Raw genomic sequence first — 71,498 nt, 5'->3', positions numbered from 1 at the left:
CTCTCACAAACGGAGCCGAAAACTAACAAGGGAAGGGCCGTGTCGCCTACCTGGGGCACCGTAGAAAACATGACCGCTTGGGTCTCTCAGCCTCCAGAGTGCAGAGTTCCCAGAGATGGCCGAGTTCATAGCGTGATGGGCAGGGGGCTGGACCGGCACTCTGCCAGATCCACCAGCCCACAGCTTGGCGCACAGTCTGGAATCCCTACGTGAGCGGCATCATTTCCTCTGGGTCTTCAGCGTGCTGCACCTTTCCCACCTCCCCTGTGCGCATGCCAGCGAACTCCGCTGGCGCATAGGGGATCTCAGAGTTCTCAGCTCAGACTTTCACTGAGATTTGTTTCAGGTCAAAAGACACAGATTCGATGACTGCTTGGCTGGTTGTTGGGTTACCCTGGGCAAAGTCCCTTCTTGTCTCTGGAGCTTCTTAGTCTCCACATGTGAACAAGGAAGCTGGTGGCCTGGATTTGGTGGGATGTGAATCCTGTTTTCTAGAGGAGAGGGAAGAGGGAGGGACTCAGTTCCTGAGCACCCACCAGAGCCATATACTTTGCAGACACAGGTGTATTTAACATACCAGGGCTCTGTGAGGAAGCAGACATCTGTGCCTGTCCAGCACTGATGCCCCCTCATTCTGCTCATAGCACCCTGATTTTTTTTTTAATATTAATTTATTTTTGGCTGTGATTGGCCTTTGTTGCTGCGTGCAGGCTTTCTCCAGCTGCAGTGAGCAGGGGCTGCTCTTTGCTGGGGGGCAAGGGCTTCTCACTGGGTTGGTTTCTCTTGTTGCAGAGCACAAACTCTAGGCATGTGGGCTTGAGTAGCTGTGGTGCATGGGCTTAGCTGCCCCATGGCATCAAACCTGTGTCCTCTGCAGTGGCAGATAGATTCTTAACCACTGGGCTACCAGGGAAGCCCCACCCTGATTTTCTACAGAACCATCTCTCACCCACTTCTCCTCCTGGTGACTTGGGGAGGACTGACCCCCCCCACCACCACCACTCCGGTTATAAAGGCATGTGACTCAGGTTTGGCCAATCAGAGCAACTATGATGGTTTCAGGGCTGGGCATGTGACTTAAGTCAGGCCAATGGGAGTCAGATCTAGGATGTTTGCTGGAGGTTTGGAGAAGGAAGTGATCTCTTGGCTTGAGGCTGCTTAACGGGCCATTTCCGCCTCCCTATGGAAAGACCTGGGCTTCCCAGGTAGCTCATGGTAGAGAAGCCACCTGCCAAGTAGGATATGTGGGTTTGATCCCTGGGTCAGGAAGATTTGCTGAAGAAAGAAATGGCAACCCACTCCAGTATTCTTGCCTGGAGAATTCCATGGGCAGAAGAGCCTGGCAGGCTATAGTGCAGGGGTCGGGAAGAGTCAGACACAGCCGAGCAACTAAATATCAGCAGCAGCAGCATAAAGACACCTAGCCTGCTAATAAAACTGATGTAAAATTTAAAAACAGTCAAGAGACTTCTCTGGTGTCCCGTTGGCTGGGATTCCACCCTGGGGCTCGATCCCTGATTGGGGAACTTGATCCCACATGCAGCAACTAAGAGTTCACCTGTTGCAACTCAAAAATCCCACAGGCCTCAAGTAAGACCTGGAGCAGCCAAATAAATAAATATTCTAAAAAAGAAGAAAACAGTCAAGAGATAAACACAGATTCATGACAACTTCCCTTGAGCTTCTGGCATGGACTGTGTCTGAATCCAGAATGACTTCTTGCATTTTTCAGCTTAAAGCCCCTTTGGGCTAAAGCTGGTTACAATTGGGTTTAATGTATCCTGCTACCAAAAGATCATCACTAAAATCCTAGACATAGCATAGGCATTATTATTCTCATTTTACAGGTGAAGAAACAGGCTCAGAGAAGCAAAGTAAGCAGAGAACTAACAAGTGGCGGAACAGATATTTTTAATCTACTTCTTTTACAAAATTATAGTTAACTCATGGGCTTCCCTCCATCCCTGGGTCAGAAAGATCCCTGGAGAAGGGAATGGCAACTCCAGTATTCTTGCTTGGAGAATTCCATGGATAGAGGAACCTGGCGGGCTACAGTCCATGGGGTTGGAAAGAGTTGGACACTAACTCTTTAGTTAGTTAGTTAGTGAGCGACTAACACACACACATAGTTAACTTACAATGTTCTGTTAGTTTGAAGTGTACAGCAAAGATTCAGTTACACACATTTTCTTTTTCAGATTGTTTTCCATTATAAGTTATTACAAGATAGTGGATATAGTTCCCTGTGCCATACTGTAGGTCTGTTTTTTACCTATTTTACATGTAGTAACAATGGCACCCCACTCCAGTACTCTTGCCTAGAAAATCCCATGGCCGGAGGAGCCTGGTAGGCTGCAGTCTATGGGGTCGCTAAGAGTTGGACACGACTGAGTGACTTCCCTTTCACTTTTCACTTTCATGCATTGGAGAAGAAAATGGCAACCCACTCCAGTGTTCTTGCCTGGAGAATCCCAGGGACGGGGGAGCCTGGTGGGCTGCCATCTATGGGGTCACACAGAGTCGGACACGACTGAAGCAACTTAGCAGTATATATATGCAGAGAAGGCAATGGCAACCCACTCCAGTACTCTTGCCTGGTGGGCTGCCATCTATGGGGTCACACAGAGTCAGACACGACTGAAGTGACTTAGCAGCAGCTGCTGCTGCTGCTAAGTTGCTTCAGTGCTGCTAAGGCACTTCAGTCGTGTCCAACAGTGTGCAACCCCATAGATGGCAGCAGGCTCCCCCGTCCCTGGGATTCTCCAGGCAAGAACACTGGAGTGGGTTGCCATTTCCTTCTCCAATGCATGAAAGTGAACAGTGAAAGTGAAGTCACTCAGTCGTGTCCGACTGTTTGAGACCCCGTGGACTGCAGCCTACCAGGCTCCTCTGCCCATGGGATTTTCCAGGCAAGCGAGCAGTAGCAGCAGCAGTATATATATGTTAAACCCAAACTTGTAATTTATCTCTATTTCTTTTTAATCCATACCTCTAGTCTCTACTCAGGGCCTCAGGTGATTCCTCCTTCTTAGTTTTCTTTCACAAACCACAGAAGTAAAAGAGGCTTGTGGATCCAGGCTGATCCAGGTTCCAGACCTGCTTCAGCTGCTTTCTACCTGTCTGATCTTGAGGTGACTCACTGGCTGTATTTACTAAACACATCTCCTCATCTCTTTGTTCCTCAGTTTTCTCATCTGCAGAATGTCAGGTTAATAGTATCTACCTCATAGGATTATAGTGAATAGATAAAGTAGATTATGTAACACTTTTGGACTAGCCTGGCAAACACTAAGTGTGACCCAAGGGCTAGCTATTATTTTTCTTCTGCTGCCTAAATATTCTTAGGAAGTTGGCTATTCCCTCTCCACCCCACACACCCAGGATATGGCCTGAGTTATCTCATGATACATCAGTTTCAAATGCCATAAGAAAACAAAACACACCCTGGTCATGAGGGACCTCACTTAATGTCTGATGTGCTGTTTTTCAAATATTGATGTTTCTCAAAATGCTGATCACTATGGGCTTTAGTAGGTTTAAAACCAGCCCAGGAAGTGAAACTTTGCAGAGGAATTCCAAATAATCAAGCCTTTGCTGAATTGCAGAAAGGCGAGAGGGGATGGATATGGACCCAGCCATTTCCAAGGGCCCTTCCGCTTCATTCCTATCAGCCTTACAGCTGTGGAGAGCAAAAATGCATTTCCTCTAGTTTATAACAGTTGCTACCACAAGTGCTCACTCATTTCCACAGGGTGCAAGAGTCTGGGAAAGTATAAAATATGGAGGCCTTGGAGAATCAGCAGGGAATGGAGAGGGCTTACTGTGGACTCAGGGCGAGTCCTGGTCATGGGGCTATGCTAAGGCACAGGGGGCCGGTCAGGGGAACACATGGGGAATCCATTGCCTCTCGGTTTCGTAACAGTCAGAGTAACATGGTCTGCCAGTTATCCAGAATCCAGTCTCCTCTTTCCCCTCAAATCCCCACCTTGTAGACAGGCTCAGCGATCCATGAGCTACCATTTATGGAGCACTCCCTAACTCCTTTACATAAATGATCTCGTGGAACTTTCCGGCAGCCCCATTGAGACGAAAATTACAGTACAATAATTATGACTGAATCTTGGAGCCAGGCTGCATAGGTTAGGCTCCCAGTTCTCCTGTGTGACCTTGAGTAATTTACTAGCTTCTCTGTACCCTAGTTCTTTTCTCTGCAAACTAGTGATAATAATGCTAAGTCGCCTCAGTCGTGTCCGACTCTGTGCAACCCCACAGACGGCAGCCCACCAGGCTCCCCCGTCCCTGGGATTCTCCAGGCAGGAACACTGGAGTGGGCTGCCATGTGATAATAATAGTTCCCACTTATTCAGGGCTGTTGTGAGGACTGAATGAGTAAGTACTTGCAGCATGTAGAGGGATGCATGGCACAATGACAGCTGTTTTTATTAACCCTCATTTTACAGATGTGGACCCTGAGGTGGGAAAGCCAGATCACCTACGTACCATAAACAGCTCATGAAGCTGGGCCTCAAAATCACTGCACCATTTCACTACCTCTGGGTGGAATTTTCCTGCACTCAATGCAGGCTAAGATATCACCATGAAATAGCCCCAAACCCACACCAAGCGACCCCTCCTTTTTTTTTTTTTTTTTTTTTTTGGCCCGGCAGCGGGGTATGCGCAGATCTTAGTTCCCAGGACCTGGGATTAAAACCCATGCTCTCTTGCAGTGAAAGCGTCGGTCCTAACCACTGGACCACCAAGGAAGTCCCTCCCTCCTTCCAAATACCCATCTCCCCGACTAAGTTTAGGTGTCTCTTTTGGAGTGTTGAGATAAGATACCAGTTGAGTGGCTCCAGTGGAGTTCTCCTGGCATTGAGGAAAGGGAGAGAATTCTGCTTTTTCGGTCCCCCGATGAAGGCAGCCGGTAAGAATTCTCAGGCTCCAGGCATCAGAGGCAGAGGAGACCTGCAGAGGAACCACGCCCCCACACACACCCCCGACCCCATCCTCAGGATGCTAATAGGAACGCCTCAGGATGGTAACGGGAACTCACTGCATTTTGAAACTTGAGCTCATCTGAGCTGCTGGAGAGAAACAGCTGGAGGGCGAGGAGAGGTGGAGTTCTAGACCTGGGGCGGGGCTGGGGGCGCGGTGTCTCTCTAGATCCCGGTGGAGCCTCTAGGGGTGGGGTGCCTATCTGTCAGCCCTCGTCTCCGCGGCGCCCCTTCGTCTCTCCCTCGATCGGCCTCTCCGGCAGGGCCTTGGGGGACTGAAGTGTCACTGGGGGTCAGTCGGGCTGTGGCTCACTTGGCCAAGCGGCATCGCGGCTCCGACTCTACCGCTCTGGGCCTCCTCGGGCTGACTTACCTCTGTGCGCGCCCGCAGGTGTGCGCTGGGCGGAGGGAGCTCTCGCCAAGCTTCTGGGGCTCCTTTCCCCGCTCGCTCCCCACCCGAGGAGCCGCGCCCCCGAGCCGGGCCCGAAGCAGGGGCGCTCCGGGGCCGCCCCTCGGTCCCCGGGGCGGGTGTGGAGGGAGAGAGGTGGCGCCCCTCGCGCCGCCTGCAGGCGCGGGGGCGGCCGAGGCGCGCGGAGCCGGAGGCGGGGAGCGCAGGCCCGGGGCCCGGGTCCCCGCCTCCCGGCCTCCCTCCGGGCTGCCCCCTCGGCGCAGCTCCTCCCCCGGCGCCCCGCCTCCGGGTCGGCTCCCTCGGCGCCGCTCCGCCACCGAGCCCCGAGCAGCCTGGCCGTCGCGGCCGCCGCGCCACCAAACTTTCCCCGGAGCCGGCGCCGGTGAGTCGGAACGGAGAGCGGGCAGGGCGCGGGCAAGGGGCCGGAGCGCGGCGGCGGCGGCGGGGCGAGACGCTGCGCGGCCGCCCGGGCTTGGGTCCGGGCATCCTGGCGGAGCCACCGAGCTCCCCGAGCCGCCGGCGTGGGGTGGGCGCGCTTGGGGGCCCTGGGGACTGTGGGCGGCGCGGGTAGGGGTCCGCGGCACCCTGAGAACCCAGCTCTGGTTCCCCCCACCCCGACGCGCACACACCTGTGGCTCCTCCGGGGTTCGCCCGCGTGCGCGCCCGGGGCGGTTGCCTCGGGCTCCTACCGGAGAGACTGGAGAGGGCGAGTTTTCCCAGCCCTGCCGCAGACTCTGACCTCAATGTAGTTCCAGCCCATCTCTTGAGTGCGTTGAGTGTGCCAGGCACTGGGTTATCCCTCATCTCTTTGGGTTTTCCCTGTAACTCGATGATCCGGTATTATTATACCCGTTTTACAGAGGGGGAAAGAGGCTCAGAAGGGGCAAGTTGCGCCCAGGAGCACTAGCCAGTCAAGGAGAGAGCCAGGAGGTTGAGCCCCAGGAGGCCGGACCCAAACCACTTCACCACGTGATGCGGTTGAGCCCCAGGTTCACCCAGGTTCAGCATCACCAGGGGTAGGGTTTGGCGGGGGAAGCATGGAGACCACCTTAGCCTTCTCTACAGCCCGGCTGCAAACCCAGGAGGCGCCGGCCACGTCCCCCTCACTGTGGCTCAGGAAGGATCCTTTGGAAAGGTGGGAGACCCTTACATATCAGAAAGTGGATTCCGGTGGCAGAAGCCCTGTGGGGGCTGCCGTTTCAAGTGAGAGGAGCCCAATTACGGAAGTTACTCTTGACTTTTCTGCAAGGAGCCAAGGGAGTCAGGAGCTGGGGCTGAAGCACCGCAGATCTTCACAGAAAGCTCTTTCCCTCTCTGGGTCACTCTCCCCCCGGCCCCCACCTCCACTGCCCAAGGGGTAAGTAAGGGTAGTGGCCCAGTCCTGTCTGGCTCTTCGTGCCCCATGGACTGTAGCCCGCCAGGCTCCTCTGTCCATTGGAATTCTCCAGGCAAGAATACTGGAGTGGGGAGCCATGCCCTTCTCCAGGGGATCTTCTCGACCCAGGGGTTGCACCTGGGTCTGCTGCATTACAGGCGGATTCTTTACCGTCTGAGCCACCCCTCCGCTGCCGGGGAGACCCCACCCCATCCCTTCATCTCTGAGGTGTGGGCTCTGCCTGGGAGATGCTCCATGCAGGGCTCCTGTCCTCCAGCAGGGGGCTCCCACCGCAGCCCTGGAGCCCCACAGTGGTGCTGGAAGTACTCTGTGAATAACCTCCTCCAGCCGCAAGGGGCTTGCGGGACTGATTCCATGGTGGGAGCTAGTGCCCTGTGACTCGCGCCAAGATGGAACATGTTTCCAGAGCATGAAGGAGAGGCGAGCTGGGGGTCGGATAGGCAGGTCTTGACTGCCTCAATCTTGGCTTTAATTTTAGAGGCAGGCAGGAATCAGCGGAGAATGGGAGAGAGAATGGACAGGTCAGAGTGTCATTATGCGTTATTGCACTGTTTTCACAGCAGCTTTGCAAAGCAGGCACTGTTATTGCCTTCATTGAACAGATAGTCGGTTGAGGCTCAGAGAGGTTAAACAGCCTGCCTGTGGTTGCCCAGCTGGTCTGTGGCAGATTTGGGATTTGAATACAGCTTTTCTCTGACTCCTTCTAGATTGTCAGTGACATCTAGGCTGTAGATGGGAACTTAGGTCCCTCCTAAGTGTGGCTGGTAGCAGCGGAGATGAAAATAGAGAGATGCCAAGCAACAGGGTCCCAATACCCCTGTGTTGATCGCTCGGTCATGTCTGACTCCTTGTGACCCCATGGACTATAGTCTACCAGGCTCCTCTGTCCGTGGAATTCTCTAGGCAAGAATACCGGAATGGGTTATCATTCTCTTCTCCAGGGAATCTTCCTGACCCCAGGGATTGAACCCTGGTCTCCTGCATTGCAGGCAGATCCTTTACCGTCTGAGCCCCCAGGGAAGCCCAAAGGAAGGAAATTTGAACACATGCCGTAACACAAACGAACCGTGAGGCCTGCATGCTCAGTCACATCCGACTCTTTGTGACCCCGTGGACTGTACCCCTCCAGGCCACCCTATCCAGGGAATTCTCTAGGCAGGAATACTGGGGCAGATTCCCAGTTCCTACCTCAGGGGATCTTCCCGACTCAGGGATCGAACCCACGTTTCTTGAGTCTCCTGCATTGGCAGGTAGGGTCTTTACCACGGAGCCAACTACCCCTGTACCACCCTCCTCTCTCTGTGACAGGCATCGTTCAGGAGGCCTGCCGCTGAGCGGGTTATCACAGAAATCCCTGACAGTCCCACACAGTTTCCCTCATACAACCCAGGGCTTGGTGGGCCCCCCACGGAAGCGTGAGGCTATCCCGCTGTCTCTGGAGGGGTTTCCCCTCCTGGAGGGCAGGTCTGTAAGGAGGCCCAGTACCACTTTCAAACATAAATAGAAAATCCCTCCAGGGTGGATTTCAGAGCTGGGTGGAGGCCGGAGCAGCCTGCAAGCCCCTGTACCCCGGAGGAGTTAGGGCAGTGCTGGGCTGGGAGTGGGCCCTCCTGACTGAATGTCTGAGGTAGGAAGAACTTGCATCTGAGCCTCTTCCCTTCAGACTCTCTCAAGATTCCCTGTTCCTGTTTGTACTTTCCTTTTTTTTTTTTTTTTTTTAATATAATCAAGGAGTGCCTGGTGGAAAGGTGTGGCCTTTCGGTAACAAAGAGGAGGCGTGGCGGAGAGATCAGAAGTATGGATTCTAGCACTGGCTCACATCCCAGCCCTGCCACTTAAGAGATCTGTGGCCTTGGACGAGTTGCTGTACCTCTCTGTTCCATTTTTAGGACAGGAGTATTTGTAGCACATTCCTCACTGGGTTGGTGAGAGAACTGGGTGTGTTTATGTACCTAAAGTGCCAAATGGAGTCAGGCAATCCACAGAAGTGCTGTTGAGATGTTGGCGCTATTGTTACTATTAAGATCAAAACAGATGCAGCTTGGTAGCCTGGCTCAATCGGATCTCCATAAGACTCTCTTTCTAGTTTGTAAAGTGGGAGTGGTCTAGGGCAGGCTAGAAGTTTTAGTGCAGGCTCAAGCTTTAAATAGCTGAAAGCCTCAAGTCCCAGTGCAGGCTTATTTTAAAAACTTCCGGTGCTGTACGAGGTGCTCAACAAATGCTAAGCATTACGACATTTCGCACTGTCAGGGCGGACTACACTCCTTCACGCTGTGGCCTGAACCTGATCCTCTGGCGTGTTTCTTTGGTGCACGGGTTTGAGACAGTTTTCTGGTTTGTGTGGGCACAAGAAGGACTCTTCTTTCTGCCCAGGTTCTTGCTTCATGGTCATTTCTCAGAGACAAGTGTGCACCTCTTGGTGGCTGTGGTGCGGCAGAGGGTAGGTTTGAAGGTCGTTTCATAAGGCAAAGACATCAGCAGAACACACCACCTCTGCTGCCTTTCAGACTGATATTTTGTGTACTTTCCACGTGGCGAAGACTTGTCCAGAGTTCCGATTTTCTTTTTCTTCTTAAAGACTCTTTGCAACCACCCAAACTGTAGCCCGCTGGGCTCCTCTTGTCCATGGGCTTTCCCAGGCAAGAATACTGGAGTGGGTTGCCATTTCCTCCTCCAGGGAATCTTCCCGACCCAGGGATCGAACCCCAGGTCACCTGCAGCTTTTGCACTGGCAGATGAATTCTTTACCACTGAGCCACCGACGAAGCCCATTAAAGACAGAATGGTGTAGTAAAAAAAAAAAAAAGTTCAGGATTAGAACCCCTGGCTCTTTGAGCTGAGTAACCTTGAGCACCAGTTTCCTCATCTTCGAAATGGCCATTAGTGATATTTTCTGGTGTCTGTTTCTCAGGGTTAATGCCAGGGTGGGAAAAGAAGAGGAAGGAAGGGGGAAAGCAGATAGTATAAATGGCAAAGACTTACAAGCAATTGTAAGTAATTCTCATTAGCATTCAGGCTGGGCATTAGCTGTAATTGCTCCTGACCCAAGACGTTTTATCTGAAAGACGTACCTGGCAGAGGATCACTGAAGCCCAGTCACCTGCTGCCCTCCCTTTCACAGTGACGCTGAGCATTTCTGAATCTTGGGATGTCATTATAATAAAGCTCCCGAGTCTTATTGATAAGTGACTCACTTCTGCCGTTAACGGTGGCAGAGGACTCAGGCGCACACTCGTCGGGAACAATGCTGCTGATGCTGGGGGAGGGGTTCCGGGATGCTCTCCCCTTTCATGCTTCACCTTCCTGGCTGTAATTCTCCAGTGATAATGTATAAGGACCACATGAGGCAGGGTGGAAGCTGACAGCTCTCAGCTTGTGCTGCAGCTTGGATGGCAAGATCCACTGAAACTTGTCGCTGATGGCAGAGTGGGTGTTAGAAGCCATTACATCACAGCAGAGAGGATTGAGCAGAGGAAGCTGAGGAAGACACCTCAGGGGATGCTTCAAAGCATGGCTTCTCATGTCCAGCAGACCTGAGTTTGAATCTTGGTCCTGTCAGCTTGTTAGCTGGGGTATGATTTTTATCTGTCTTCCCACTTCTACCGTCAGTTCTAAAAGAGCAAGGACCACGTCCATCTTATTCACCAGGGTATTCACAGCTCCTGGTACATAGAAGGGGCTCATGGAATGTCCAAGTTGCTTGTGTAAGTTTCCGCTTTCTCGTCTGTAAAATGGGGCTAACACGGCACCTGCCTTATGGGTTGCTGGAGCACTGAATGAGAAAATGTTGTATACAGAATAAGCTCGCAGCAATGCCTTGGATGACAAGCTGATGAGCAGAAGCAAAGACACAGCCAGCCTAATATGGTAGAAAGAGTTTCCCCTCACTCTCAGACCGACAAGGGGTGATAATGCTAGTCATAAGAATTCTTGTATTTATGCAACTCTCTGCAAAGTGCTTTCTTCTCTTTTTTGCTAAATATGGTTGATTTAGTGTTTCAGTTGTACAGCAATGTGATATCTGTGTGTGTGTCTAACTGAATATACATATATGTGTGTATAATGTTTTTACAAGTATTGACTATAGTTCCCTGGGCAGTAGGTCCTTGTAGTTTATTTATTTTATATGTACCAGTATGTATCTGTTGTTAATCTCAAATTCCCAGTGTATCCCTCCCTTCTCCTAAAGTGCTCTGTTACCATTGACTCCTTACAACTAGTCAGGACTGGCTACCCGTGTTTTACACATGAGGAAGCTGGGTTCAGAGGGCTTGGTGGAACAGCCAGAGTCACACATTTTAGAAGCAGCAGGAGGTAGAATGTAAGCTCAGGTTACTCTCATCTGCCAGGTGTTCCTGCTGAGTTCTCTATTGCCCGTTGTGGGTAGAGGGTGCAAAATTTAAACTTCTAAATAGAAAATACCATATAACTAGGAATAAATCTAACAAAAATGTGCCACCAAGGGAAAATTAGGAAACTGGAACTAAACTGTATCCTAAATCATGAAGAGAGATACCATGTTCATGGAAGTCTAAATTTTGCACCCTCTACCCACAACAGGCAATAGAGAATTCTATGCTATTGTAAGGGATTCCCTGGTGGCTCAGAGGTTAAAGCATCTGCCTGTAATGCAGGAAATGTAGGTTCGATCCCTGGGTCGGAAAGATCCCCTGGAGAAGGAAATGGCAACCCACTCCAGTATTCTTGCCTGGAGAATCCCATGGACGCAGGAGCCTGGTGGGCTACAGTCCACAGGGTCGCAAAGAGTCAGATATGACTGAGTGACTTCACTTTCACATTCATGCTATTGTAAATGGTATATCTACCTATATTTTTCAACACATTTTTTTTTTAAATTATGCTACATCGGTTGCTTTTCAGAGAAATATTTTTAGGTTTTGCATGTTTTGTATCCAGAAATCTTGCCAAACTCTATTACTAATTTTAGAAAATGTGCTTGTAGATTATTTTAGAAAATTGTATGCGATCATAGGAGGTGCCAATAACTGTTTTGTTTCTTCCTTTTCAATCCTCCCGTCCCTTTTGGTCTGTGATTTTCTTCTTTTCCTCTCTGTTATGGAGGGCTGTCTACATTTGACAATCAGGTATAGTGCTCACTCTAGGGTTTTGGCCGACAGCCTCGAGGGATCTTAGTTCCCCAACCAGGTACTGAACCTGAGCCCCAGCAGTGCAAGCACCAAGTCCTAACCGATGGACTGCCAGGGAACTCCCTTGGCAGATAACCTTTATCAGACGGCAGAGGCTCCTTTCTATTCCCAGTTTGCCGAGTGTTTCTTTTCTTTTGAGTCATGAATGGAAGTAGAGTTTTTAACAGATGTTTCTCCTACATCTGCTCAGATGCTCATGTCTTCTCTCTCTCAGTCCGTTAGCATGATCAATTTTGGCATTTCTGGAATGAACCCAACTGGGGTTGTCCTGTTGCGTCTTTGTCGCTGGGCTGTTTCTCCTCACCGTTTTTGCGGAGGACTTCAACATCAAGAATTCATGAGTGAGATTCACTGGCGATTTTCCTTTCTGCTTTTTACTTGTCAGACTTTGGTGTCGAGGTTAGGCTGGCCTCACATCACACGGTGGACTGTCTTCCCACTTCATCAGTTCTCTAGAAGAGATTGTATAAGCTGGGCGTTGTTCTTATCAAGAGTTTTGAATTGACCCATGGGGACTCCCCCACTTCCCCGCCAACCCCTCCGCCCCCGCCCCCAGTGGGTGGAAACTAAGTAGAGGGTGGAGAAGGACAGCTGGTCTCAGCTCAGTCCAAGGCAGAACGTTCCAACAGGGAGCGGCTTGGGCTGTCTCAGGGAAGTGGGCAGAGCCCACTAACCCAGCTGTCCCGAGCACTGCAGGGAGCGCTGGGTAGGGTTCTTCCAGCCATGCATCCCAGATGGAGGAAGTTCAGCCCAGGGTGAAAATCTGGTGCCCGTCTCCTCCTCCTCCTCAAGTTGCTGCAACTACAGACCCAGCATGAAAGAAAGTGAAAGTTGTGAAAGTAAATGAGTTGCTTAGTCATGCCCGATGCTTTGTGATCCCATGGAGCCCACCAGGCTCCTCTGTCCATAGGATTCTCCAGGCAAGAGTACTGGAGTGGGTAGCCATGCCCTCCTCCAGGAGACCATCTCGACTCGGATCAAAACCCAGATCTCCTGCATTGCAGGCAGAGTCTTCACCGCCTGGTCCACCAGGGGAGCTGTACTTGTGGTGAATGAATTCTGTCTGTCCAGGGCCTGCAATGCAAGGACCTGACTCCACCCGTGCTCACCTCTCCTTCTGTCTCTGTGATGTCAGTTTGCCTAGAATTCCCCGATTCTGACCTGGGACCACACACTTCTCCAGCCATTTCCCCTGACCCCCAAGGGATCTAGATTTGGGCAAGTTTCTCAGTTTCTCTTTTACTGAAGTGCCAAGCCCTGAGCTAGCTTGGATCACCTCTCTTAATTCCCAAAACAAGGCCATGAGGGAGCTCTATGACCTCCCCATTATTCAGATTAGGAAGACAGAGTTTCTAGTTGTGAATAGTTTTAATGGTTTCATCTTTCACAGGAAGGTATCCCTCTCTGGAGCTTTCCTGGTGGCCCAGACAGTAAAGAACACACCTGCAATGGGGGAGACCCAGGTTTGGTCTCAGGGTTAAAAAGATTCCCCTGGAGGAGGAAATGGCAACCCACTCCAGTATTCTTGCCTGGGAAATCCCATGAACAGAAGAGCCTGGCAGGCTATGGTCCATGGGGTCGCGAAGAGTCAGGCACAACTGAGCAGCTTAACACTTTCACTTTTTTTTTTTCCACTGGATAACTCTCTAACATGTCTGGCTTTGGACATCAGACGCCGGTGTCGCTCAGCCCTCTTTTCACATCCTACCCCAGTCGTCCCCACCCCGTCTACGGGCTCTGTCTTCCTTCCCTTGCCTCTGTCACCTGTATCAGCTCTTCAGTGGCTCTGTGTCTTCAGAGGCAGAGCGGCAAGCCCTGCACATCTCCGGGGCGGGGGGCACCATTCACAGGGTTTTCTATCGCAGACCTCAGGGTTTGCCGCTTGGAACCCCATCCTCAGCAGTAGGCCTCCTTCCTGGCTGTTTGGGCATTGAAGTTTCTGATGCTTCTGGTGGCCAAGCCTCAGCAGGGCCAGGGCAGACGCTGGCTGGGCAGCCACAGCTGGCGGAGAACGGTGCAGGTCCATGCCCTGCTGCTGGGGGCGAGCTTGTCACTGTCTAGCTGCTCAGCTGTGTCTGACTCTTTGCGACTCCATGGACAGAGCCAGGCTTCTCTGTCCATGGGATTTCCCAGGCAAGAATATTGGAGTGGGTTGTCATTTCCTCCTCCAGGGGATCTTCCCGACCCAGGGGTCAAACCCAGGTCTCCTGCATTGGCAAGTGGGTTCTTTACCACTGAACCACCTGGGAAGCCCATGGGGATGCTTGGCGGAGCATAAATGTTAACAGCTCCCAAAGGCATCTTTTCCCCCCTTCTTTCTCTCTCCCTCTCTCTTTTTCTTTCTTTCAAACTTTCTAGGCACTTTCTTTCTCACAAGCTTTCTAGTTGTCCCTTGGTTTATTCTTTCAGTAGAACTTCATTTATTTACTAGCTGGCTTTTCCCTGTTACTAGACTATAGCCCGCCAGGCTCCTCTGTCCACGGAGTTCTCCAGGCCAGAACACTGGAGTGGGTTGCCATTCCTTTCTCCAGGGCATCTTCCTAACCCAGGGATCGAACCTGGGTCTCCTGCGTTGAAGAGAGATTCTTTACCATCTGAGCCACTAGGGAAGCCCCTTCCTAGAGAAAATAATCACTAAATGAATCCATCCCATTGGCCTTCTCCCTGAGCCCAAGTGAATCCCAGTTCTATCTCCAGCCCACACACGTGATCCTGAGGGTCCGTCAGGGTAACCTTGACACTGGGTCCTTCATGGAAGCCTGTTTTCTTTCCTTTGTGGCATCTCACTGCTTGTATAGCCAGTCCACCTTGATGGGCCTAATTTGAGCCTCTGGGAGAACTAGTTTCTGCCTCCCTGGAGGATGACGGTCTAACTTGTCTGAGGATTCCCCACAGCAAATTTGGGGGAAATGGTAAGTTCTGCATTTAAATCAGACCATCTGAAAACAAGTTCATGTGAGGCAGAAAGACACAGGGGCCTTCCCAGTGGCTCAGTGGTAAAGAATCTGCCTTCAATGCAGGAGATGCAGGTAGACGTGCTCCATCCCCAGGTCGGGAAGATCCTCTGGAGGAGGACATGGCACCCCCCTCCAGTGTTCTTGCCTGGAGAATCCCATGGGCAGAGGAGCCTGGCGGGCTGCAGTCCATGGGGTTGAAAGGGTCAGACACCGCTGAGCAGAAATGACAGAAAGAGGCAGAGAGACAAAATGTAATTGTACGTGTAAATTCAATTGTGTGAATGATACTTGTAAATTCAGTTTAAGGTGAAGAGCGAAGTTTCCAGCGCTAGCTGACCAAGGTTTGGATCTCAGCTCCACCGCTTTGTAGAGTGTGTCCCCGGCAGGCCATCTACCCTGTCTTTGCCATGATTCCTTTGATTAGAAAGTGGGGTTGGCGACGGTATTAACTTACAGGATTGTTATGAGTATTAAACGAGTCATGAGGTTTGAAAGAATTAAAGTTTGAAAGGCTTTGGAAACAGAGCCTGGCAACTCATAAATGTTTATGAAATAAACCAAAGAAAAAATAACTATATCATATGGATTTCCTTTCCCCCAAGAAGCTGGGAGTCATCTTGTCAGGTTTCAGAATAAATCCCACTGGAGATTAAAGTTTTGAAACTAGATTAATCATATCAGGGGTCCCTGGAATCTAGTGCCTGCTGATCTGAGATGGAGCTGATGTCATAGTAATAGGAATAAGGTACACAGTAAACGCCGTGCGCTTGAGTCATCCCCAAACCATCCCCCATGTCCCCGGTCTGTGGAAAAATCTTCCACGATACTGGCTCCTAATGTCAAAAAGGTTGGGGACCGCCGCATTAATTTCTAACACACCTTGTGTTTTTGCGTAAAGGCGTTTTCTTAGATTAGACTGGAGCCTCCTGGTGACAGTGCTGCGGGCTACTTTGTTGAAGATCTCTGAAGTTAAGATTCTTTTGAAAAGGGCTGGACCCTAGAGGCAGGTGGGTTTGGTGGCAGTAGTTGGGGTTTCCGAGTTTTGACCTGGTTCCGTAAATAGTTACCTCTTTGGCCTCGAAGGAAGTATTACAACCTCCTTAGCCTCAGTTTCTACATCTGGGAAAGGGGGATCTTAATAACAATAATAGTACCACCACTCACAGCATTATTAAGAGTCTCCCCCCACAGGTCTTGCAGTGACTGGCACGTTCCCATCGCTGAGGACTCAGCTGTTCACTCCTCAGAGCATCCTTCCCCGACGACCCTGTTGAGAGCCCCACCCAATCCACTCCCTGTCTGTTGAATGACTTCATTACTGCCGCCAGATTGCCTGAATGTAGGAGTATCAGCTGCCTGGTTGATGGCCACGCCCGCAGTGCCTTCATCCTTAGCACCTGGCACCTAATAGGTGTGCAGTAAAAACACTGGATGAAGGAAGTTGGATGAGTTCACAGCTAGATCCCGGAAGACCAGGCATGCTCTGATCACGCCAATGGCAGTAAAGACCGCCTAGTTGGAGAAGGGTACCAGCACTTCATAGTGTTCAGGTACCTGAAAAAGCCTTTTAGGCATCTCAAAAGTAGCGAGAAACACTGAGCCAAGTTCTTCTCACGGTTATATTAATATCAGGAGCTCAGTGTTTGCCAGTCATTTATTGATTGGTTCTCACAGCACCCAGCACCAACCTTGAGGAGAGAGGCCCTCAGGAGATCCATTAACAGGGGGTGGGGGCTTCTCCCACTGCTTATTTCCTTTGGAGGTGGGAGGGGCCGGTAAACAGCGCTCCTCTGCCCAGCCTGATGTCTGGAGCAACCCAGGATTAAGACAAAAAAGCGAGGTAGCCAGAGAACAAAATGTCCCTGTTTATCACCAGTCCGAGTGACATCAGAGCATGTGGGCTGGCTAATGCTGAAGGATTTCCCACCTGCCCAGGGGCAGGCAAGCCTGGGTCCCTGCAGACCCAAGGCCCTCCTCCTTCCTGGTAGAGAGCTGAGTCGGACACAGGCTCTCCTTGGCCAGGGCTTTCGGTTCATCGTGTCACCCCATCCTCCCTACAGCCCTGTGAGAGAAGTGTCAGTGTGTCCATTGCAGAGATCTGAAAACTGAGGCTGGAGCTGTGGAGCTGGGGAGACCAGGAAGGAAGCTATGGCAGCCATCCAGGTGAGAGAGGAGGGTCGCTCGGACCAGCGGTGAGGGCCCTGGAGGGGAGTGGACAGACAGATGTTTGGGGCGGGCGCGGTAGGACCGAGTGGTGGGGCTGGGCGCGGCGGTCCTGGCGGACAGTGCTGAAGTGGTGCTGCCGCGTAACTTGTGATGCTTTCGGCTTTTTCCTTTTTGCACTTTGGGAAGAACAGATGTGACGCTCCTGGGCAAAGACTATTGAGTGAATTAAGAATTCCACAGACAGCGCATCTGCACACGGCAAAACTGAGCTGGCGGTGGTGCACCCTTAACGGGGGGGCCAGCTGGGGTGTGCACAGAGAGGGTCGGCTCCGCGGGGCCCGGGTGGGGACGACAGGAGGGATGCTGAGTCTGTGAGAGGCCTGTCGGTGAGGGCGGGGAGTGGAGGGTGTGAGCTCAGGACCCGTTCTCTGCCTTCACCATCCCTGGACTGGCAGGGCTCGCTGCTGCTCAGCCATGTCCCCAGAGCCTCCCTCTCCCAGCCTGAGCTGAGGCCTGGGCGCCCCTCCCCAGGACCCCAGCACGGCTCCCCTGCCGCTAGGCAGCCAGCCCCCTACCTGCTTCCCAGGGAAGAATCTGGTCAAGTCACTCCCCTGCTCAGATGCCAGTGACATCCGACCTCTGCAGCCAATAAGTAAAAGGGAGCCTGGGATGTACCGCTTTGGAAGGATGTCTGCAGTCAATTCATCACCAAATGAAAAGAGGATGTGCGGAATAATACCGACAGCCCGAGGCAGCAGAGGGCAGTGGTGGGAAGCCTGGGCTCTGGGGCTGTGCTGAGTTGGAACCCCGGCTCTGCCGCTTGGTAGCTGTGTGGCCAGGAGCGAGTTTTGAACTTCTCTGGCCTCAGATTCCTCATCTGGCGATGGGAATGACGACAGTACTCACTCCCAACGGGTTGTAAGGACTGAAAAGGAGCTGAGATGCGTGCAGGGCTGAGCCCAATGCTGGGCTCCTGGTGGTTGTTTAGTCACTAAGTCGTGTCCGACTCTTTTGTGACCCCATGGACTGTAGCCTGCCCCGCTCTTCTGTCCATGGGATCCTCCAGGCAAGAATGCTGGGGTGGGTTGCTGTTTCCTTCTCCAGGGGATCTTGCTGACCCAGGGATCGAACCCATATCTTCTGCATCGGCAGGCGCGTTCTTCACCGCTGAACCACCAAGGCGGCCCCACTGGCTCCTAGCTGCTGAGTCGCTGCAGTCGTGTCCAACTCTGTGCGACCCGAGAGACAGCAGCCCACCAGGCTCCCCGGCCCTGGGATCCTCCAGGCAAGGACGCTGGAGTGGGTGGCCGTTTCCTTCCCCAGTGGCTCCTAGCAGCACTCCATAAATGTCAGCTCCTATTACAGTTATATAGGCTCACCTACACTTATAGGCACGTCTCCCCATTTTCACCTCATATGTCAAGACTCAGAATTCTCCTCTTCCAGGAAGCCTTCCCTGAACACATCCCACCAAAGCTGGGTTAGGCCCCTTCTCTGGACTCAGGTCTACCACACACGTATTCCTCCTTATGGTGACTGTCTCCCCAAGGCTGTAAGCAGTCCGAAGACCCAGGCTATGGCTTCCCCGTTATATCCCTAGTGCCCATCACAGTGTCAGGGACATAGTGAGCCCTTAGAAATACTTGTTGAATGATCGAATGAATGAGTGTGAGCAGGACTTTGAAACATAAGTTTTCAAGGGGTACAGATGTGAAGAAAGGACCTTCCTGGCAGAGGTGGGAAGCTACGAGTTCCAGGAAGAGCAGATGGCCTGGTCAGGCCACAGAAAAGCATGTGATCGGGGAGGGTAACAGAGACCAACTATGGTGGGCAAGGTGGGAAGGGGGCATGAGAGATGTCCTGGGGGTGGGCAGGGCAAGGACAGGACCTATGGGGCCACCATGCCCCTCTCCCATTTCTACCCTGATTCCCCAGACTGGCTTAGGTCCGCTCACCATAAGGTGAAATCAGCAGCTGCTTTCCCTGTCTCTTTCCATCCCCAGATAGCAAACTCCCCAAGAGATGGAAATGTATAGTGTTCCCCCCTCTTTTTTCTAAAACTCTTGCCCACAGAGATAAGCTGTCTCTTCATCCAGCCCTCTTTTTTCTCTGTCACCTAGGGCTACAGACAGATTGTGTTGTGGATTCTGATGTCTGGATCCTAGTACAAGTCACTCGGGTTCCTGTGGGAGTCAATGATTCATAGCTTCTGCGCTTAATCAAGCCAACTCTGCTCCCTGTTTATGGAGTTTTTGAATCACAGCAGAAGCAAGAACAGCCTTGCGGTTCATTGCTGGGTCAGACAGCGGTGCTGGGCTTTGACCAGTGGCCTGCAGAAGAGCAGGTCCTCACTTAAGCTCTTGGGACTGAACAGAATCTTTGCCAAACCCAAAGTGACAGCATGCTAGCCAGCAGCAGAGGCGCAGGAAGGAAGAGCTGGGATCATGATCATGGGGATCATCCCCATGCTGTGTGCAGGGGACATTGCAGCAGGACAGACAGACACAGCCCTGGCTTTGCAGGGTGATGAAGACCCTGGCTGGATGAGTTACAATACTCATCAGACGGGGAAGCACGGTGCAGACCGAGGCTCAGAGAGGCAAAGTGAATGCCCCAAGGTTACACAGCTCTTCTAGGTGAGCTGGAGTTTGAAGTGAGGTGCTTGGATCTCTCTCCCACGTGCTAGGCAGCCTCTCACAGTGAAATGCTAATTGCCTGAAGTGTTTATGGAAACCGTTCAGCCTTAGGTAACCCTTCCAGTTCTTCTCTTGGTACTTTATGTCGCATTTATCCATTCAGTCTGTCGTGTAAATATAAAAAGTGGGTATTTCTAGATGTTAGACCCTGGCCATACCCTTTCTCCTGAGTTCCTGGCTATGTAGCAAAACTAAGTCCCAAAATAAAGCCTTGGGTTACTGATCTGGAATGCCCACGGATACCCAGAGATGTTGTTGGTTTCTCGCTATTAAAAACAGAAAAAGTCACATAGGCAAACAGGGAGGAAGAATCAAGGGAGCATTTGAGTCTGCGGATAGGAGGGAAAGCTGGAGTGAGTTACAAGGATGGACACCCCAGGTTCGGGCTGGCGCGGGGCTGGGTTGCCCCATCGGTGCCGGGCTCTATACCCACAAGCGCAGCGGGCTGGTTCTGATCCCCGGGGCTTTCTCTGCATCCTTACTCACGCAGGGAAACCACGCTTTCTTCTGACGAACGCCTTTTCCTCCCTTTGACCCCAGACCCCGAGCTGTGTGTCTGTCCACGCACTGCCACTGCAGCTCGGAGCAGCTCTCCACTTCTTTGCTCGTTGGTTTGCAGGGTGGCCCTCGTGCATCTTAAGACCATCAGCCAACACGAGACGATGGGCTATTTGTTGCCTCATTTGGTCCTTTCAGCAGCTGTGTGCGGTCAGGACTATTGTCCGCGTCCTAGAAATGAGGAGCCCAGGGTCACTCAGCTAGAAGCGGGAGGACCAGGGCTTCCAAGCCGGGTCTGGCTCCCAGCTCCCTCCTCCTCATCACATTTTGTTCTAAGGGAAGTTAGAGCTGCAAGGGACTTTGGGAGATGCTGGGGAGGGGTGGTGAAGCCCCTCCTTTGAGGGGGACCAGGAGAGGGAGAGAGGGAGGGGGGAAGGCTGTAAGAACTGGCTCTGGGACCCCGCCCTGCTGACCTCTGTGGGTGCCTCACTGGCTTCAGGCAGACCATGCTCCTTCCGAGGCTCATCGCAGCAGACCCAGACCCTTCACCAGCGTTCTGTTCATAGGCTACCTATACGCTGCCCTCTCTACACTGCCCCTGGGTGCCTTTCACCCTCTACCCCCGCCCTCTCCACCTGCCCATCCATGCAGGACACCTCGCCTTTCCCCAGATGCATCTTGGGCTTCCTCATCACCATGACTTTGCTGCCAACATACCCTGCTGCCTCCTCTGCCCACTGGAACTCTAAGTCCTCAAGAGTTTGATTCTGAATTTTTGTTTTTTTAATTGGGATAAAATATACATTGCAAAATAAGTGAGTCTCATGGAATATAAATTGTAATCTTAATAAAGCTTTTTTTTAAGAAAAGAAAGGTTAAGAAGAGGGTTTGGGGGATGCCTATTTCAAGTTCCGCCTTCCAAGATGCCTCTTCCAGGAAACCTGTTAGCAGAGTGCTTGGGACTAGAGGCGTGTCCAAGTTAGCCTCGGTTAATGGGGTTATGGTCTGGATATAGGAGGATGTAACAAAGGGCAGAAAGCAGCGTCACTACCATGCTGCCAAGCGCGACGGGCACTGCAGGGTCACGCGGGCGCCCTGGAGCCGTAACCCTGTCTGCTCTGTAGCCGTGACCCCTGCTTCCCACGGATGACTGGGATCTCCACTCCTTGCCCTCCACTCTGGCTCTTCCTGCTTTGCTACTAACTCCTCTCTAGGCTCCACTCCACCTTTCATTTGTTCAGCACTCAGTTATTGAGCACCTGTGTGCCCCGGGCCCTCCTCCGGACCCTTGGGGTTTGCCGCGGGAGAAAGCAAAAATGCCCACCCAGGTGGAGCCTGCTCCTCCTCCTGGCTCCTGCTGGCTTGTGACATCTGTTGTCTCACGGTTTCTATGGCTCCTGGCTCCTGCAGCCTCGTGCCTTTTGATTTCTGCCTCTGATTCCTACCAACTGCTGCTGCTTCATGTGTGTCAAACTCAGCCTTTCCAGAGGGAATCTTATTAGTTCAGTTAACTAGTACCTGGTTGTCCAAAAATGTTGCCCTGTGAAGGAGGGTCAAAGGCTCTTCTGGGCGGTGAGGGACAAGGATGAACAAGATAGACAGTCTTGGAACTTCCCTGGTGGTCCAGTGGTTAAGACTCTTGCCTTCCAATGCAGGAGGTGTGAGTTCAGTCCCAAGTCAGGGAACTGAGATCCCACAGGCCATGGGCTGCAGCCAGAAAAAAACAAAAACAAAAAAAGCTTAAAAAAGAAACAAAAGGTACAGTCCTGCCTTCTTAGGGCTTATAGTCTAGTGGAAAGCCAGGCAAGAGATACTTCTGACAAATGCTTATGAACCGAGTGTTGAGCAGTCACAGATAAACAGGGTGAGTGAGTGGGAGGGGTCGTTTATAAATGGTGGGAGAGACGGCATTTTAATCACGAGGAATCGAATCATGCTTGTGTCTGAAAGCGTGTGTTCTGGGCAGAGGCAATAGCAACGTCCTGGTCTGGAAGTGATTTAGAATGTTTTAGGAAGAATGTTCCGTGGCTGCAGGAGAGTGAACAAGGGTGAGTGTAGGGGATGAGGTCAGAGAGGTCATGAGCTGATGTCCCTGTGTTGGCTACTGTGAGGGCCTGGCTTTGGTTTGGGAAGAGCTTGGGGGTCACTGGAGGGCTTGGGGCCTCCGATGACAGGATGAGGTGTGTGATGAGAGGCATCTCCCAGCCTGCCGTGCAGAGGAGACAGAAAGGACAAGGAACGGTGCCCCAGGGACTCCCAGGGAGGCTCACTGGCCTTGGAGCCAGGGCCGGGGTAGCCAGGCCAGGGTGAAGTGTGGACTCGGTGGGAAGGGTCAGCCTCCAGGTCTAGTTTGAAGGTAGAGCTGAGCATACTGGGTGTGTCTCTGAGGCACCTTCCCCCAGTCACAGGTCGGTGGAACTGCCACCCCGTTTCTGCTCCTGGGGTGCTTGGCGTGGGTGGTGGTGGTTGCTTAGTCTCAGTCGTGTCCAGCTCTTTGTGACCCCGTGAACTGCAGCTCGCCAGGCCTCCCTGTCCTTCACCATCTCCTGCAGTTTGCCCAAATCCATGCCCATTGCATCGGTGATGCCATCCAACCATCTCATCCTCTGTCGTCCCCTTCTCCTCCTGCCTTCAATCTTTCCCAGCATCAGGATCTTTCCCAATGAGCTCAGCGTGGGTGCCATGGCTGGCTTTCCTGATCTGTAACAAGAGGAGGGTGGGTGTGTTTCCCTCCCAGGGTCACTGGCAGCACGCAGGGCCCTAGCGGGCTCCTGACCTGAGGTCGATGCCCAGCAGATGAGAGCTGTCATTGTTAAGAGTACTGGGTCGGGGGCAGCATGCCAGGGCGACTGCTGGGCCGACTTCCCCCAGTGCCTCCGGGCAGCTGTGTCTCTCCTTGTCTGGGAACCTTGGGATGGGAGTCTCCCCATTTGGAAATGGAGGAGCAGACCCCTTTCCCGAACCCCAGGGCTTCTCCCAACCCACCTCAGTCCTCCCAGCCCCTTGGAGCAATGGGACTCACCACCCCATTTTGCAGAGTCTGGGAGAGGCGAAGGGATTCACCCAAAAGGGCCTGTAGCCCCATGGCAGAGCTCCGGCCTGAGCAGCTGAGCCCTGGCCAAGAGGCAGGAAGTGAATAAAGGCCTGGACTTGGGATCCACGGAAACCTGAGTGCGAATGTTGGCTCTGCCACTGACTGGCTGTGCTACTCTGGGCATGGCCTTTCCTTGCTCTGTGCCTCAGCCGCTTTATCTGGGAGAAAATGGGATAATAATAGGTTCCTTGCCTGACTGGGGTGAGGCGTGGGGCAGGTGATGGATATGAAGCCTTGGACAGGACCCGCATGGACTGGGCACTCACCTGATGAGCTTCTCCTCTCACCCCCAGGCCTGCGTCTCTGTAGCTCCCGCCTGGCATTCCTGCCAGCGTTTTGAAGTAGATGCCTCATTGCCAGACGCTGCCATGGAAACCAAGGGATGGGGGAATAGGCGAGGTCCAGAGGAGGTGTGGGGGAGGGGACGTCCTTCCCGCGGTCACCTTTTGACCCACCTCAGCTGGCTCGTTGTAGCAGGGATGGCTCAGAGGAGCAGAGCAGGGGTGGGAATTGAGGCCCTCTGCCCCCACAGAGACAAAGGCCGCTGGGATCCCCACCCCACTGAGGCTTTGCTCCTGTATGGAGTGTGGGGTACACAGGGCACTCCCACCTGTGGGGCCACGTGCAGCCACCTCCTGGGCCCCCCGAGGCCTGGGCAGGCTGGAGCGGGATGTGACTCATTTCTACCATCCCTTGGCCCTCTTCAAGAGGCGATGCAGTCATTGTCTTCTTCTCTTTGAAAGAGCCTCCCCACCCCATCGCCATCAGGTCAAAGCCAACGGCACTTCTGGCTGCTTCTCTGAACATGTGTCAGAGGGAGGTGCTCGCTGCCTTGCAGGCAGGCTCGGTTCTGGTCCCCCATCCCTGTGTCCTTCTGCCCTTCCCGCCTCCTCCTCTCCAGCGTGTGACCATTGTCAAGCCTGTCCCTCCCCTGTTTCGAATGCAAACCTCCAGCTCTGCAGCTCTGAGAGCTCAGCAGAGAGGCCGCTGCTCTTGGTGTCATGCAGGGCTGTGTTGGAACCCCCACGTGTGCAGCCGCTTAGCTGCTGTTGACAGCCCGCTGGTCCTGTGAGTCTCAGATTTCTTAGCTGTTCAAGGGGGTTGATAGCTGAACCCGCATCACAGGATTCAACGTGTTAATCCAGGTGAGACATCTGCAGACAGCATTACTATTATTACCACTCTTTGCGACCCCAGGCTCCTCTGTCCATGGGGGCTCTCCAGGCAAGCATACTGCAGTGGGTGGCCATTCCCTTCTCCAGGGGATCCTCCCACTCCAGGGATCAAACCCGGGTCTCCTGCGTTGCAGGCGATTCTTTACCATCTGAGCCACCAGGGAAGCCGTATCATTTCATACTTTTCTTTAAACTTGGGAACAAGGAAGGCATCAGAACACACGCATGCATGTATTTTGTTTACGAAATTAAATAATTTTTCTTTACGATGAAAGAAACCCTCCCCCTAGAGATGTTGCCAGCTTTGAATCAGTTCCACAAACACTTATTGTGCACCCATTGTGTGCAGACTCTGTGCTGCGCACTGGGGAGACAGACAGAACAAGGTACGAGCCGAGCTTTTGAACCTCAGCCTGGTGGGGAAAGCATACCCAGACTCAGGCAGTCTCTGTGTAATAAGATACGTGTTACGGTCTCCATGTTCCCAGGGTCACGTGTGTGCAGAAGCTGCAGAGGGGGTGGGGGGCAGGGCGCTCATCTCAGCCCCAGGATGTGCCAGCAGGGTTTTCAAAGATGCACAGGTCTTAATTCAGCAGAGTAAGGTGAGAAGAGCTTTCAGGAGAAGATACAGCCTGAGCAGAGCAACATAACATTCAAAATAGCGTGCTGTGTGCAAGAAACTGTAAAGAATTAGGCTTGCCAGAGTGTAAAGTAAAGCTTAAGGGCAGGAGGTGGTAGGAGGCGGACCCTCCTAGAGAAAGAAGCAGGGTCAGCAGGGATCACCTCCTTCCCTGTCTTGGTCTAATCTGGAATGTTTTATTTTAATCGGTTAATTTTTTTTTGTTTGGCCACACGGCACTTGGAATCCTAGTTCCCTGACCAGGAATTGAACCTGCTCCCTCTGCTTTGGAAGCTTGGATTCTTAACCACCAGACCACCAGGGAAGTCCCTACTTGTTCTCTTAGAAAGGGAAGTGTGTTAGTTGCTCACTTGTGTCCAACTCTTTGCAACCCCATGGACTATAGACCCCCCGGCCCCTCTGTCCATGGGATTCTCCAGGCAAGAATACGAGAGTGAGTTGACATTCCCTTCTCCAGGGAATCTTCCCAATGCAGGGACTGAACTCGGGCCTTCCTCATTGCAGGCAGATTCTTTACTGGCTGAGCCACCAGGGAAGCCCCCTGAGAAGGGAAAGTGACTGCAGAGTCTCCCCCACTTCCGGAGACCTTGAAAATCAGGCTCGGCGGTCTTGACTTCTGCTGCGGGAGCTAGGGAGCCGTAGGAGAGTTCTTAGGGTGACGAGTTGAACGTTGCCTGTTGCGAGACTGCTCTGCCAGCGGGGAGGAGGGGGCAGGAAGCGTCTGGACACGTAAGCACCAAGGCTGACGTGGGCGCCCGAGTGAGAAGGACAAGGCCTGGGTCCAGCCAGTGGCCTTCTTTGGTCAACTGCTTTTGGCTTGCTGCTGCTGCTGCTAAGTCGCTTCAGTCGTGTCCGACTCTGTGCGACCCCATAGACGGCAGCCCGCCAGGCTTCCCTGTCCCTGGGATTCTCCAGGCAAGAGTACTGGAGTGGGTTGCCATTTCCTTCTCCAATGCATGAAAGTGAAAAGTGAAAGTGAAGTCGCTCAGTCGTGTCTGACCCTCAGCTCCTCCGTCCAGGGGTTTTCCAGGCAAGAGTACTGGAGTGGGGTGCCATCGCCTTCTCCGGCATTTGGCCTTAGAGGGTCCTTTTTCCTAAGAGGGCAACGGTTCAAAGGATTCTGAGTTCATAACCTAACTAGTCTGCTGGCAACTCAAGTAGCAGCTGAGTTTGGAACAGCAACTCAGCGCCGGCTGGGAAGAGAATCTGGAACCCTCTGTGGGCCACATGTGACCAGTGAAGTCATCTGTTTAGGTCTGGACGGCTTTGGAGCTGCCAGCTGGAATCCCAGCCGCTGCTGGGAACCCCGCCTTATTCTCCCACTGGCCCCTGGAGTGAACACAGTGACTATTCAGGAACTCGCACCCAGGGCCCAGGGTGGGACAGGGAGCAAGAAAAGGAACAGAACCTCAGATACCCTTTGGTTGCTTTTGGGGAGTCTTCTGGGAACAAACAGAAGAGCAGTGATTCCCAAAAGTCACTTTTTGGAACCCTAGGTATAAGCAAGGTCCATAGCTGAAGAAGTGTGGAAATGCAGAGCCTCACATCCCCTTCTTAGGGATTCAGAATTCTCAGGAAAGGGTAGAGACGCTGGGTCAGACAGAACTTGACTTTGAATCACAGCCATACTTGACTGTGTGATCTTGGGCAGTGAACTTCACTTCTCGGCTTGATTAAGTCTCCCTGTGGGCGAAACGGGGCAGTGCTGATGACCTGACGTTTTATAAGGATTCATGAGACAACTATGAAAGGAAAGTTATGACCAGCCTAGACAGCATACTAAAAAGCAGAGACGTTACTTTGCTAACAAAGGCCCATATAGTCCAAGTTATGGTTTTTTTTCAGTAGTCATGTATGGATATGAGAGTTGGACCATAAACAAGGCTGAATGCTGAAGGACTGATGCTTTTGAGCTGTGGTGTTGGAGAAGACTCTTGAGAGTCCCTTGGACTGCAAGGAGATCCAGCCAGTTAATTGTAAAGGGAATCAACCCTGAATATTCATTGGAAAGACTGATGCTGAAGCTGAAGCTCCAATACTTTGGCCACCTGATGCAAAGAGCCAACTCATTGGAAAAGACCCGGATGCTGGTAAACATTGAGGACAGGAGGAGAAGGGGGCAGCTGAGGATGAGATGGTTGGACATGAGTTTGAGCAAACTCTGGGAGAGAGTGGAGGAGGCTGGTATGCTGGGGTCTATGAGGTCACAAAGAGTTGGACACAACTTAGTGACTGAACAACAGCAATGAGATAACATACAACACGTGGTTTGTACTTTAGGAAGCACCAAATAAAAGATAGCTATAAAATTATTATTACATTTTTAATATTATTGAATCATTATAGTTATACAAATCTATTTTAAATATGTGAATTATTACCTTATTTTACCTTTAAAGGCCCTGAGAAGTCCTGCAGTAATGTCTGTTTGACTCTGCTTACTCAGTGTCTCTGAAATATGTGATCTTGGGGTCTTCTTTTCCACTTAACATACAGTTCTTTCCTAAGGAACTCATGCTCTGTGGGACTCTGGGAAATACTGGCTTTTGTGTGTTTGGAATTGTCTGGGGAAGCCAGTGTCTCTGAACCAGGATCCAGTCTAAACATGGATCCTTCCAGATGTAAAGAGCTGTTCTCCATCCTCAGCCTCTCCTCTGTCTCCTCCTTCCCCGAGACTGTCACTCAGGAAGACAGGCAGGGGCTCGCCATGCCGGGATTGTAGGGCTTAGAAACAGGGAAGGAGACTTGAGAGTCTAGCTCAGGCCTTGGAAAACTCCGGCTCATTCTCCAATATTCCATATCGATGTTACCCTTTCTCAGAAGCCTTCCTGCTTTGCCCAGGTAGACTTAGTTAGCCATTCCCACGTGACAAGGCCACTGGCCTCTAACACATACCTCACACTCACCACGGATCACGTCGGAACCGCAGTTATCTGTTCTATGACCGCCCTCCCAGCCAGACCACGAACTTCTTCAGGGTGGGCCCCGTGTGTGTCATTTCAGAGGTCTCACATAGCACTTGATCAAAACCATATTTCATCCATCACCTTTCAGGGAGTCCTAATGACTCCGCCAATGACTGGAGTACTGAAGAGGTGGCTCTGGGTCTTCTGAGGCTGGGAGGGGCCCTCTCAGCTCTAACAACTGTGCTGGTTCCCTTTGCCTTGGGGTCAAGACCTTCCTGGGGTCCCTAAGAGCAGAAGTCCCAGGGGGATGGGGAAGGCAGGAGATGAACGCTGGGATTCCTGCTGTGGAAGGCTGGAGAGAACCGCAGAGGAACAGTGACGAGAAAGGCAGCTCCCAGCGTCCACTCCAGAGTTCACCCACCGAGACCTGTCAGGGGGATGGCTTGTTGAGAGCTGGGTAAGGGTCCTCTGGATGCTTACTTAACCTTGGAAGGAGACAGCTCTGCAGGCTAGGGTGGGCCAGTGCAGAGGGGCTGTTCTGGAGGCTTGAATCCAGAGCTGAAAGCTGAGAGGCTGATCCTGCTGGCCCCGACAGCCGGGGACTCAACACAGGGCATGCCAGGGCCCCAGCAGTGGCGGGGAACACAGGGCAGGTGAGCTGGAAGCCAGTGGGGAGACTCGGGGAGCTGCTGGGCAATAGTGTGCTCCCCCATCACCACCCATGGCAACATACAGTAGAGGGTGAGGCCTGACGCAGGGGGATCTTAGTTATCGTGGTTAGTTATCATGTTAGTCATGATGACTAGTCATGTTAGTTATCCCGGTTAGTTATCTTCGTTATCATGGATCCAACAGGGGGTCTTAGTTATTGTGGTTCATGTGGATCGGTGTCTGGAGATCCAGGATGCTGAGGCAGACTGGATGCGTAGGGAGAGGGGGGTGCTAATGTCCTATCCACCTCAGGGTCCCATCTGGGGAGGATTCCTTGGAGAGATAATAATAACAGCATTGACAATGATGATAGCAACTTTCTTAGCACTCAGCTCTTAATTGGCATCTTTCTGTTGTCAACCTCTGAAGTGAACCTCTGGTATTCCCTAGTAGCTCAAAAAGTAAAGAGTCTGCCTGCAATGCAGGAGACCCAGGTTTGATCCCTGGGTAAGGAAGATCCCTTGCAGAAGGGAATGATTACCCACTCCAGTATTCTTGCCTGGAGAATCCCATGGACAGAGGATCTGTAGCCTGGGGGCTATAGTCCATGGGTCTCAAAGAGTCAGACACAACTGAACGACTAACATTTTATACCCCCATTTTGCAGATGAGGATGCTAAGAATTAGCAAGAGTATATGTATTCCCCCAGTTCATACAGTTAGTAAGCAACAGCTCTGAGTTTTACAGTTTAGTCCTTCTGGCTCCCAAGCCCTGTCTCTGATCTTTAGGCTGTTCTGTCTGTCATCCCAAGGGAAATAGGATAGATTCCCAGGTGTCTAGATCCTGTCAGTGGTTCTGAATCCTTCAATGCCCCCTTTATAACAAATAGTTTGTGATGCCCTCTTTATAATCCTGAAAGACAGTTCATGCCTAGATCATACAGTTTATCTACAAATACTAAAAACAGTAATAACAATAATATGCCAGTCAGATGGTAAAGGAGAAATAAAAGGAAAGCCATTTGTAATGAAATAGAAATATACATTTCTCTAGATAAAGGCAATGGCAACCCACTCCAGTACTCTTGCCTGGAAAATCCCATTGACGGAGGAGCCTGGTAGACTGCAGCCCATGGGGTCGCGAAGAGTCAGACAAGACTGAGCAACTTCCCTTTCACTTTTCATTTTCATGCATTGGAGAAGGAAATGGCAACCCACTCCAGTGTTCTTGCCTGGAGAATCCCAGGGACGGGGGAGCCTGGTGGGCTGCCTGTCTATGGGTTCGCACAGAGTCGGACACGACTGAAGCGACTTAGCAGCAGTAGCAGATAAATGCTTGGGCATGCCCACACTTAAAGATTTTCTGAAGCAGTTGATCCCTGTAGTCATGTCTAAAATTGAGTAAATACAGAGTTACCAGAACAGATGGGTATAGGTGTGTTGAATGGGCAACTTGAACACTGATGATTCAACTGCTGAAAAACCTCCAAACAGAATCCTGTATCACTTTCCCTCAGCTTACATCATCAGAGCAATCCATAGACAATTTAGAGTGGATTAAAGCTGTGCAGTGAGTTTTTGTGTTTACAGGAAATAGATTGGGAGGGTTGGATTTATATGATTATAAACAGGTTTGGGGGGCTTCCCTGGTGGCTCAGCTGGTAAAGAATCCGCCTGCAATGCGGGAGACCTGGGTTCAATCCCTGGGTTGGAAAGATCCCCTGGAGAAGGGAAAGGTTACCCACTCCAGTATTCTGGCCTGGAAAATGCCATGGACTGTATAGTCCATGGGGTCGCAAAGAGTCGGACACGGCTGAGCAAATTTCACACAAACAGGTTCTTCCACCTACATATCTTCCAGGGTACATTTGGATCATGGCAGGACAGAAGGGAAGGGCCACTGCCCACTAATGCCAGTTGTTTCCTCCAAATCAGTGTGATAACTCAGAATGACCTCTCTGTTTCCAGAAGGCAGTGGTTGTGGTTCAGTTGCTCAGTCACGTCCAACTCTTTGTGACCTCATGGACTGCAGCACTCCAGGCTTCCCTGTCCTTCACTATCTCCCAGAGTTTGCCCAAAGTCATGTCCATTGAGTTGGTGAGGCCATCCAACCATCTCATCCTCTGCTTCCCTCTTCTCTTCCTGCCTTCAGTCTTTCCCAGCATCAAGATCTTTGCCAGTGAGTTGGCTGTTCACATCAGGGGGCCAAAGTATTGGAACTTCAGCTTCAGTCCTTCCAATGAATCTTCAGGGTTGATTTCTTTTAGGATTGACTGGTTTGATTTCCTTGCTGGCAAGGGACTCTCAAGAGTCTTCTTCAGCACCACAATTCGAATGCATCAGTTCTTTGGTGCTCAGCCTTCTTTATGGTTCAACTCTCACATCCATATGTGACTACTGGAAAACCATAGCTTTGACTATATACACCTTCATTGGCAAAGTGATGTCTCTGCTTTCTAATACACTGTCTAGGTTTATCATAAGTTTCCTTCCAAGGAGCAAGCATCTTTTTCCAAGGAGCTACCAGAAGATGGTACCTCTCCCCCATCTCCACTCCTCCACTGAAAGCTACCCTCATAGGTTATCATGGTGGGGCAGGGCGGGGTCTGAAGTTTAGAGAGGCACACGGGCACTCACAGTTCCCACCCTTCCCACACACAGTGAGTTTCATCCCTGCTGTCTACAGTTCTAGATGCTACCTCCTGGTTGACCTGATAAATAGTGGCCAGTGTCTCAGGTTGGCCTAGGGACTGGGCAGGCTTAGCCTGTAGCCATGTAAGAAAATGGGGAAAAATAAATTAATGAACACTGAGTGTTTACTCTGAGTTGGGCACAAGGTCATTCAAACAGGACTGACTCTGAAGGGATTAATTTCTACCATATTTTAAAAAGTTGTAATTTGGGGGACTAATCAAATGGGAGTCTCAAAACAGACAGTATTGTGTAGTGTTCAGAGTACAGCTGACTCTCCAGCACAGCCCCAATGCTACTCTTCATCAGTCAAGGAAATTTGAAAGGGCATTTCTCTCGTGCTTTCAGGTCAACTCCTACTCATCCGTCAAAACCCAACTCCAGCCTCACCCTTTTTGTAAGTTATTCCCAAGCCCACCAGTGCGAGGGAGTATTCCCTCCTCTGGGCTCCCATCCGTAACTCTCACCATGACAGTCACCACCGTGTGTTGTGGTCCCTGCTCTGTCTGTCTCCCCTGCTTCATGAGGCACTCCTTGAGTGTAGAGACCTTCTCTGATTCATTTTTAAGACCACCCCCGGCACCTTCCCTTCACCCTCAACACCAAACACAGTGTCAGCCGGCTGCATCACAGGCATGAATAAGTGGAGACCGAAGGAATGTTTGATTGAATCAACTCACTTTGCCCGCTAAGTGATTCTCAAAGCAGATCCTTTTTGCTGGGTGACTAAGTGGAACAGGTCACAGTCACCTGGGATTTAGTAGCGGTTGATGGCCTCTCTTTAAACACCGCAGCTTCTCCGTTAGCACCAATAGAGACAGGAGTCAGCATGTCCCTGCCTCTGTCCAGCCTCCCTCTGAAGAGGTTTATCCAAAACACTTCCCTCCGCGGGGGTTTCTTTCAAGCACATCTGTATCCTGCAGTCGTGTCTGTTAGCTGGGTCCCTCCACCCCCTAACCAGAGCTGTCAGCAGCAGACAAGAGGTGCTTGGATTGCACTTAGTTCCAGGCCACAGAGGGAGGGGCTGCTGTTTGCCAGCCCCCAGCGCCCACCTCATACTTGCCTTTTCCTCTTGTGTCTTCCCTGGGATCTGGGCACTGACCACCATCATCCTTGTCCTGTCTCTGCTTGTCATCCTAACCCCTCTGGGCCACGCACTAGGAACTTCCCCAGCCCAGGCTGTGAACACATCCTTCTGGAAGAGGGTGAGGAAGTCATGGGCTTTGGGGGCAGACCCAGGGACAAACCCCAGACGCCTTATTTCCTAGTTAGGTGCCTGAGGCGGGGGGTGTTGGTACTCCACCCACAGCCCTTGGATTCTTTGCAGTGTCTGGGAAACCCGCCTCCAACTGGGCTGTGCTTTTGCCTCCAAAGGCTTACACCTGCGACCCTCCTCTGGAGGCTACTGTTGGGCTGCGAGCCATTTATCCACAAGTGCAGAAACCTAGACACACCTGGGGATGTCAACCTCCCACCCCATCCCCGAGGCCCTTGACCAAAGGCTCTTGGGTGTGCAGGGGCCGATTCTCTCTCTCGCTTGCCTCACCAGGGCCAAGCCTGGGGATGACTCACACTGCAGGGAGGGCAGGACTCTGCCTGCGATGCCCGCCTTCTCTGCTCAGTCTGCCCCACCCCGTCTCCACCTTCTCCTTGGAGTACTTCCTTCATACATCTCCCATCTCTGGGTCTGCTTCTGCAGAGCATGAATCAGGACAGTGACTTCGGCAGATCATTGCACATTTCAGAGCCTCGGTTTTCTCATCTGTGACTTGGGGTTAGACATGTATATTTCTTAGACTTGTTGGCAGGATTAGATAAAATAGTATTTAAGGTGCCTGGTGTGGGACAAGTCGTGAGTCCACAGCTCCTGTTAGTGATCCCTCTTTTCAGAAAGTCAGCCTGGGTCACTAGCCTGGGAATGGGAGGCCTGAGTCTTGTTCTAAAGTTAGCTGATTAACCTTTAGTAAGTCTGTTTGCCTCTCTAGGCCTCAGACTTTTTCTTTCTATTTTAACAGCTTTATTAACATGCAATTTACATAGTATGTAGTCCACTTATTTAAAATGCACAATTCAGGGGTTTCCAATATGTTCACAGAGATATACTACCTTCACTACAATCTAATTGTAGAACATTTTCATCACCCCCAAGAGAAACCCCTACCCATTCAGTCACTCTCCTTTTCCTTCCGTCCCTTCTCAAACCCATGGCAACCACTAATCCACTTTCTGTGTCTGTAGATCTCTCTGCTCTGGACATGTTATATAAGTGCAGTCATATATGTGTGGTCTTTGTGGGTCACTCTCTTTGACTCAGTATAATATTTGCGAGGTTCATTCCTTTTCATGGCTGAATAATATTCCATTGTATGGATGTGCCCTACTTTGTCCATCCACCTGTTGATGGACGTTGACGTTGTTTCCATTTTGGGGGCTATTGTTTATAGTGCTGCTGTGAGCAGATTTTTGTACGGAAAAAGGGTTTTATTTCTCTCAGGCATAGATGTATATATTTAGGACTATTATACGGTGTTATACGGTAACTGTATCTTTAACTTTTCAAGGGATTGCCTGTTTTCCAAAGAGGCTGCACCATTTTACAACCTCATCAGCGTGTTTGAAGGTTTCCATTTTTCCATATCTTCGAGAGCACCTGTTATTGTGTGTTTGATTGTCTCCGTCCTGGTGTGGGTGAAGTGATGTCTCACTGTGGTTTTATGTGCATTTCCCTGATAGCTAACAATGTTCAGCATTTTTCTGTGTGCTTATTGACTGTTTACATAGGTTCTATGGAGAAATGCCTGTTCAGGGTCTTTGCTCATTTTATAGTCAGGTTATGTGTATTATTACTGCTGATTTGTGTGAGTTCTTTCTATTGTCTGGATATTAGTCCCTCATCAGCTACGTGACGCCTCAGTTCTCCTGTTTGTGACTTGCTTTGTTTCTCAGATTAGAAACAATATATGTAAGGGACCCGACACACCCTGAGTAGCTGCTGTTGTTGTTCAGGCACTAAATTGAGTCGGACTCTCTGCGACCCCATGAATTGCAGCACTCCAGGCTTCCCTGTCCTCCGTTGTTAGCTGTTTGCTCAAAGTAGCTGTTAGCTGTTGTCATTAATAGAACATTCATTTAATTCCCAGCGTCAGGTAAACCTCCAGATATCATCTGATCTGATCCTCCACTCCATCCACCCATTTCACAGATGAAGCAACTGAGGCTGGAGGAGGGAGGAAGTTACTTCCTGCTGTTGGCTTCAGAAATGGCTTACAGCAGATCTGGGATGGAGCCCAGATCATGTGGGCAGGTCACCTCCTCTCCTTGCACCTCAGTGGTCTCATCTGCGAAATGGAGATGACGGAGGCGTGCAGCTAGCCGGCACTGAGCAGCTCACGTGTGCAAGCACTGTTTGAAAAGTGTCATCTTGCTCAGTCCTCCCATCGCCACCAAGTCCTACATGTCCATACCTGCCCATTCCACAGGTGTGGAAACTGATGCTCAGAGAAGTAAAGGCCCTCACCCGAGGGCTCGTGTCTAGAAAGTGACAGCACTAGGATTTAACCCCAGGATTGTCCAACTCCAATGCCCATCCTAGCTTTAGCTGTGCCTCCTGGGAACCACTTTCCCCTTTTCCTTCCTTTTCTGATATTCATCATGACTATATCGTACACTCTCGAATGACCATAGAGGAATCCTGAGGAAAAAGAAAATCCTTTTATCACTTCTTAGATCTCCTGATCTGATACTTTCAAATGCAGTCCAGGCTCAGCTGAGAACCACCTTCTTAGAGTGATGGACTGGGGAAGCCAGAAGTTTAACTATCTCCAAGGCCACCCCCAGTGTAGATCGTGCTGAGTTTGGGGGCAAAGATCCCTTGGGGCAAATCTGCCTCCTCAGTGGGGGTGGAGGTGGAGTCCTTGGGGCAGGGAATGTATCTCTTTCACTGCTGTGTCCCACTGCCCAGCATAGGAAACCATCAGAGCTGGTGCTCAGGCAGCACGTGGTGAATGATAGCAGTTGATCATTGGAAAAGACTCTGATGCTGGGAAAGACTGAAGGCAAAAGAAGAGGAAGGCAGAGGATGAGATGGTTAGAGAGCGTCACCGACTCAATGGACATGAGTCTGAGCAAACTCCAGGAGACAGTGGAGGACAGAGGAGCCTGCTGTGCTGCAGTCAAGTCGCAAAGAGTCAGACACCATTTAGCAACTGAACAACGGTTGCTCAGAGAAGATGCCTTGAGCTTCAGTCTTAACCACTGACAGCCCCTGACTTTCCACCTCCAGTTCAGTTCAGTCGCTCAGTCGTGTCCGACTCTTTGTGACCCGAAGAATCGCAAAACGCCAGGCCCCCCTGTCCGTCACCAACTCCCGGAGTTCACTCAGACTCACGTCCATCGAGTCCGTGATGCCACCCAGCCATCCCATCCTCTGTCGTCCCCTTCTCCTCCTGCCCCCAATCCCTCCCAGCATCAGAGTCTTTTCCAATGAGTCAACTCTTCGCATGAGGTGGCCAAAGTGCTGGAGTTTCAGCTTTAGCATCATTCCTTCCAAAGAAATCCCAGGGCTGATCTCCTTCAGAATGGACTGTTTGGATCCCCTTGCAGTCCAAGGGATTCTCAAGAGTCTTCTCCAACCACAGTTCAAAAGCATCGATTCTTCAGCGCTCAGCCTTCACAGTCCAACTCTGACATCCATACATAACCACAGGAAAAACCATAGCCTTGACTAGATGGACCTTAGTTGGCAAAGTAATGTATCTGCTTTTGAATATGCTCTCTGCTACTGCTGCTGCTAAGTCACTTCAGTCGTGTCCAACTCTGTGCAACCCCATAGACGGCAGCCCACCAGGCTCCCCCGTCCCTGGGATTCTCCAGCCAAGAACACTGGAGTGAGTTGCCATTTCCTTCTCCAATGCATGAAAGTGAAAAGTCAAAGGGAAGTCCCTCAGTCGTGTCCGACTCTTCGCGACCCCATGGACTGCAGCCCACCAGGCTCCTCTGTCCACGGGATTCTCCAGGCAAGAGTACTGGAGTAGGGTGCCATTGCCTTCTCTGAATATGCTATCTAGGTTGGTCATAACTTTTCTTCCAAGGAGTAGGCGTCTTTTAATTTCATGGTTGCAATCACCATCTGCAGTGATTTTGGAGCCCAAAAAAATAAAGTCTGACACTGTTTCCACTGTTTCCCCATCTATTTCCAATGAAGTGATGGGACCGGATGCCATGATCTTCGTTTTCTGAATGTTGAGCTTTAAGCCAACTTTTTCACTCTCGTCTTTCACTTTCATCAAGAGGCTTTTTAGTTCCTCTTCACTTTCTGCCATAAGGGTGGTGTCATCTGCATATCTGAGGTTATTCACATTTCTCCCGGCAACCTTGATTCCAGCTTGTGCTTCATCCAGCCTGGCGTTTCTTGTGATGTACTCTGGATAGACGTTAAATAAGCAGGGTGACAATAGATAGCCTTGACGCACTCCTTTTCCTATTTGAAACCATTCTATTGTTCCATGTCCAGCTCTAACTGTTGCTTCCTGACCTGCATACAGATTTCTGAAGAGGCAGGGCAGGTGGTCTGGTATTCCCATCTCTTTCAGAATTTTCCACAGTTTATTGTGATCCATACAGTCAAAGGCTTTGGCATAGTCAATAAAGCAGAAATAGATGTTTTTCTGGAACTCTCTTGCTTTTTCCATGATCCAGCGGATGTTGGCAATTTGATCTCTGGTTCCTCTGCCTTTTCTAAAACCAGCTTGAACATCTGGAAGTTCACGATTCATGTATTGCTGAAGCCTGGCTTGGAGAATTTTGAGCATTACTTTACTAGCGTGTGAGATTAGTGCAATTGTGTGGTAGTTTGAGCATTCTTTGGCATTGCCTTTCTTTGGGCTTGGAATGAAAATTGACCTTTTCCAGTCCTGTGGCCACTGCTGAGGTTTCCAAATTTGCTGGCATATTGAGTGCAGCACTTTCACAGCATCATCTTTCAGGATTTGAAATAGCTCAACTGGAATTCCATCACCTCCACTAGTGATGCTTTCTAAGGCCCACTTGACTTCACATTCCAGGATGTCTGGCTCTAGATGAGTGATCACACTATCATGATTATCTGGGTCGTGAAGATCTTTTTTGTACAGTTCTTCCGTGTATTCTTGCCACCTCTTCTTAATATCTTCTGCTTCTGTTAGGTCCAGACCATTTCTGTCCTTTTTCAAGCCCATCTTTGCATGAAATGTTCCCCTGGTATCTCTAATTTTCTTGAAGAGATCTCTAGTCTTTCCCATTCTGTTGTTTTCCTCTATTTCTTTGCATTGATCGCTGAAGAAGGCTTTCTTATCTCTTCTTGCTATTCTTTGGAACTCTGCATTCAGATGCTTATATCTTTCCTTTTCTCCTTTGCTTTTTGCCTCTCTTCTTTTCACAGCTATTTGTAAGGCCTCCCCAGACAGCCATTTTGCTTTTTTGCATTTCTTTTCCATGGGGATGGTCTTGATCCCTGTCTCCTGTACAATGTCACGAACCTCATTCCATACTTCATCAGGCACTCTGTCTATCAGATATAGTCCCTTAAATCTATTTCTCACTTCCACTGTATAATCATAAGGGATTTGATTTAAGTCATACCTGAATGGTCTAGTGGTTTTCCCTACTTTGTTCAATTTAAGTCTGAATTTGGCAATAAGGAGTTCATGATCTGAGCCACAGTCAGCTCCTGGTCTTGTTTTTGTTGACTGTATAGAGCTTCTCCATCTTTGGCTGCAAAGAATATAATCAGTCTGATTTCGGTGTTGACCATCTGGTGATGTCCATGTTTAGAGTCTTCTCTTGTGTTGTTGGAAGAGGGTGTTTGCTATGACCAGTGCATTTTCTTGGCAAAACTCTATTAGTCTTTGCCCTGCTTCATTCCGCATTCCAAGGCCAAAATTGCCTGTTACTCCAGGTGTTTCTTGACTTCCTCCTTTTGCATTCCAGTCCCCTATAATGAAAAGGACATCTTTTTTGGGTGTTAGTTCTAAAAGGTCTTGTAGGTCTTCATAGAACCATTTAACTTCAGCTTCTTCAGCATTAGTGGTTGGGACATTGACTTGGATTAGTGTGACACTGAATGGTTTACCTCGGAAATGAACCGAGGTCATTCTGTCATTTTTGAAATTGCACCCAAGTACTCCATTTCAGACTCTTTTGTTGATTATGAGGGCTACTCCATTTCTTCTAAGGAATTCTTGCCCAAGTAGTAGATAAAATGGTCATCTGAGTTAAATTTGTCTATTCCTGTCTATTTTAGTCCACTGATTCCTAAAACATCATTGTTCACTCTTGCCATTTCCTGCTTGACCATGTCCAGTTGACTTTGATTTATGGACCTACCATTCAAAGTTCCTATGCAATATTGTTCTTTACAGCATCGGGCTTTGCTTTCACCACCAGCCACATCCACAACTGAGCGTCATTTCCGCTTTGGTCCGGCTCACTTTCTGGAGCTATTTCTCCATTCTTCCCCAGTAGCATATTGGATACTTACCATTGTGGAGGGTTCATCTTTCATCTTCCAGTGTCATATCTTTTTGCCTTTTTCTTACTGTTCATGGGATCCTCGAGGCAAGAATATTGGAGTGGTTTGCAGTTCCCTTGTCCGGTGGACTACATTTTGTCAGAACTCTGCACCATGACCTGTCCATCCTGGGTGGCCCTGCATGGCATGGCTCGTAGCTTCATGGAGGTACACAAGCCCGTTGGCCACAACAAGGCTGCAATACCTGTGATCGTTTTGGTTAGCTGTGATTGTGGTTTTGTTCTGGAGGCTTTTGAAATGTCTGCCCTCTGATGGATGAGGTTAAGAGTCTTGTGCAAGCTTCCTGATGGGAGGGACTGGCTGTGGGGAACACTGGGTTTGCTCTGCTGGGCAGAGCCATGTTCAGTAAATCTTTAATTGCCTGCTGATGGGTGGGGCTCTGCTCCTCCCCTATTAGTTGTTTGGCGTGAGGCCACCTAATCCTGGCGTCTACAGGCTCTCAGTTCAGTTCAGTGCAGTTCAGTCGCTCAGTCGTGTCCGACTCTTTGCGGCCCCATGAATCGCAGCACACCAGGCCTCCCTGTCCATCACCAACTCCCGGAGTTCACTCAGACTCACGTCCATCGAGTCCGTGATGCCATCCAGCCATCTCATCCTCTGTCGTCCCCTTCTCCTCCTGCCCCCAATCCCTCCCAGCATCACAGTCTTTTCCAATGAGTCAACTCTTCTCATGAGGTGGCCAAAGTACTGGAGTTTCAGCTTTAGCATCATGCCTTCCAAAGAAATCCCAGGGCTGATCTCCTTCAGAATGGACTGGTTGGATCTCCTTGCAGTCCAAGGGACTCTCAAGAGTCTTCTCCAACACCACAGTTCAAAAGCATCAATTCTTCGGCACTCAGCCTTCTTCACAGTCCAGCTCTCACATCCATACATGACCACTGGAAAACCATAGCCTTGACTAGACAGACCTTTGTTGGCAAAGCAATGTCTCTGCTTTTCAATCTGCTGTCTAGGTTGGTCATAACTTTTCTTCCCCGGAGTAAGCATCTTTTCATTTCATGGCTGCAGTCACCAGCTGCAGTGATTTTGGAGCCCCCAAATATAAAGTCTGACAGTGTTTCCACTGTTTCCCCATCTATTTCCCATGAGTGATGGGACCGGATGCCATGATCTTCATTTTGTGAATGTTGAGCTTTAAGCCACCTTTTTCACTCTCCTCTTTCACTTTCATCAAGAGGCTTTTTAGCTCCTCTTCACTTTCTGCCATAAGGGTGGTGTCATCTGCATATCTGAGGTTATTCATATTTCTCCCAGTAATCTTGATTCCAGCTTGTGCTTCTTCCAGTCCAGCATTTCTCATGATGTACTCTGCATATAAGTTAAATAAGCAGGGTGACAATATACAGCCTTGACGTACTCCTTTTCCTATTTGAAACCAGTCTGTTTTTCCATGTCCAGTTCTAACTGTTGCCTCCTGACCTGCATATAGGTTTCTTAAGAGGCAGGGCAGGTGGTCTGGTATTCCCATCTCTTTCAGAATTTTCCACAGTTTATTGTGATCCACACAGTCAAATGCTTTGGCATAGTCAATAAAGCAGATATAAATGTTTTTCTGGAACTCTCTTGCTTTTTCCATGATCTAGTGAATGTTGGCAATTTGATCTCTGGTTCCTCTGCTTTTTCTAAAACCAGCTTGAACGTCAGGAAGTTCACGGTTCACGTATTGTTGAAGCCTGGCTTGGAGAATTTTGAGCATTACTTTACTAGCATGTGAGATTAGTGCAATTGTGTGGTAGTTTGAGCATTCATTCCTTGGCATTGCCTTTTTTGGGGACTGGAATGAAAACTGACCTTTTCCACTCCTGTGGCCACTGCTGAGTTTTCCAAATTTACTGGCATATTGAGTGCAGCACTTTCACAGCATCATCTTTCAGGATTTGAAATAGCTCAACTGGAATTCCATCACCTCCACTACCTTTGTTCGAAATGATGCTTTCTAAGGCCCACTTGACTTCACATTCCAGGATGTCTGGCTCTAGGTGAGTGATCACACCATCGTGATTATATGGGTCGTGAAGATCTTTTTTGTACAGTTCGTCTATGTATTCTTGCCACCTCTTCTTAACATCTTCTGCTTCTCTTAGGTCCATACCATTTCTGTCCTTAATTGAGCCCATTTTTGCATGAAATGTTCCCTTGGTATCTCTAATTTTCTTGAAGAGATCGCTAGTCTTTCCCATTCTGTTGTTTTTCTCTATTTCTTTGCATTGATGGCTGAAGAAGAATTTCTTCTCTCTTTTTGCTATTTTTTGGAACTCTGCATTCAGATGCTTATATCTTTCCTTTTCTCCTTTGCTTTTCGCCTCTCTTCTTTTCACAGCTATTTGTTAAAGCCTTCCCAGATAGCCATTTTGGTTTTTTGCATTTCTTTTCCATGGGGATGGTCTTGATCCCTGTCTCCTGTACAATGTCACGAACCTCACTCCATAGTTCATCAGGCACTCTATCTATCAGATCTAGGGCCTTAAATCTATTTCTCACTTCCACTATATAATCATAAGGGATTTGATTTAAGTCATACCTGAATGGTCTAGTGGTTTTCCCTACTTTGTTCAATTTAAGTCTGAATTTGGCAATAAGGAGTTCATGATCTGAGCCACAGTCAGCTCCTGGTCTTGTTTTTGTTGACTGTATAGAGCTTCTCCATCTTTGGCTGCAAAGAATATAATCAGTCTGATTTCGGTGTTGACCATCTGGTGATGTCCATGTGTAGAGTCTTCTCTTGTGTTGTTGGAAGAGGGTGTTTGCTATGACCAGTGCATTTTCTTGGCAAAACTCTATTAGCCTTTGCCGTGCTTCATTCTGTATTCCAAGGCCAAATTTGCCTGTTGCCCCAGGTGTTTCTTGACTTCCTACTTTTGCATTCCAGTCCCCTGTAATGAAAAGGACATCTTTTTTTGGGTGTTAGTTCTAAAAGGTCTTGTAGGTCTTCATAAAACCGTTCAACTTCAGCTTCTTCAGCGTTACTGGTTAGGGCATAGACTTGGATTACTGTGATACTGAATGGTTTGCCTTGGAAACAAACAGAGATCATTCTGTCATTTTTGAGATTGCATCCAAGTACTGCATTTCAGACTCTTTTGTTGACCATGATGGCTACTCCATTTCTTCTGAGGGATTCCTACTCGGGGTAGTAGATATAATGGTCATTTGAGTTAAATTCACCCATTCCAGTCCATTTTAGTTCGCTGATTCCTAGAATGTTGACGTTCACTCTTGCCATCTCTTGTTTGACCACTTCCAATTTGCCTTGATTCATGGACCTGACATTCCAGGTTCCTATGCAATATTGCTCTCTACAGCATCGGATCTTGCTTCTATCACCAGTCCCATCCACAACTGGCTATTGTTTTTGCTTTGGCTCCATCCCTTCATTCTTTCTGGAGTTATTTCTCCACTGATCTCCAGTAGCATATTGGGCACCTACTGACCTGAGGAGTTCCTCGTTCAGTATCCTGTCATTTATGGTAGGGCTAATCAGTTCAGTTCAGTCGTTCAGTCATGTTGGACTCTTTGCCACCCCATGGACCGCAGCACGCCAGGCCTCCCTGTCCATCACCAACTCCAGGAGTTTACCCAAACTCATGTCTATTGAGTTGGTGATGCCATCCAGCCTTTTGATGACCTCCAAAAGGACTTATGTCAAAGGTGCCTTCCAGGACGGCTGCTGCCAGTGCTCCTGTGCCCACGGCAGGCCGCTGCTGACCCATGCCTCCGCAGGAGACCCTTGAACACTCACAGTCAGGTCTGGCTCAGTCTCCTGTGGGGGTCACTGCTCCTTTCCCAAGTGTCAGGATGTGCACAAGTTTTGTTTGTACCCACAAGAGTCTCTACTTCCTCCAGTGCTATGCAAGTTCTGTAAGCAAATCTTCATTGGCCTTCAAAGTCCTCTTCCCTTGAGATTCCCAGGCCTCTGGGGGTTCCCAGGGTCTCTGGCACTGTTATATAATTGAATTGGCTCCACTCAGTCAGGCCACTTGCCACCCATCAGCACAGCTGCTGGGCTGGGGTGAAAAGATAAATTACTCAATAAACGGTATTGGAACAATTGAAGACACACCTGGAAAATATTAACTTGGACTGCAGCTTGCTCCTTTTACCAGAATTAATTCCAGATGACTCAGCATGTAATTTCCTAAAGCTTAAATACAACTACTTGAAGAAATAAGAGATTTTAAAAATAATCCCAAGGTGGAGAAGGTTTTCCTAGGTATAATGCATAATTTAAAATGTACCAAAATTTTTGATACACTCTAATACCTAAAAATTTTAAATGTCTTCATCACAATACAATTAGCAAGAAAAAGACAAATGAGTTATTTGGGAAAAATAATGCCAAGCATAAATCCTAGGAAGCAGCTAATTTTCTTAATATATAAAGAGCCCCTACCAATCAATAATAATAATAATAAATCCAACCTCATAAGGAAGAATGGTCAACGAAAATGAAAAGGAACTACAAATGGTGTTTAACCCTGTGAAATGATGCTCAACTTCCCTTATTATAAGTGTAAACTAAACTACAATTGGGTACCATTATAACATATTAGATTGGCAAAAAATTTTTAAGTTAGACAAGATACCCTGTTGTCAAGGTTGTGCAAAATCAGATACCCTCATAAATTGTGAATGTTGTACACATACTTATAGCCTTCAGGGAGATTACTTTGGATCTTCAAAAAAATTTTTTTAATGTTCAAATCGTTTGGCCCAGAAATTTTGCTTCCAGAAATCCATCCTACAGATGAACTTGTGCATATGTGAACCAATGATGGTCTGAGGAGAGTCAAAAGTGACAGAAGCTTGGAAAAAGCGAAAGTGAAAATATTAGTTGCTTGGCCATGTCTAACTCTTTATGACCCCATAGACTGAAGCCAGAAGGCTCCTCTGTCCATAGAATTCTCCAGGCAAGAATACTGGAGTAGATAGCCATTCCCTTCTCGGGGGGATCTTCTCAACCCAGGGATCAAACCTGGGTCTCCTACATTGCGGGCAGATTCTTTACCATTTGAACTGCCAGGGAAGCCCAACAGAAGCTTGGAAAGATCCATAAATATCCACCTCTAGGGCACTGGCTAAATAAACGGTCATCACTCCATATATGGCTTACTACGCATCTATGGGAAACAATGAAGCCAGCCTGTATAAACTGATAATAGAATGCTTTCCCAGAAGCAATTTTTTCAAAAGAAAGAAAGGAAAGGGTGGGTAAGAGACAACAAAAGAAAGAAAGGCAGGAAGGAGGAGGCCAAGAGCATGCAATGCACATGCCTGTGTGCACTTAGCCTGGCCCTGCAAGGGCACCTGAGGAAGGAGTGACAGATGCTTCTGGGAGTGAGTTCTGAGTGGCTGCTGGTGGGACAGGGCTTGGTTTTTACTCCATTTTCTTTAGTATCATTTTTTTTCTAACTCTGTGCATAAATCTATTTATTGCTGCTGCTGCTGCTGCTGCTAAGTCACTTTAGTCGTGTCCGACTCTGTGCGACCCCAGAGACGGCAGCCCACCAGGCTCCCCCATCCCTGGGATTCTCCAAGCAAGAACATTGGAGTGGGTTGCTATTTCCTTCTCCAATGCATGAAAGTGAAAAGTGAAAGAGAAGTCGCTCAGTCGTGTCCTACTCTTAGGGACCCCATAGACTGCAGCCTACCAGGCTCCTCCCTTCATGGGATTTTTCAGGCAAGAGTACTGGAGTGGGTTGCCATTGCCTTCTCCGCTATTTATTGCATGTCCAAATAAATAATAAACCAAGCAACACAGAAACACATGCCACATGAGAGGGGCTTAGTATAACCCTTCCCTTCCCCCTTATTGCACCTGAGTCTCCTCTCCTGCTAAAGTGGAACCCTGAATCCCAGCACTGCTGCCTCGCGGGGCCATTGTGAAGATCAGCACAGCCATCCAAAGGGAACCTGCTTGGAAGGTGTCCTGTGCTCAAACAGCAGTAGTAACAGCGATGATGTTGTTGTTATTTAAGGTTTCTCTGGGCATCGCACACAGCCGGTCTGCTTCTCCTGATGACTGAAATTCTTCCTCTCTGTGCTTCCGTTTCGTCATCTGTCAAATGTGCCTGTCTGGGTCTCACGTGGGTGATTCCTAACCCTGGAGGTCTGGAAGGCTTCTTCCTCTTTCTGATGGGAACAGTCTATTTCTTCCCTCCTCCTCCCCCACCGTTTACTGGAGGCCCCTCAAGTCTATGCAATTCCAAACCTTCCTTCTTCCCAAGCCTCGGAGTTGTGGAGTGGGGAAGGAAGGGACCCAAAGACCTGGAATAGCCCGCCCTCAAGGTCATTACTGTGAGCCCTGCTTGCTCCCAATGACAAACTGTCTTTTTCTCTGCTGACCGCAGTGCCAGCAGATTTATTTAAGTAAATCAAAAGTGTTTCGTCTCCTGTGACACAAATAAGGACGTTTTAAAAAGGAATACAGAAGGAAACTAGAAAGACACATTTGGAAAGACAACTGAAAATATGTCTTTCAAGTATTTTTTCTCTTAACCACAAAACATTACGAACAGAATCACAGAAGATTTGAAACATAGAAGCAAAAAAAAAAAAAGAATGTCTTCAGAGATCCCAACCCTTAAACACAACTCCTATTATAATTGGTATTTTTCTGTGGTTGTTAATATGGAACACTGTACACATTTAGTTTTATAGCTGCTCTTTCTCATTTAACATATGTCATGAGTATTTTCCCACAATGCTAAAGCTCTTGTACCCTCACATTTTAATAACTTCATAATATCGCATCAACTACTTGTGCCTTTGTGGACTTAAAATTTTCCTGTTGCTGGACATTTAGATTTCATCTCATTTTTTACTATTATACAAATATATGATGCAAAGTTTTCCTGCATATAATATAGGAAATGGTTCTTTGAGAGAGCATTCAGCTCAGTTCAGTCGCTCAGTCATGTCCAACTCTTTGCGACCCCATGAATCGCAGCACGCCTGGCCTCCCTGTCCATCACCAACTCCCGGAGTTCACTCAGACTCACGTCCATCGAGTCCGTGATGCCATCCAGCCATCTCATCCTCTGTCGTCCCCTTCTTCTCCTGTCTCCAATCCCTCCCAGCATCAGAGTCTTTTCCAATGAGTCAACTCTTTGCATGAGGTGGCCAAAGTACTGGAGTTTCAGCTTCAGCATCATTCCTTCCAAAGAAATCCCAGGGCTGATCTCCTTCAGAATGGACTGGTTCGATCTCCTTGCAGTCCAAGGGACTCTCAAGAGTCTTCTCCAACACCACAGTTCAAAAGCATCAATTCTTCGGTGCTCAGCTTTCTTCACAGTCCAACTCTCACATCCATACATGACCACTGGAAAAACCATAGCCTTGACTAGACAGACCTTTGTTGGCAAAGTAATGTCTCTACTTTTCAATATGCTGTCTAGGTTGGTCACAACTTTTCTTCCAAGGAGTAAGTATCTTTTAATTTCATGGCTGCAGTCACCATCTGCAGTGATTTTGGAGCCCCCCAAAATAAAGTCTGACACTGTTTCCACTGTTTCCACATCTATTTCCCATGAAGCGATGGGACCGGATGCCATGATCTTCGTTTTCTGAATGTTGAGCTTTAAGCCAACTTTTTCACTCTCGTCTTTCACTTTCATCAAGAGGCTTTTTAGTTCCTCTTCACTTTCTGCCATAAGGGTGGTGTCACCTGCATATCTGAGGTTATTGATATTTCTCCCAGAAATCTAGATTCCAGCTTGTGCTTCTTCCAGCCCAGCGTTTCTCATGATGTACTCTGCATATAAGTTAAATAAGCAGGGTGACAATATATAGCCTTGACGTAGTCCTTTTCCTATTTGGAACCAGTCTGTTGTTCCATGTCCAGTTCTAACTGTTGCTTCCTGACCTGCATATAGGTTTCTCAAGAGGCAGGGCAGGTGGTCTGGCATTCCCATCTCTTTAAGAATTTTCCACAGTTTATTGTGATCCACACAGTCAAAGGCTTTGGCATAGTCAATAAAGCAGAAATAGATGTTTTTCTGGAACTCTCTTGCTTTTTCCATGATCCAGTGGATGTTGGCAGTTTGATCTCTGGTTCCTCTGCCTTTTCTAAAACCAGCTTGACAACTCAAAATAAATACAAAAGGCCAGGAAACATTTTGGGGAAAAACAGCTCAAACTTCACTGGTAAAACTAGGATCACCATGAAATATCACTTAACTTCATCAAATTAACATTCAGTTTTTAAAATGACAGTATGCAATGTCATTAAGAATATAATGAAAGCATAAGTAATATAGCTTTTATGAAAAGCAATTAAGTATATATGTAAGTTATAGTTCAGGCTGAGGCAGAAAAAGGAAAGATGACCTCAACAGAAGTAGGTTACCTTTATTCAGGCAAGGAGGAGCGACAGTCCACCTAACGACCAGGCTGAGTGTGGAGAGGGGTCAGGGAGGCTCCATATTTATAGGGAGGTTTAGTGGAAGTGATAAGGGAAACGTTAATCAGGCGGGATGTTTTGGGTAATCTTTAGTGGAGATGGCATTTGTAGTTGGGCAGAGGGTGATAAGTCTTCTGGGCAGGTGTAGGGGGTGGAAGGTTTCTGGACAGGGGGTGATAAGTCTTCTGGGCAGGTGTAGGGGGTGGAAAATTTCTGGATAGGGGGTGATAAGTCCCAGATAGATGCAACCGGCGTGGAGCATCAGGATGGGACCTAACGTTCTGTTTTGTTTTCTCCAAAGTTAGATGATTCAGCAAGGGCCTTTGAGACTGTTGTTTTCTTTCCTAGGCCCCAAAGACTCCTTCATTCTAGACCCTGAAATCATAAAAAAATGGGGAAAAGGACGCCATATCTCTCTGGCTACTTCTTGCTGGATAGGGGGCAACGATTTTGGGTCTGGAATGGAGGATCGTCCTAGGGTCCAGGGTCTCCCTTTTCTGAGCTTGGGGTGAGACTCTCGAGAAGAAGAATGGTCTTGACCTGATCTTGAGAGATGGCCCGAATCAGTTCTTGGAGAAATCTTTGAAAGAGATTGAAGAGACAGGTTCTAAATAAGAGGAATAGAATGATAAGTACTAGTGGTCCCAGGAAAGGGAGCAACCAGGGAGAATCTGTTTAAACAGGTTTTGGGGACTGTAAAGGTTTTGTAACTCTTTTTTTGGGGCGTTCAATTCTGTCTCTAAGTTTTTTGACTCTGCCCTGGACTATGTCCATTTCATTAACAAAATAGCAGCAGTCATCTCCTAGGAAAAGGCAGGTCCCTCCCTTTTCTGTGGTGAGAAGGTCCAGGGCTGGCCTACTTTCTAGGGCCACAGAAGCTAATGAGTTAGTTTGTCTTTGAATTGAAACGAAGGACTCCACTACCTGCTCCATGTCTTCATTAAGTCCTTGGGACAGCTTGTAGCAGAAATGGGCAGAGGTCGAGATGCCTCCAATCCCGGTGCCTAGGGCTGCTGCTGTGCCAGTCCCAATCAGGAGGGGGGCTATGACAGCTGTCTTTTCCTGTGGGAAAGTTCCCCTTGGGGGTAGACTATTTGTTCTACTTCTTCTTTTTTTGAAGAATGTTAGGCCCGGGGTCAGGAAGACCAAGATGTAAGGTCCAGGGGGCTCCAAGGGGAGACATGAATATGCATAGGTCCGGCAGAGAATGAAGATTCCCAGATTGGTGCAATTATGCTGTTCCAGAGAACCCAAGTGGAACAGAAGGAAGGAGCTGAGTGTGTAAGACCAGTGCTGTTGAGACTAGAGTAGTTCATACAGGTTAGGCTTGAACAGGCTGGGAGTAGGACATTATCAGAGACTGGCCCAGTGAGTTGCGTAGTTTTCTGTTGGGAAGGGGAGGTATAGTTGCCCTGTGACAGCCAGGTTGAAGGTAAAGGAATTGCTGTGTGCGGTGAGGGAGACAGTGACATGCATGTCCAGCCCTGGGATGTATGCTGTGTGCACTGGAAGAATTGGAAGGAAGAGTTGAGAAGGCGGGTAAGGTGTTGGTTGCCAGAGGGAGGTTTTAGGAGAGGCCGTAATTGGGAAAGAAGGGCTAGGCGTTTATAAGGCTCAGGGGTTGCCTGTAACTGGGAAATTATGTTTTTTATGACTTGTTCTTGTTTCTTTTTTCGATTTTGATCTAGTACCCCGCCCCCATCTGAGTACCCCCAGTGGGTAATGGGATAAAAACATATGTTTCTTCCATTTGGCTTATGGCAGGTACTCACAAAACTCCCTCTCTTTTGTACTTTAACCGTGAGTAGGGGTTTGGACTTCTCACCCCCAAGGTTCATGGTGCATGGTTTTGGAGCTGTATTACAACATGAGGAATGTACATAGGAATAAATGTCAGAGCAAGGGCAGGGAGTAGCCAGAAGGCTGGGGGTGCAGCAAGGACAAGGAACAGAGGCGTCATGGGCTGTTAGTCAGGCAGCGCAGAGGAAATAGCACCCTAGGAGTAGAACCCAGCTAGCAACGCAGGCGACACCCACGGAAAGATGAAGGGTAGGTGGCCAGTCCTGAGGGAGACCGTTGCTAGGCCTATAGCAAGGATTAAGATTGAGAGTGCAGTTATAGTTAGACAGGGAGAGGCCAGTCAGGGCGAGGGGAAAAAGGCCCCACGTTGGTGGTTGCTTGAATCTGAGGAGGAACAGTGTTCATTAGGATGTAAAACGATGTAGAGAATGAGAGTAGAGAAATCAGTTTCGTCTGGAGTCAGGTTGTAGAAGGTTCCCTGGAGCCACGGGTGAGACACCAGTGTGCTCAGGTGTTTGGAGGAGGTTCCTGTTGGGGCGCTGGTCCAGAGGTCTGGTAGTAGTTGGGTCAGGAATAGTTGTAGGTTGAAGAGAGTCCAGGTCATGCAGCGTCGTCTTGGATGGTCGGCAGAGGTTGTCGCCGGGTGAATTTTAAGGAGGTGGGTCCTGTGAGGGAGACGTGATAGGGGTCAGTTAAGGAGGACAGCCCAGGGTCAGAGGCGACCCGTTTGAGGTGAGAGAGGTGTACCCGGGAGGTGACCTTCTTGAGTTTAGCTGCAGTTGGGGTAAGGAGGATAATTTTGAATGGTCCCTGCTACTTTGGGGTTAGGTCACCCTGGGGATTATCAGACAGATAGACCATGTCCCCAGTTTGTAAAGAGGGCAGGGAGGCTTGGGGGCCAGGGGCAGGCAAGTTGTGGTTGATGTATTTCCAGAGGGCATTGCAGAGTTCCGCCAGCAGAGGGGAGTGTAAGAAGCTTGGTATGGGAGGAGGTTTGGGGGGAGTCCAGGAGGGAGCATGGGCCTTCCATACATCACCTCAAAGGGGCTCAGCCCTAGGGGCTTTCTGGGCAAAGCCCATAATCTGAGGAGAACAACTGGCAAAAGTTTAGTCCAATCCAGATGTACTTCGAGGGTTGGTTTGGTAAAGGTTTCTTTGATTATTCGATTTATCCTTTTTACCTTTTCTGAGAACTGGGGACGGTATGGCACATGAAATTTCCAGGGTATCTGTAAGAATTGCACAAGCTGTTGGGTGACCTTGGACGTAAATTCTGGGCCATTATCAGACTGTAGGGATGAAGGCAGGCCAAACCTGGGGATAGTTTCTGTGAGGAGGATTTGGGCACGGTGTGGGCTCTTCTGTTTGTAGTGGGAAATGCTTCTACCCATCCCGAAAAGGTGTCCACAAGGACCAGCAGGTATCTGACTCTCTGGACCGGGGGCGTATGAGTAAAGTCTATCTGCCAGTCCTGTGCTGGGAGGCTGCCTCGCATTTGAAGGGTTGGAAAGGGTGTCGGTTTAAGGTTGGAGTTGGGGTTAGTACGTTGATGTGTTTGACAGGAGTGGGTAAGGTTACCTAAATATTGTTGGTCAGCATTGGATATGGGGAAGTGGTTACGGAGGAACTGTTGGAGTGTCTTGGATGAGGGATGAAAAAGTGAGTGTAGATAAGAGAGGATTTCTGTGGTGGTGGGAGGGTCGGGAGGAGTCAGAGCTAAGATGCCAGGGGACTGGAGGGAAGGATGGGACAGGGCTGTCTCCTTTGCCTTCTGGTCTGCAGCATTGTTGTAGGCTGATGTGAGACTTCCCTTTTGATGTCCCCTACAGTGGAGGATGGCGGCTTTGTTTGGTAAGAGTGCTGCCTCTAGAAGTTTGTGGATCAGGTCTGAATTAATAATGGGGGATCCCTTTTGGGATAGGAAACCTCTTTCTTTCCATATTAGGATGTTTGGGTGAAGTATATTATAGGCATATTTGGAGTCTCTGTGGATGTTAACCCTTAGATTTTTAGCCAGAGTTAAAGCTCTGGTGAGAGCTATCAGTTCTGCCTGTTGGGAGGTGGTGTGAGGTGGCAGAGGTGAAGCTTCAGTTCTCTGGGTTCCCTGATTGTCAGGTCCCCCTGGATGGTGGCATATCCTGCTGCAAAGGGTGGGGATTTTTGAGAGCTTCCATCAATGAACCAGTGTGGGGTGTCTGGGTCTAGGACAGGCTGATCTGTTAAATGTTGGAAGGGGTTTTGGGTAAGATCTACTGTTAGGCTGCAGCTATGTAGGAAGGGGTCTGTTGTAGAGGACATGGGTAATAAGCTGGTGGGGTTAAGGGGAGAGCAGGGGGAGAATGAGAGCTGAGGGTCGAGGGGAAAGGCGTGTAGGACCTGTACCCTGGAAGGGGGAAGGGAGAAGAAAGCCCGATGTGGTAGTAAGTCTCGGAAGGTGTGTGGAGAACAGACTGTTAAAGAGGCATGTCTAGAGAGTTGATTTGCTTCGGGTACGAGGGTTGCGATAGCAGCCATGGCCTGTATGCAGGGAGGCCACCCCTTGGTCACCATGTCCAGCTGTTTTGATAGACAGGCTATGGGAGCCCAGGTGTCTCCGGCCCGCTGACACAGAAGTCCCAGGGCCTGTCCTTGGTTGGAATGTGCAAAGAGAAAGAATGGTCTGGTGTGATCTGGCAGGTGGAGAGTTGGCACTCAGAGGAGGCTCTGGGTGAGCAGGCCAGCGAGGAGGGGTTAAAGAGGGGCTCATCCAGACATCCTTTAGTTGCCTCATAGAGCGGCTTTGCAGTGAAGGAGAAGTTCAGCATCCAGATACGGAAAAAGTTTAGGAGGCCGAGGATAGACAGGAGTTCCCTTTTCATTTTTGGAAGTGGACAGTTAATCAAGGCCTGGATTCTATCTGGGGGAATAGTTCTTTGTTGGTGGGATATGGAGAGCCCCAGCTGGGTGACGTTTGTCTGGGCTATTTGGGCCTTAGATTGGGATACCCGATAACCCCAGGATCCCAGGGCCCCAAGGAGTTTGGCAGTATGTCGGAGGCAGAGTTTTCGGGTTGGGCTATAAAGGAGGAGCTCATCTACGTATTGGAGGAGAGGACTCGGGGCTAGGTCGAGTGTCTGCAGGTCCTTTTGTAAAGCCTGTCCAAAAAAGTGGGGACTGTCTCTGAACCCCTGGGGGGGAACTCTTCATGTTAGTTTTTGGGAAACGTGAGTCTCACGGTCTTGCCAGGTGAAGGTGCAAAGGGGTTGGGAGAGGGGGTGGAGGGGGATGATGAACAAGGCGCCTTTAAGATCTAATACCGTGAAGTGGGTTGCAGGTGGGGGTATGGTAGACAGAAGGGTGTAAGGGTTAGGGACTCTTGGGAATGTCGATGTGACGGCCTCATTGACTTTTCGCAGATCCTGGACCAGGCTCCAAGAGCTTGGTCCCTTCCTTACTGCCAGAATAGGGGTGTTGTGTGGTGAATGGGTAGGAATTAGGATAGAGGCTTGAAGAAGACGGTCTATGGTAGGCTTAAGTCCCCATGGGCCTCCGGGGTGAGAGAGTACTGTTGGGCGATTATAGTCGAGGGGTCTTTTAGGGTGATGTGGACTGGGGGGTGATGTTTGGCTATGGATGGGTGACCAGTGTCCCAGACTTGGGGGTCTAAGGCGGGTGGATCCAAGGGAAGATCAGGGGTGAGGGATAGGGACCATTTAGGTGCCATCTGTATGCAGATATAGAGACTGTACTGGGGGGGTATGGTAATAAAGACCCCCAATTTGGATAACAAATCTCTCCCTAGGAGTGCCATTGGGCACCAAGGCATTATGAGTGTATGAGGGCCGATTTTCCAAATTGGCAGAATAATGGAGGGCTGATTTTTGGCCTTAGGGGAACTCCAGAGACCCCCTTGATTGTGAGTTCTGAGTCTTGAGTTGGGCCAGAGTAGGAAGTTAAGAGAGAGAAAGTGGCTTCTGTGTCTACTATAAAGGAGATCTTTTTTCCGGCCACACCCCGTCTACCCTAAGTTCCGAGCTTGTGTATGGGACATGGGCCGGGGGGCTGGAACCCGGGCCCCATCATCGGAACAACTCTCGTGGGGTTGGGCTGGGGTTCTGGGGAGAAGTGGGGATTTCCCCAGAGGCACCAGGGCATCCCTGTGGACATTCCACTCTCCAGGTCTGGGAGGTGGGGACCTCCCCAGGGGTGCCAGGGCGTCCCTGGGGACAGTCCATCTTCCAGTGTCCCCACGGGCCACAGGTTGGGCATGCTTTTGTGGGGGGCTGTGGGTTTGGGCATGCCTTTGCCCAGCGTCCTGACTGGTTGCATCAGAAGCAGGGCCCGGGGCGGGGGTGGTCTTAAGTCCCGTTCCGGGATGACTTGGGCCAGCCTGATCTCTTCCCTTACTTGCTGCTGCCAAAAAGGCATATTTAGCTTTTCTCTCACGTTCTTTTTCTCTCTTAGCCTCCTCCTCCCTATTATTGAACACCTTGAAGGCTACTTCTAGAAGGTCTCTCTGGGGGGGTCTCAGGGCCCTTTTCTAGTTGTCGAAGCTTGCGTCTGATGTCAGGGGCAGACTGGCTGATGAATTGAACGTGAAGGTAGAGTAACCGAGCAGGGGTGGTGATATCTGGGTTGGTATACTTCTGGACTGCCTCTGTGAGGCGTGCCAAGAAGAAGGCTGGATTTTCGTCTGCCCCTTGGGTGATTTCTCTGACTGCATTCCTTCTAGAATGCAGGTAATCATATGATAGAGTCTCCTGATCCCTGGGTCGCTGGGCTGGTAAGTCCAGTGGGGATCTAACTGAGGCACCGCCTCATCAGCAACTGGGCTATCCCGGTCTTGGTTATGTAAATGATCAGCATGGGCTTTTGTGCTTGCCAGATATGGTCTTTTTCATCAGGGGAGAGAATGGCATTTAGGATATAATATACGTCACTCCACATGAGGTTATAGGCCTGGGAGAGCCTCAGGAATTCTTTTCTGTGTCTGGTAGGATTTTCAGAAAATGATCCTAACTTTTCTTCTATCTGGCTCATATCTGACAGTGAAAATGGCACATGGACTCGGGTGGGGTCCTCTGGTCCTGCCCCCGCGCAGGGGGAGGGGGTTGGGGGGGGAAGAGGGGAGGGGGAGTCGGGGAGATGGGGTAGCAGGGTCGAGGGGGAGTCAGGAGAGGTTTCCGGGCCAGTAGGTGAGTTGGATGAAGGGGAAGGAGAGGGTGGTGGGTAGGGAGGGGGCTCATCTGCGGGTCGAACTCCAGGGGCGCGGAAAGTTGCAGTCTGCGGTTAGTTGAGGAAGAAGAGCCCTTTTGCTTGGGAGGCAAGGTGCATAGCAGGACCTTGTGGGTGGAGCAGGCGTTGCATAGGGAGGGCCTGCTCCGAAGGGTCCAAAAGGCTTGGGCATAGGGACCTCCGACCACTTGCCATTCCGTTTAAGGAAGTTGGTGAGATTTTGAAGAATGTTAAAATCAAATGTGCCTGCTTCAGGCCAGGGGTCTTGATTGTCTAATTGGTATTGAGGCCAAATCTGTGTACAGAGTTGTTTTAAACGGTTAGATTTGAGTTCAGTGAGAGAGAGTGGTTTGAGATTTTTGAGAACACAGGTCAGAGGGGAATCTTTTGGGACAGATCGGCCACACCCCATAACTGAAAGGCAAGCGGAGGCTCCTGTTGAGAGCTCCAGTCGTCACCCGGAGTCGCAATAGGAGTCGTGAGAAGAGAGCTCTGTGTCGAGGTGGAGCGTCCCCCACTGTCGCCTACAGAGTGGCCCTGGGCCAGGGCTCCCCGGGGCCCGGAGAGGACTGGGTTCTAGGGCGCCGCTAGAACACCGTCCGGATCTGACCTTAATCCAGGGGCCGGCTTGAGTGGCGTGTTAGCATGTAGAGCAGTCGAATGGTGAGAGTTCCCTGTTCGGAGGTCGGAGGTCGTCAGAGAGAGAGAGAGGGAAGGGGGATAGAGCCGAGGCCTGGGGGGGCCCGCAAAGCACCTATAAAGCCTTAGCCCAAGGCTTGCACCGCTCACGAAAGCACTGGCGTCCCCGAGGGGAACTTGAGCCCTGGCAGAAAAGTGAGCTCGGAGGATGTTCGTGCTCCCAGACTCCGGGAAAAAGGAAAACAATAAGAGTGAGGGAGAATGAGACAAGTGCCTTCAGCACCAAGAATGTAAGGTATAGTTCAGGCCGAGGCAGAAAGAGGAAAGACGACCTCAACAGAAGTAGGTTACCTTTATTCAGGCAAGGAGGGGCGACAGTCGGCCTAACGACCAGGCTGAGAGCAGAGAGGGATCAGGGAGGCTCCATATTTGTAGGGAGGCTTGTGGAAGTGATAAGGGAAACGTTAATCAGGTGGGATGTTTTGGGTATTCTTTAGTGGAGATGGCATTTGTAGTTGGGCAGGGGATGATAAGTCTTCTGGGCAGGTGTAGGGGGTGGAAGGTTTCTGGACAGGGGGTGATAAGTCCCAGAAAGATGCAACCAGCGTGGAGCATCAGGGCGGGACCTAAAGTTCTGTTTTGTTTTCTCCAAAGTTAGATGATTCAGCAAGGGCCTTTGAGACTGTTGTTTTCTTTCCTAGGCCCAAAAGACTCCTTCAATATATATCAACAACCTTAAAAATGTTAATGCCTTTAGACCCTACAGTTCCACTTGTGGAAATTTATCCTAAAGAAATAATCAGATACATGAACAGATATTTATATATAAGAATGTTCATTGCAGTTCCTTTTGAAAAGTGAAAGTGAGATAAAAGTGAAAGTGAAATAAAAGAAAAGTGCAGTTCCTTTTATTAATATATATTTTTAAAAATTAGAAACTCCTTCAAATGTTCAGGTGTAAGTTAAATGTATAAATTATGGTAAATCTGTATTATAGAATTTTTATATAGCTATTAAAAGTCATGTTTTTGCAGAATATATAATGACACAATGTCATGTTAAGTAAAAAATAGTGGATGCAAAGTCAAACAGCCAAAATAGTATCCCTCCAATTTTAGAAGAGATTCATGTTACACATTTTATTTATATAATGTTATATATTACCCTGCCAGGCTCCTATTTCCTTCTCCAGGAGATCTTCCCGACCCAGGGATTGAACCTGCGTCTCTTAAGTCTCTTGCATTGACAGGCGGGTTCTTTACCATTAGTGCCACCTGGAAAGCATATACATACATACATGCATACATAAACATATACACACATATAATATTATTTATATAATTTATGCATAGATAGAAGGCCGGTAGGAAATATACCAAAATATACATCAAAATGTTAACTTTGGAGGAATGGTATTAGGAATAACTAAGGAATATACCTGCTTTCAACTTTCTGTAGCAACACTTTTCTTATTAGAGTAAAATAATGCATTTTTTTTAAAGCCTGATTGTATGAAAAATAATCAGGTCAAATAGGATCATATCATCTTATAGTCTCATAAAGCCCTCTCACTGACATCTTACAAATGGGTGGGCCATGGACTTCAGCCAGGCAACAGATGAAGTTAATTTGGTTGGTCTGCTCACATTTCATATATAATTTTATCTTTCTGCTTCTTTATCTTTCTGCTTCTCTTGAAAAAAAAAAAAAATTCAAGAGATTTTGCCAACACTGGACCCACACTCCCACTTGGCAAGCATGTCAGGAGCTGAGAGGCAGCTGGCTTCTTTGGTCGTAGCATGAACGCGAGCTGTCCACAGCCCCCCGGTCACCGGCCTCCACCCTCCCTGTTGTCTATGCCTGGCCTGCTGGCATACGCAGCCCTCCTGACCCCTGCGTGCCCCACTCCTCTGCTTGGAGAGCAAGTTCATGGCTTAGCCACCTACCTGTCCCCCAGCCCTCCTCCCAGCCTGCACGCATGCTTGTGAAGGAGTTTACGGATGAATAAAGGGAGGCCCCAAGAGGAGCATCCAGTCCAAGGTCACCCAGTGATGTGCGGCGGAGCCAGGACCAGAACACATCTGGAAGTCCGGAAGGGAGCCCAGCGATGGGCCATTCCTTCCATGGGAAAGGATCTTTCCTGAGCTCTGCTTTCTCCACCCAGAATAGGGGGTGAGGTGCAGTCAGCAGTGGCGCTCAGGCATTCTCTTATGTAGATGGATCCACCTGTTTTCCTGACTCACAATAATTTCAGTGAATGTAGGGCAGGAAGGAGGACCTCGTAGAATGCCGGGGTCTGGGAAGAAGAGAAAGTGTGGGAGGAACATTGTTGTTTGGTCACTCAGGTATGTCCAACTCTTTGTGACCCCATGGACTGCAGCGCGCCAGGCTTCCCTGTCCATCACATTCTCTTGGAGCTTGCTTAGACTCAGGTCCATTGAGTTGCTGATGCCATCCAACCATCTCATCCTCTGTCACCCCCTTCTCCTTCTGCTTCAGTCTTTCCCAGCATCAGGGTCTTTTCCAATGAGTCAGCTCTTCACATCAGGTAGCCAGAGTATTGGAGCTTCAGCTTCAGCATCAGTTCTTCCAGTGAATGTTAAAGGTTGATTTCTTTAGGATTGAATGGTTTGATCTTCTTGCTGTCCAAGAGACTCTCAGAGCCTTCTCCAGCACCACAGTTCGAAAGCATCAGTTCTTCAACACGCAGCCTTCTTTCTGGTCCAACTCTCGCATCCATACATGACTACTAGAAAAACCATAGCTTTGACTAAATGGACCTTTGTCAGCAAAGTGATGTCTCTGCTTTTTAATACACTGGCTAGGTTTGGGAGGAACATTGACCTACCCTTGACTTGTTTGAGGTCCATGGGCAAGCCATACAGCTTCCTTGCACTGACTTCCATGCCAGCAACTGCCTACCTACCCCCAGGGTGACTTAAGGTTCCTGACGAGGGTTGGATATATTAAGAAATGCCAGTAACTCGTTATCTTTTCCTTATCAGTCTCATTCCCCCTTCTCTTTCTTCCTCCTCCCAAGTGTAAACTTATGGCTTAAACATGACCTGGGATTTTCTCTTAATTCAAAGGGTATTGGCCAACTTCCTCACAATGAGCATTATTTAGAAAACTTCTGAAATACTGGTCTCAGTGATAAACTGCATAATAAGAGTAACAAATATCCGACTAAAATGGAAAGAAAAAGATAGAACAGTCTTTCAGTTAGAAAATTATTACATCATCAGAGATGGCTTCTTTTTGACTCGTGTCTTACTTTCTCTAATAACATTATGCTAAGCACTGGGGGAGAAGTAAAGGTCAACAAAATTTGGCTCTGTACTGCATAGTTTGACTCGTGTCATCTAATATTCTGTGTACTCCCGTACATTGCCCAGCCCCTGGCAGCCAATCAGGGCTAGTACCTAGTTCAGGACAGTCAGGTCCATGGCATTTCATTGGCTATTGAAGATCCTTTGACACTCGCATCCCATGTGGTGTTAATCAGCTGTGTATCAGATGACAGAGCCTCTTCATCCTGCCTCCCACAGTCACCTCATGGAACAGAATCCCCTGCTGACCAGGACTGACCATTTAGCATGAGGAAGAAATTAACTTTTGCTTTCTTATACCTCTGAGATTTGGGTGTGTTTGTTTTTTGCAGTATAACCTAGCCAAGGCTGACTAATACAGTCCCAGCCCTCAGTATTAAGAGCTACTGTTTATTGAACGCCTACTGTATGCCCAAGGACTTAACTTGTTTTGTTTCATTTAATCCTCACTGCCACTCTGTAAGAGAGCTGTTACCATGTCCATTTCCCAGACAAGGAAGCATTCAGAGAGTCTTGCCCAGTGTCAAGCAGCTAGTAAGTTGCAGGATCACGATTCAGCCTCAGGTCTGTCTGACTTCAAGGTTGCTGTTTCCTCCTAAACTAGTTTCAAGTTCAAGAGAGCTTAGACAAGAAAATGTGTTCTGGAAGGGGAAGGTTGGAGTCTGGGCTCATGGGACAAAGGCGAGGTCCTTAGTTTCTGATGAGAAGGAACATCCAGGCTCAAGATCCCCTAGCAGAATGCCGATGTTTGGGAGACAGAAGTGCCATTCTAAAGGCTGCTTATGTGTTGCCTGTGTACACACCATTGTATCTGTCAGGCACATCACTAGTGTTTTGCTCCCACCAGCAAGAAGAATTCCTAATATAAGCCATTCCCTGTTTTACGAGTATTTTAACCCAGAAACAGGGTCAACATTGTAAAACACTGGGATAGGAAGGGACCGCCTCTGAGACGCCCTCACTTTTGGGTGGAGGAGGGCAAAGCCCAGCGATGGGAAGTGTCCCGATTCAGATTTCATGGTGCTTTCCCGGTGCTCCTCACAGCCGTTCCTCAAACACTGGGCTTTGGGCAGGAGCCCACCGAAGAAAATGTATCTGCTCCTAAGATCCTAATGCGACCTGAAGGCATGACCGCCTTGGACTCACCCGCCTGTCCCAGGCTCTTCATGCACGCATTTGCCAAAAACTAAGTATTTTCCCATCAGTTACCTCTTCTGAGCTTAACAGGAACCCTCTGAGTGAGCAGAGCAGGCCTTGTCCCCCTTGCACAGATGAGGAAGTCTCAGTGAGGCGGAGTAAATTGTCCAAGGTCACACCACTCTGTGTAACTGCAGCCCAGATCTCTTTACTCTCAGATAAACCTGTGATCCTTCCAGATTCAGGAGATGCACTCTTGCCATGGACCAGCCTGGTGGTGACAGGCACAGCTCTGCACTCATAATCTGGTCATTCAACCCTTCTGAGACTCAGTCTCTTCATCTGTAAAATGGGGAGGCAATAGTACCTTAAGAAAAAGTCAGCTAATGCGTACAATGGCCTTAAAATAGTGCTGGGGGCACAGGGCTCCGTCCACATCAGCCAGGACCCTAATGGGACCCTGGGCAGCAGTAGATGGATTGTGGGCAATTCTCAGGGAGCTCAGTGGTCCAGGATGTGTAACAGCTTGTTGTTTGGCTGAAACAGAAGTTAACTACTTACATGGAATGGTATTATGACGATAATTTAAACACACATGCGCCCCTTTGTGAAAAATGCCCACTAAGGGGGTGAGAATAGTGAGAACCTATGTGATTGGAGGAGAGACATCAGGAACCCTGTGCCTCCAGAGTGACTGTGTGTAGGGAGAAAGGCAGGAATGTCTTTGGTGCCATGTGGGGAACCGTTGGGAAATTGCAGATGTTGGTAGAAGGGTGTGATTCCTGTGGTGTTTAGTCAGTGGCCCAGGAAGACCCACTCATGCCCTGCACACCCCCAGGGGGGACATAAGTGCGCAAAGGATGCTGAGCAGAGCGTCATTCTACAACCGTGACCCCAGCAACGCACCTGGACCCCCTGGACCCCCAAGTGAGCACAATTAGACCAGAATGCAAGGCCTCTGTCCCCTTCCCTGGTCTTCACTCGGGCCTGAGCTCTTCCCGCCCAATAGTGAAGAAAGACGGCCGTCACACGCTGCCCCAGGCCAAGCTGCCCCAGGCTAGGCCCCCCGGGCCTGCTAAGGGTGGGGCAGTAGGTCAGTCACATGGAAGGAAGGGCTGGTCTTAAAGTTTGTTGGTTCAGTAGAAGTTTGTTTTCGTTGTTCAGTCGCTCAGTCGCTCATTCGTGTCCGACTTTTTGCAACCCCATGGACTGCAGCATGCCAGGCTTCCCTGTCCTTCACTGTCTCCCTAAGTTTGCTCAAACTCATGTCCATTGAGTCGGTGATGCCATCCAACCATCTCATCCTCTGTCACCACCTTCTCCTCCTGCCCTCAATGTTTCCTAGCATCAGGATCTTTTCCAGTGACTTGGCTCTTCACAACTCGTGGCCAAAGTATTGGAGCTTCACCTTCAGCATCAGTCCTTCGCATGAATATTCAGGGCTGATTTCCTTTAGGATGGACTGGTTGGATCTCCTTGCAGTCCAAGGGACTCTCAAGAGTCTTCTCCAGTGCTTCAGTTCGAAAGCATCAATTCTTTGTGCTCAGCCTTCTTCATGGTCCAACTCTCAGTTGCCCAAGCACAGATGCAAACAGATACGTAGTGTAAGTATATAGGTTGGGGTAAAATAGACTAGGCCCCAAACCTGGGGGCTTTTTGAGGTCTCTTCTGAAAGATGCTTGTGTTTTCTAGAGAAGAGAGAGAATGATGTATTGTTAAGGGTGATGTGTTGCAGTTAGGGAAATTGGGAGCTGAAGGTAAGCAGCTGCTGCTGCTGCTCCTGCTGCTACGTCGCTTCAGTTGTGTCCAACTCCGTGAGAAGGTGAGCAGACCTATGTTCAAATATCCCAACCTCGGCACTCTCTAGTTGTATGCATTTGGCGAGTATTCTCATTTCTCCAGGCCTCCCGTTATCAACTCTAAAATAGGAAGGATAACTCCTACCTGCCAGGTAGAAGGACTAGCGATGGTGCAGGTACTTGTGATATGGCGGCTGTCACGATGGGGCTGCTGGTCCACACAAGGCTCTGTGCCAGATGCTTGCCTTCCCTCCGTCCCGGCGTCCTTGACTTTGCGCCCTTGGCCTTAAACTGAACTGAAATGCACTATTGTCCACTCAGTTACTGTACTGGCCAAAATGTTCCTTTGAGTTTTTCCATAAGATGTCACAGAACATCTTTGGCCAACCCAATACTTCATAAGTCCACTCACTTTTTTTTCTGCCAACATATAGTCTTTTTTATTTTAGAAAGTTAGGTTGCAAACTTATAAGCTGCCTGATGAAATTTTCCAGTAACTTTTAAATTTTTGTCAAAGTATAGTCGGTGGCGCTAGTGGTAAAGAATCCACCTGCCAGTGCAGGAGACGTAAGAGACACGGGTTCAATCCCTGGGTCAGGAAAATCCCCTGAAGGAGGGCGTGGCAACTCACTCCAGTTATTCTTGCCTGGAGAATCCCATGGACAGAGGAGCCTGGGAGCCTGGTAGGCTACAGTTCTTGGGGGTCACAAAGAGTCGGACACAACTGAGCGACTTAGCAGCAGCAGAATACTTGATCTACAATATTGTGCTAATTTTTGCTGTACAGCAAAGTGACTCAGTTATGCATATCTATTCTTTTTCAGATTCCTTTCCATTGTGGTTTATCACAGGGTTTTGATTACAGTTGCCTGTGCTTTACAACATGGCCTTGTCTTTTATCCTCAAGTCATTTTTCAAATTAAGCCTCATCCTGAGCAATACTAGCCGTGAAACTATGGGCTTGAGGTGCTTTTTTTCCTAATATGCCTTAAAATACGTGCATAACCATAAAAACAGCAATTTTCTTTGTGTGAGACAAAAAAGGAAAGAATCGCTGTGTTTACCAGCATTTACCTTCACAGCATACTTTGTTGGGCTATGTGCTAAGTGGGGTCAGTCATGGCCAACTCTTTGCAATCCCATGGACTGCAGCCCGCCAGGCTCCTCTGTCCCTGGGATTTTCCAGGCAAGAGTACTGGAGTGGGTTGCCATGTCCTTCTCCAGAGGGTCTTCCCAACCCGGGGATAGAACCTGCGTCTCATCTGCTGCATTGGCGGGTGGGTTCTTTACCACTCACACCACCTGGGAAGCCCACAGCATACTTTAGGCTACCCCGAATGTCCATATTTAATCCTCAAGATGTCGTGTCAAGAGGAGAATTATCCTGTGTTCGAGATAAAGAAATGAATTTCCTGATTAACAAGACATCATCTTGATAGCTTTCAAAGGTCGATTTGACATTCCTTCAAGACGTTTTCTTTTCAAAGGCGATCTTTCAGATCCTGAATCTCCTCCTTTGTCACCAAAGAGAGCAGGACACTGTAACAAGTGGTTCCTGGGCCTCGAAGCTTCTGCAAATTTGTTGTTCCTTTTGAAAAGATTTGCAGTTCCTCCCCGTCCCTTGTAAATCAAACCCAAGCCTCCGACGTGAGGAGAAACCGTGAACGGCTTTGAAGGGGGCTGGCTGGACAGGGCCGGAGATGACCTTCAAAGCCTGGCTGTGCTTCCACTGGGACCACGTCCAGGCATTTCTAGCATGTGGGCCCTTGGCCGCCCACTGCCCCCATCTTCCCACTGCTGGCTTGGCTGTAACTCCCACCCCCGCGGCACAGTGGGTGGGAACCACCTCGTGCGTCCCTGCTGGAGCTCAGGAACCGGCGTGGATTCTTCAGAACTTAGTGACTTTATAGAGCCACTGGCTCAAATTATGGGGTGTCTGGAGACTCTAATCCTGGGATGCTGCTACAGCCTGGGTGGTGCTCTTGCACTTGTGAAAGCCTTGGGGCAAGTGTGCTGCTGAGCTCTCGAGGACTCTCAGGGTTGCGAGGAACAGAAACCTCCTCAACCAAGGAACTCTTCATAAGGATACAGAGGCAGTCCAAGAAATAGGGGCAAGGCTGCAGAGGAGCCTTCAGGAAGGGCTGGAACCAGAAGCCGGAGTAGAGCAGAGGCCCAGCTCCCCCATCCTCCTCTGCAAGACCTCTCTCCCCCAGTTACTTCCTGGGTGTCCGATTCATTCCCGTGTGTCTGAGCAGACCGACTGTCCTGCTTCCAGCATCCATGGGGCAGAAAGTGGCCGTCCGTAGCTTGAGAGTTTTCTGCCACCAAGAGAGAGACTAACTACTGTCTCTATCAGGCCCTGTGCCTCCCAAGGGACGGACATGCTCTGGCCCCTCCAGCCCCATCCTCCACAGCAGCCAGAGTGATCTTTTCACAGTGCAAATCTGATTATATTCTTCCTCCTGGGTAAGACACTTCAGGAGCCCCTCACACTCTTAGCGTGAAGGTGAAACTTCTCGAAGTCCTGTGTGGTCGTCCCCTGCGTAGGGGCCTCAGCCCTCTGCCCAGCCTCATCCAGGTCCCCTTGGTCCTTGGCCAGGCCTTCGCTCTTCCCTCCTTCCCCCGTCCCCAACCTCCCCAGCCAGGTCATGCTCCCTCTTACAGACTCTCACAACCTTTGTCCCAGATGCGCGTTTACATTTGTCTGTACGAGGAGTCTTTGATTTTTACTTGTCTCCCTCCATTCAGCTGCTCAGGCCTGCAGGATGGAAACTTGTCTGTTTCCTCTCCTAGCACACAGTCGGTGCCCCTCAGGAACAGCAGCTTGAGCCTCATCGTGACACCCCTCCCAGCCTTTCAGAGCTTTTGATTTTCATTGTCGTTGTTACTGTTCAGTTGCTAAGTCATGTCTGACGCTCTGTGACCCCAGGGACTGTAGCACACCTCTGTCCTCTACTGTCTCCCAGAGTTTGCTCGGATTCATGTCCTTTGAGTCGGTGATGCTATCGACCCATGTATTATGTTTGAGATGCTGCCCTTTTGGAAATATGATGCTGTTATAGGGAATCATATCTCAAATCACAAGCAGCCATTCAGCTACTCAAAGTGTGGTCCACGGACTGGCAGCATCGGCATCACCTGGGGAGCTGGTTAAAAATGCAAAATCTTGGACTCGACCCCAGTCCTACTCATTGAGAATGTGTATTTTTGTTCGTAAAGTCTAACTCGCTTTTTAAAATTTATTTATTTATTTGGCTGCATTGGGTCTCAGTGACAGCACGTGGGATCTTTGTTGCAAGATTTTTCATTGAGGTGCACGGACTCTGCCTAGTTGTGGCACATGGGCTTCGTTGCCTCGAGTCATGTGGGTTCTTAGTTCTCTGACCAGGGATCGATCCTGCGTCTCCTGTATTTCAAGGTGACTTCTTAACACTGGAGCACCAGAGAAGCCTGGAGAATCTATATTTTACTAAGTGATTCATGTGCAATTAAAGTTTGAGAAGCACTGGATTAAGACACTTTTACACATTCCTGTAATCTGCCTTGACTTCTTTCCATTTCTCACTGCTTGTCTTCTGTACCATGAGGTTCCTGAAGCTGGGACCCTGCATGACCTCAGGGCCACGTACGGGCCTGGCATGTTATAGGCAAGGATTTTCCTCCCTAAAATTACGCCCCAGGAAACGTCCACATAAAACCTTTCATTTTATAGGATGCTCTATGAATTATTTTGTTTTGAACAAAAAGTACTATCTAGGAAAGGCACATTATCTTAAAATGACCTCAGTGCTAGTTTGGATGTTTATAGCAGTCACCTGGTGGATTCAATAAAAAATAAAGAAATGCGACCCAGTTTAGTCATCATTTCTGGAAAGCATGACTTCACAGTTGTAATTGCTTGGTATCACCGTACGCGTGCCCTTTGAAGATCGTCTTTAAAAGGATTACAGTATATGTTTATGTTGTGGGGTCACAACCCGCATCCACAAAATTAATTTAGAAAAAGACTGCTCCCTGAAGGCTTCCTTCATATCTGCACAGTTCCTAACCCTGCAGCGTTAACCCCTAGGGACAGAGCAGGGAGGCTCACATTGGACAGGTGACTGCAAAGTCCTTGCGCTGCCTTTATTAGCTGGCGATTGCAGGTGAGTTTTCAACTCCAATCCTCATGATGTTCCTGGAAAATGGAGATGCTGCTCTCTGAGTCTGCTTGCCTTTCAGCATCATTTATCCCACTCTGTAGCTGAATCCTCACCTACCCAGATACCCCTCAGGACCCTTGGTTGTTCCCCACCTTCACTACCTGTAGCCTCTTCTATCTGCAGCCCAGGGACCCGGGGAGACCCGAGATCCATGCTTCTGCAAAGCTGTAGGTCCTGAGAGCTGTGGCTGGTCCCCTGTGCCCTCACACTTCCTGTTCCTGCACACCCTCCACCTCGCACACCCTATCTGCTGCTGCTGCTGCTGCTAAGTCGCTTCAGTCGTGTCCGACTCTGTACGACCCCAGAGACGGCAGCCCACCAGGCTCCCCCGTCCCTGGGATTTTCCAGGCAAGAACACTGGAGTGGACTGCCACACGCCATCTACCTTGTACAATCTCCACCATGCACATTCTTCCATCTTGCACGTCTTCTTCACACACCCTACCACCTCACATATCCCATCCGCCTTGCACACCCTCCGCCTTGCATATTCTTCACCTTGCACACCCCATCTGCCCTGCACACCCTCCGCCTTGCATATTCTTCACCTTGCACACCCCATCTGCCCTGCGCACCCTCCACCTTGCATATTCTTCACCTTGTACACCCCGTCTGCCCTGTGCACCCTCCACCTTGCATATTCTTCCACCTTGCACACCCCATCTGCCTTGCACACTCTCCGCCTTGCATGCCCACAGTGTTTGCTTGCTGCCCTCCTCACAAAGTGCCACCCAAACCAGCTCCCATTCCCCACCCTCCCTTTCCAATTCCTCATGCTCCAGACATTTTCCCCTCAGATCTAATTCCCATTCTGTCCTGCTACCAGGATTTTATTTAATGGAGGAATGGGAGGACAAAAGTAGATGAATGACTTGGAGCCCATCTCTTATTATGCTAACAATCGGCATTCTGTATTGGACATCTGGTTTGCTTGGTTTCTGGGGTGAATGTGCAGGTGGCTGGTGGTGGGTGGCATTCTCTGGGGTGGAGGAGAGGGGAGTGGGGGCTTCCTACCAAGCTGACGGGGCTTTCAAGGGAGATGCCACCTCTAGGTCCAGCCCTAATGACCATGGAGCCCTAGCAAGAAAGAGTACAAATGGACTGGGGCGGTTGCAGTCATGGATTTGGGGGATGGATGTGGGAGTTGAGGTTTTTGGAACCAAATTTTAAGGTGTCTTTCATGTCAAAGACTGAGTTTACCCTGTGGGACGTGGGGAGCAGTAAGGAGGGGACCAGGATTCTGGCATGATCCGATGGTGTCTTAGGACAATCCCTACAACAACAACAAAGAGAAGGGATGAGAGAGGGCAAGACAGGAGCAGGGCAGACCAGTTAGGAGAGGATCGTAGCATTCCTGCCGCCTGAAGCAAGGCAGGGACGGGGAAAAAGAAAGGAGGGGGTTGGTGTGTAAGAACTTCACAAGGCAGAAGCGGGATGATGTGGAAAGAAATCACCTGGGGAGGACTTCCTGCTTTATAGGTGTGTGGCTGGTGGGCAGGCACCCAGCCATAGAATAGGTGCCCCGGAGGAGGTTGGGAGATGCCAGCCTTGAGGGGCCCTGTGGGAGGAGCTGTCCAGGAGGTGTTTGGATACGTGGGCCTGGGCTTGGCAGATCTGGATGGATTGGAGGCTTGCCGCAGGGATTCAGAAGGCTAGAGAGATGATGGTGAGGTGACCCAGAAGCAGCGGCAAAGTGATCCGGAAAAGTGGATGGAACTGAGAAACATTTAGGAGGTAGGATGAGCAGCACTTAGAGATGGTTGGAACATGGCGGGTGAGATGAGGACAGAAGTCAAAGTTGCCTTCCTGTTTTCCAGACGGCACAGCATCTGAGAGGAGGGCAGGACAATCCAGGAACGAGGAGCAGCTTCAGGGGGAGGACGATGACTGTTTGCATTGTCCCCAGAGAAGACCTTGCAGTGAGGCTTTGGAGTAAGGGGATGAGGAGGAAGCTGAGTGGGAAAGGAGGGTACTGATGAAAGCTGTGAGCATACACGGTACTGCGGCGGGCAGGGGAGCCTTGGCCCTCCTGGGGACCCCCCAAGGCACTGGGGACCACGCCTGAGACTGGTCTCAGGAAGCCGGTTGAGCATACTGCTGCAGGATTGGTTAACTCTCCCACACCTCCATCCTGCCCTGAAGTGGTGGGGGGCTTGTGGGAGGTGGAAGGGGGTGAGGGAAGTCGGGGGTAGAAGGGTTGGGGAGAGAATGTCCGCAGGAGGAGAGCCCCTTTGGAAACGCACAGTTATCTCAGGGCAGACCAAGAGGTCTGCTGAATTTGTGACAGGTGATGAGACAGCTCAGGTGGGTTGAGTCCCCGGCATCTGAGACTTGCCCCTGGAGATGTCCCCAAACAGATAGTGGTGACGCGGCAGCAGCCGTCGAGGGGCCCTGGACGCTGTGCCCTGGACCCACGGGTGTTCGTGCTTGTTTAGGGCCCTCGTGGGTCCATGGTCGGATTAGACCCAGCGCGCATGCTCTCCACCCACCCCTGGGCTGACTGCAGAGCCCATGTGACTTCAGCACTTGGTTCCCTTCCCACACAATAGCCGTCGGCTCTTTCTACACCTCTGCCCTCCCTCCTGCTCTGTAGGAAGCAACACTTGTCAACAGTTCCAAGAAATGGGGCTCATTAAGCAAAGAGGAGGCAGGTAGCCTGGGAGGAGACAGGTCCGTCCGAAGATAGTCTGGAGCTTCAAAAGCAGGAGAGCCGAGTGGGGTGAGGAGCATATCCACATGAGCAACACTGAGTGAGCTCCCTGGAGTCAGAGCAGGGGCTCGTGCAGAGAGCAGCGTGAGCCGATGAGCCAAGGTCACGGAGCTGGCGCCGGATCCCTGGCCCCGCTGCATCCTCTTAGCCACAGACCAGGCGGGGTCGTTGAATGGGCCTGTACTTCCGTTTCTCTACATCTGCAGTGGGATGTCGTGCCTAGCCCAGCACCATCTGATATTGTAGAAATGTACTTGAACCACAGATGTGACGGCAAACGTCTGGTGCTGCATGCTAAGTTGCTTCAGTTGTGTCTGACTCTGTGTGACCCTCCAAACTGAAGCCCGCCAGGCTCCTCTGTCTATGGGATTCTCCAGGCCAGAATCCTGGAGTGGGTCTCCATGCCCTCCTCCAGGGGATCTTCCTGACCCAGGGATCGAACCTGTGTCTCTTAAGTCTCCTGCCTTGGCAGACGGGTTGCTTACCACTAGCGCCACCTGGGAAGCCTCTCTGGTAGCCACGTTTTAAAAAGGAAAAAGAAATGCCATTCATTTCAATAACACATTTTATCTAACTCAGTATACTCCCAATCTTATCATTTCATCATGGAATCAACATAAAGAAATTTGAATGAGCCGTTTTACACGGTGGCCAGGGAGCAAGGATTAATTCTTCAAACTCCAGCGTATGCTCTTCAACTTACAGCAGCTCTCAACTCAGACCCACCCCAGCCAAGGTCTCCCCAGGCACATGTGGCTGCTGGCCACATATGCGGTGGCGGAAGCCCAGGCCACCTGCCTGGAGAGTCCCGAGGAGAAGGCCAGCCCCCCCCCCACCTCTGCTGTCAGCTCTTCACTGTAGGATCCAAACCTCATAATAAGATAATTACAATACTGGACTGTGGTGTGATTGTTATAAAGGCAAGACCTTGTTTGAGCCTCACACCCACCCTGTGAGATCTGTTTTGATGTTATTACCCCTGAAATAGTTCAGGCACTAAAGTCTTAGCAGCTTGCCTGCAGTCCTGTTCCCGCTTAGTGGTGACGTCCAGATCCTGTGCTTATTCGTGAAGCATCCCGCCAGCCCTAGGGGACACTCACAGTCATTCACCTCAGGGCCTCTGCATACGCTCTTCCCTCTGCCTTCAGTGCCCACATTTCCTCTCGCCCACATTTCCCTGCCTAGGTAACTCACTTTTCCTTCAGGTCATGGTTTGGACTCTGCCTCCTCCAGGAAGCCTTCTCTGCTTACAGCCTTCCTGTCTTGGGCAGAGTGAGCCACTTCCCCAGCATCCGCGGCTCTCCCGTTCACCACCATAGCACTCGTCTTGCTGCGTGGCAACTGCCCGTTCACCTGTCTGTTGCCCTCCTGGGCACAGGACTGTCTGTCTAGCCCATCAGAAACCCCCCCGCCCGGCACGGAGCCAGGCCCATGCCAGGGACACAGGCGTAATTGTTAGGTGCTGCTGTGGATTGTTTGCTCCGTTTCTGATGATCCCCAGATAAGGAACCCGACACACAGTCACTGTGGTCAGTGAGCGTCATAGTCACAATTGGCAGTCAGCCCCCTGGTTCCTGGCAAGTAGAACCCTCATTTTCTGAGTAACTAACCCTCAGGGAAGGTGACCCTGTTCTTAACTCAGCCACACTCCTGGGAAATCTACCCCCATTGTTGGCGATTCACTCGGTAGTGAGACATTAGGGCTTGAGACGTTAGGAAAGTTGGTGGGGCTGGAGTCCATGTGTTTCTAGGAAAGATTCCTTGATCTTAGGAAAGAAAGTCAGAGAGCAGGATGTTGTCATGCCTGGGTGTGACCTCTGGGCCTGGGCCTCTGTCTCATAACCAGGAAGTGATCTGAGCACACTCCTTAGAGACACTGGGCACAGCAGAGCCAAAAGGTGGCGAAGGAGTCCTTGATGACATCCTCGAAGAGCGGAGCTCCCCAGCCCCGGAGCTGTCCTGACTCAGGACTTCTTGTTAGAGGGAGAAGACACTTATCACTTCAGCCACGTGAGTTGGGGTTTTCTGTTCCTTTTAGCCTAAGTCAACCCAACAGTTACACTGCATGTTGGAGGCACAGTGCAGTCTGAGAGCCGGTGGACAACGCAGCAGGGATGTGGGCTCCAGCTCCGGCTCTGATGGTCCGTGAGCTCTTTGTGCAAAGCTCGGGTGCCGCTTCTCCACAAAGCCTCCTCTCTCCCTCCTCTGGGTTCTTGTCTGTGTATCTCCATGGTCCCTGCTTGCATCTTCTCTCCCTGTGGCTTGACGCTCATCATTTCTGTAGCCCTGTGTTGTACCTTGCACATAGTAGGGGCTTGAAAAAGCACTGGACTCGAAGTGAAAAGATGCTGCTGCTGCTGCTCACTTCAGTCATGTCCAACCCTGTGCGACCCCATAGTCTGTAGCCCACCAGGCTCCCCCGTCCCTGGGATTCTCCAGGCAAGAACACTGGAGTGGGTTGCCATTGCCTTCTCCATGGAAAGATGGGTAGATTAATATTAATATTGCTACTTCCCAGCTCATAAGGGAGAGGAGGTCTCCCCTAAAGCCATCTGTTGGGCTGAGGAATTGTCTCCTGGCTCTGAGGCTCAGCTTCTTTGTCTGTAAAATGGGAAGGCTAGGCTAGATCTCCAGCTCAAAGAGGCTCCATAACTTGATGGCATTGTATACTAAGGGCCTGCCATGTGCTGGGCTGTGCAACCCAGGGACTTAGACACATTTGTATCCACCGGGACTCTCAAGGTCTAGGGAAGAAAGTACTTACTTGATAGATAGGGTTATATACTGAGGGCCTCCCCCACCCCCAGTGGTAAAAGACCCACCCGCCAGTGCAGGAGACCCAGGAGATGTGGGTTCGATCCCTGGGTGAGGAAGACTCCCTGGAGGAGGGCATGGCAACCCACTCCAGTGTTCTTGCCTGGAGAATCCCATGGACAGAGGAGCCTGGAGGGCTGCAGTCCATGGGGTCGCAAAGAGTCGGACACACTGAGCAACTGAGCACAGCACAGACCAGGCAGGTGGGCAGGGGAGATGGTGGAGGGCAGGGGAAGGGTGGAATTCCACGTGGGAGAGGAGCCCACCAGAGGAGGCAGGGTACAGGGCACCTTGCTGGGGGTGGGGGTGGGGTTTTTCAAGAGTGGGGGACAGGGCGGGAATGTCTCCAGAGGCTTGTAAGGACCTACTGTCTGATTCGGGCTTCCGAGAAACAGGCTTTAAAAAAACAATAATCAATGCAACCTCAGGCTCTGTCAGTTAAGGGTCA

Source organism: Oryx dammah, unplaced genomic scaffold (assembly GCF_014754425.2).
Source record: "Oryx dammah isolate SB20612 unplaced genomic scaffold, SCBI_Odam_1.1 HiC_scaffold_9, whole genome shotgun sequence".
Taxonomy (NCBI): Eukaryota; Metazoa; Chordata; class Mammalia; order Artiodactyla; family Bovidae; genus Oryx; species Oryx dammah.
The sequence above is the reverse complement of the archived record's forward strand: the minus strand, read 5'-3'. Positions refer to the sequence as shown.